This window comes from Moschus berezovskii, chromosome 28 (genome assembly GCF_049115385.1).
Source record: "Moschus berezovskii isolate FMDL1 chromosome 28, NW_MosBer_1.0, whole genome shotgun sequence".
NCBI lineage: Eukaryota > Metazoa > Chordata > Mammalia > Artiodactyla > Moschidae > Moschus > Moschus berezovskii.
The window spans coordinates 19,243,290-19,315,378 of record NC_142487.1 but is presented as its reverse complement, the minus strand read 5'-3'; the positions used below and the strand labels follow the sequence as shown (position 1 = coordinate 19,315,378).

The window sequence follows — 72,089 nt, the reverse complement described above, 5'->3', positions numbered from 1 at the left end:
GTAATGAATCTGCCTGCCAATGCTGGAGACGCGGGTTCAATCCCTGGTCCGAGAAGATCCCACAGGCCACAGAGCAACCATGCCTTAGCACCACAACAATTGAGCCTGTGCTCTAGAGCCCAGGAGCTACCACTACTGAAGCCTGGGAGCCCTAGAGCCCGTGCTCTGCTACAAGAGATGCCACTGCAAAGAGAAGCCTGTGTACCTTTGCAACCAGAGAGAAGCCCCAGCTCTCCGAAACTGGAGAGAATCCCAGGTGCAGCAACAAAGACCCAGCACAGCCAAAAGATAAATAAATAAAAGTCAAGCTTTAAAAGAGAAACTGCAATGAGATACCACTTCACTCGAACAAGTATGGCTAAAATCAGAAAAAGTTAGATAATTATAAGTGCTCAGCAAGGATGTGGAGAAATTGGAACCCTCATACACTGTGAGTGGGAATGTAAAATGGTGCAGCCACTTTGGAAAACTGTCTGGCAATTCCCCAAAACATTACACATAATGTTACCATCCAGCAACCCTACTCCTACATATGTACCCAAGAAAATAAAGTGTACACACAAAAATCTGCATGGCCAAAAACCCAAACATCTATCAGCCAATGAGCATACAAGCAAAAAGTGGTAAATCTATACCATGAATATGACCCAGGAATAAAAAGGAATGATGTACTATTTAATTCTACAACATGAATGACCATTGAATGCTAAGTTAAAGAAGCCAGTCCCAAAAGACCCCCTGATGTATGATTTCATTTATATGAAAAGTCCAGAACAGGAAAATCTATAGAGACAGAAAAAAGATTAGTGGTTGCCTAGGATTGGGGGGAGGGGAGCAGGGAAGGGAATGAGACATGATTTTTAATAGAAATGCCTTTTTTTGGGATGAAGGTATTCTAAAATTGATTGTGAATACACTAAAAATCATTAATTAGTGAACTGCATGGTATGTGAATTATATCTTAATAAATCTGTTACTTTTTTTTAAGGTGAGGTTAAATGCAATGAGCTTTATCCCAAAAGAGAAACAGACCATTAGTGGAAAAATTAGTAAATCTGGATAAACTATAGTTTCATTAATAGTAAGAATATTGGTTTCTTAGTTTTAACAAATGTATCACCATAATATAAATTGGTAACAATAGGAGAAACCATGAAAGGGGTATATAAGAACTCTGTACTATCTTTACAAATTTTCTATCAACCTAAAATTATTCCAGAATTTAAAATGACTTTTAAAATGGTAAGCAAAACCCATACACTGTGATAACTTCATTATAATAGCATTCAAATAGCACAAATAAACATGGGAAACTATATCATTTGGGGACACAAATATGTAACAAGATATGAAAATATTCGTGGGCATGATAAACACTCAATTCAGGATCGGGATTATCCCTGGGCTGGGAGACAGCAGAACAGAAACTGGAAGATATCAGATTATCTTCTTTTTTTAATTAAAATAATCTAAAGCACATATGATAAAACATTAAGATACGTTAAACTAATGATGTGGTCTGTATCCAGCATCTGTCATATTGTCCTTTGTTTTGATATGCTCACAATATTTTCCTCTAGACAGTATGAATGGAGCAACAGCTGAAGACACCTGATGTATTAAGCAATAACGTGTGTAGAGTAGAAAGGCATGATAAAGGATCCTATATGATTCGTATTTGGGTAAGCACTAAAGCACCTCACCGCTAAAAATAGCTACTTACTGACCAGCAGAGCACACAAACGTGTCCTAAAAGACCTCTTGGTTTTGTGGTTAGGACACTCACCGCCCTGAATCATATATACTATGACCTTGGCAAGCCATCTAACATTCTCATCCCTCAGGTTTCTGCTTGGTCACATGGAGATAATAATAGGGTCCCTCACACTATGTTGGAAGGGTTAAATAACATGATCCTGTAGGCATTCAGCAATTGCAGGAGATATTTTTGGTATTTTTGACCTCACATTGTGATATATTTGGCCACATATTGAGGGTGGGGTTCTACTGGCTTCTAATGAGCAAAGATCAGAGATGCTACTGAACATCCTAAAATGCACAGGACAGCCTCCCAGAACACAGAATTATCCTGCCCCAGATGTGAATAGTGACGAGCGGAGAAACCCTAATGGACAAGCAGCTACCGCGGGACCTGGTACATGGCCTCCACCCTTTGCATTACCTGGCATGTGATCACCGCAATCACTGTTGTAATGTAACACCAGAAGAGACCTTGACGCATGGGTACCTGCATATATCTTCCTTCGCCTTTATTTTAATAGGTGTTCAGTTGGCCCGGACACGATCTGTCCTGCAGCTGGGAGGACTAGCTTTGCTGAGCGTGCTTTAGAATATAAGAGGTGTTATCTTTTTTTCCTTTGCTAACAGCTCCGAGCTGCTCTTCCCTTCCCCTCCACTGTCATTTTTTATTTCCACTTTGTAGCTGCATTAATTAACCCTGGAAAGGATTTGGGGCACCCACTGGTAAAAAGGACGTTTGCCTTCAAAGATAAAGCTGTATCATTATCTAGCCTCCACTGCACACACGGGAATGCAGCCTTTGGAAAGAGCTGCTCTGGGCAACCAGTGGCAAATTATCCATTGTTAACCTTGGGCTGCCTTTTCAAAGAAAACATCCTGAGAGTTAAGAAAAGCAGAGACAAAACAAATAGGAGTCAGATAAGTTTTGGACCCACTGGCTGCCGCTGCTGCTGCTGCTGCTAAGTGACTTCAGTCTTGTCCAACTCTGTGTGACCCCATAGATGGCAGCCCACCAGGCTCCCCCGGCCCTGGGATTCTCCAGGCAAGAACACTGGAGTGGGTTGCCATTTCCTTCTCCAATGCGTGAAAGTGAAAGTAAAGTCATGTCCAACTCTTAGAGACCCTATGGACTGCAGCCCACCAGGCTCCTCCGTCCATGGGATTTTCCAGGCAAGAGTACTGGAGTGGGGTGCCAGCGGCTGAGTTAGTACACAATAGGTCAATCAACAACCACACTGAACTAGGGTGGAAGTGTGTGTGGCTCCCGAATCAATTTGCCCCATTTTCTATAAAGAGATGCCTTTCCCATAAAACAACAGCAAATGTTACAGGCACAGTTGCCACCTTCTCAAAAAAAGAGTATTTTGCACAATAAATAAAAACAAAGACCTTTATAATCTTTAGAGAATATTTCCATCTCTCGTTCTCAGCTTTCTTTGCTCACAAACCACAGCAAAGAGCCACCTGCTGGGCTGGCACCTCTAAATTTTGATTAGATAATTTTCCACAGAGATGGAGAGAAGTAATCGCATATCCTGGGTTTTAAAAATAAGTGATCATGGGATCACTTGGGTGCCACCAACACTTTTAATTCTGTAACAAATGGCTTTTCTACAGTGAACATGCCACATCTTTTTTCCTTTTTCATTTCTAGGGCTGGATGTTAGCAGAGGGTCCCTAAAGAGGCCAACGCCACCTATAATCATTCGGAAAAAAAGGATTTCCTGAAAGTATTCATATTTTTTCCCCAGGGGCCAGATCTGACAAACAGAAGCCCAGAAATTTGAGTCCTGATTAGGAAATGTAAAGAGAGAGAAGGGGAAGTATTTGAAAGAAGGTGAGGTCAATGCCGAGGTGGGACATTATCTCTTCAATCGCGAGGTCTACACATGCACTTTCCCATCAGAGCCGTAGGCACCTTGGTGACAGAGGATGGGGTTCAATCAAGATGGGAAACAGAGCTAATAAACCCATCGCTGTTTCAGGAACGAGAGTAGAATGGGACTCCATGCAGTACAATCCTTCGGTCCTGCAGCCCCCTTTGCCTCTGTCCCAGTCCGATTCCTCCTTCCTGGCTCACAGCAAGCCTCCTACAACAACCCTCAGCCACGATGACTGAGCTCTGCCTCTCTCTGGCTTCCAGTACATTATTCTCATTGATTATGCTAGAATTTGACAATTATATTTGATTTAGCAGTTGCTTCTATACTAACCGGTATTGTTCTCTGATCCTTTTTCGACAGTAAAGTTTGTCTTCCCCAGTATTTCCAGGTGCAGGATTATCTCTTAACTTTTTACGTTTCATTCTCTAGAGCACAGTGCAAGCTAGAACACTTACTATTTGATAAACTGGACGGAAGTAACTCAGCAGTCACAGAGCCTAGATGTCCTTCATTGTTCACTTGTACTTCACACGTGTGCGGGCACCCACGTGCACAGACAGGCTTTCTGGAGACAGAGAAGGAGGCACAGGTGATTTTCCAACTGGCACCCTAAACCCAGAAACTGTCAGATTCCTATTCCAAGAAGCTCTGCCATGAAGCCCCCTCCTCTGGAAATGAGGGGATACCATCAGAGGGAGACAAAGGACCCAGGAGAGGGGGCAAAGGAGAAGCAAGAGAGGACAAAGTTGCCTCCCCTTCTTCATCTCTTTCTTGAAGGAGAGAAAGAGGAAGGAAGGGAGGGAAGAGGAAGACAGGGAGGGATGGAGGAAAGAAAAGAACAGATGTTAGCAAGAATGTAGAGAGACGAACCCCTGTACACAGCCCGTATACGTGGAAAGCAGTGCAGCCACTTTGGAAAACAGTAAGGCTCTTCCTCAAAGAACTAACCATAGAATTACCATGTGATCCAGCAATTCCACTTCTGGGTATATTCCCAAAAATGTTTAAAAGCAGGGGCTTGAAGAGATATTTGTCCCCCCATATTCATAGCAGTATTCACACCAGTCAAAGGAGAAAGCAACCCAAGTGTCCATCAATAGATGAATAAAAAAAGTGTGGTCTATACACACAGTGGAAAAGTGTTTGGCCTTAAAAAGGAAAGAAATTCTGACACACGCTTATGCTGAGTGCAATAAGCCAACCACAAAAAGATAAATACTGTATGATTCCAGTCATATGAGCTACTCAGAATAATCATATTCATAAAGATCAAGTAGAAGGGTGGTTGTCAGAAATGAGGGGGAGAGAATGAAGAGTTAGTGCTTAGTGGGTGCGGAGTTTCTGTTCTACCAGATGAAAAGAATCCTGTAGACGGATGGTGGTGATAACAGCTCAACAATGGGAATTACTTGATGCTATTGAATTGCACACTTCAAATGGTTAAGATGGTAAATTCTGTGTTACACACATTTGTGTCAGTCACTCAGTCATGTCTGACTCTTTGTGACCCCACGGACTGTAGCCCACCAGGCTCCTCTGTCTATGGAATTTTCCAGGCAAGAATGCTGGAGTCGGTTGCCATTTCCTTCTCCAGGAGGGTCTTCCCAACCCGAGATCAAACCAGTGTCTCTTGTGTCTCCTGCATTGGCAGGCAGATTCTTTACCACTGAGCCACCTGAGAAGACCAATGCTTATTTAACCACAACCAAAAGAAAAAAAAAAAAAAGTTAAAGTAGACCACAAGAAAGGGCTCAATAAATGTTAGTTGCCTGGAGGTGGGAGGAGGAGAAATACTAGGGGTGAGTTTGCCCTTCCCCCAGAATGATGCACGATGTGGCTGAACTTGAGTCTTCCTTCTGTTTCCTGTCTCTATTTTCACTTCAATGTTTGAGTTAGCTTCATCCACAGGAAATAAACACTCCTCATGTGTGTGCTTTCCCTTGTGTCTCAGCTGGTAAAGAATCCACCTGCATTGCAGGACCTGGGTTTGATCCCTGGGTTAGGAAGATCCCCTGGAGAAGGGAAAGTGTACCCACTCCAATATTCTGGCCTGGAGAATTCCATGGACTGTATAGTCCACGGGGTCACAAGGAGTCAGACACGACTGAGTGACCTTCACTCACTTACACTCACGTGTGTGCACGCATGTGTGTGTGTGTGTCTGTATTGGGGGAGAGGGGAAAGGAGACATAGCTTACCCTCGCTAGGCTTGTGTCCTTCAAAAGCATTACACTGGATGGAGATTATACTGGATGGAACCGTCTCCCGCCTTCTCAAACCCAGACACTGCGTTTATCAGGGAGCACCCAGGTGTGGCTACACATCCGCTGGTTTTTAATTAACCTCTTATCCCACCCAAATTAAGAGGCAAATTTATTTAGACTCAAAGTAGATGGTGATACATGCCTGTTTAATTAGACATTTTATCTGTTACCTCCATTAAGTTTATCCTCATTGGAAAGCACTGTTAATTTCATTCTTATTTTCCCCATCACAATCCAGCAAGGACCTCAATAGACACTTGAGCCCAGGGGAGAAGGGGGAAAATCTATAAATTCATAATGGCCAATCCTGAGTGAGGTCGGTTAGCAAAGCAGGGCTAGGACTCAACTAAGTTAGGCAACAGATTAATGAAGGATGAGACAGTTGGATGGCATCACCAACTCCACGGACACGAGTCTGAGCAAACTCCAGGAGTTGGTGATGCACAGGGAACCCTGGCGGTGCTGCAGTCCACGGGGTCTCAAAGAGTCAGACACGCCTAAGCAACTGAACTGAACTGATGCTGACCATCAGGTGACAGGGAGGCCCTACTGGGTTGTGTTACTGTCTGCTGGATGGTTCTCTGATTCTTGGCATCAGAAGTGCATCCCTTGCTACTTTATTTCCGCGTGGTTTCTGGCACTGGAGACAATGCCCAGAGAACCTTCTTAAAGATCGGTCTCCCATAGCTGGAAGGGCCCCTGGAGACGGTCTTGGAGATGTGGAAAGTCAGGCTCAGAGACAGTGAGCAACTTCCAGGAGGCCAGACAGGCTCGGTGACAGGGCGGGGCCAGGATTCCCAGTCACACCGCCTTTCCGACCGACACACCCCTCACCTGCGTGAGCATCCAATGTCACACACCCCTCCCATCAGTGTCAGGCGAGTGTGTCCCACCACTCTCCACAAGGGGCTCGAGGTGGGTGCTATCATTCATCAACCATTTTTGTTTGTGGCCACTCAGTGTGGCATGTGGGATCTTAGTTCCCCCACCAGGATTCGAACCTGTGTCCTCTGCATTGGGAGAGCACCAGGGCAGTCATCCATCACCATTTCCCGTGTGTGTATTCACACCTCTCGGTCCCACCTGTATAAACCTTTCTGGGTGTTTCCAGCAGAGACGCACAGGCCACCTCTGAGGAAAAGCAGATGTGTCTCTTGGGTTTCCGGAGTCACCTTGGGACCCAGACCTCACAGAGGGGAGACCTTCTTCTAAGAACACAGAAACAAGGATTTGTTTTCCCACCTTGCCAGCGGGGGGGTTACGCCTTGGGTGGAGGTTGAATACTAACCCAGGAGGCAGGGAGCACGTCCAGAATACTCGGGCCCCATAGTCAGCCCCGGGAGCTGAGGGACCCGGGAGGGGGCCAGGGCACCGCCGCGGGCCGCTGGGCAAGCGCCTGAGGGAAGCCGGGGTGTCCCCATGCTCTCCACAAGCCATCACTGGGGCACCACGTGATTGCTTTCTAGGCTTCAACAGAGTCGGTTTCCTTCCACAGGGAACAGTTTGAGAAATCCAGCATCCCAGGAATGGAAGAGACAGAGAGAGAGGAAGGAAGGGAGAGAGAAATAGCGGGACGGGGCGAGGATCAAGGTGGCAGCTAAGATTCTCAAACGCACGGGCTTAGCGCGAACTCACTGGCCTCAACCCAAAGCCGGTCATCAAAGCGAATGCGGGTTAACGTGCGCTAAGCTCAGAGTTCATCAGAAATGTAGAACGTTGAGGTCCGTATAATAGCCTTCTCTGGCCACACTCTTCATGCTGCATTTTCAATTACCCCTTAGGCAATTAACTGTGCAGCTTAAATGCAATGTGTGGAATTCAGGAGAGATTAAACCTAATCCAGTCTGCTAGCAAAGCTCCAGCATTCAGAAGTTTAATGAGGTGATAATGGGGAAGAAACTGCCCTCACCCCTGCTACCCCCGGCTGCACCCAAGTCCGCTGGGCACCACTGCACACAACTGCACACCTTCAAAAGCCGGCAGCATCACAGAGCAGCCAAGTCCCCCGGATGCTTTTAGAAAGCCTAGGCTCTTCATCTTCTCTTAATAGAAGCACTTTGTTCAACTTGTTCTTGTCCCTTCCTCCTCTGACATCCAGGTTTCCCAGACCCGCCCCAGGAATGACAGGAAAATGTCACACTCCACGCCTCTTCAACGTTTGGTTTTCTGGTTGTTTCGGTTGAGCCACTTACAAGATTACTTTTTCCTCTTTCAAACTGTTCAGCTTTTTCTTACGTGTGATTCTTTTCAAAATTAACCAACATGTGTCCTTAATGAAACAATTAATATTCTGTAAAGTATACCATTTGTGAATTGTCTAAGCAAAACAGGCTCCGTGAAGCAGAATAAAGTGTAGATATCAAAGATACAGATTCTCTTCCTACTCAGACCATCAGACAACTTGGATGATCTTGCAAAAGTCATTTAGCTGTTTGTCTTTCAACCCTGCAGTCACTCACACAACAAAGTCAGCTGGGAGACACAGAACAGGGCCCCAGTCCCCATGGAGCTCAAAGTCTCCGTGTGAAACTCAGCATCTGCCCAGTGCTCAATGTCAAACACAAAGAAAATGCTGCAGGAATTCAGTGAGAAATCCCTTTGGCAGGAGGTGATCGCAAAAGACTTAGTGGGTGCAGCCACACTGGAGTTGGACTTTGAAGGGTAACTGAGATTCAACAGGCAGTAAAGGAGAAGGACAATTACGAGCAGAACCTGAGCAGACACTTAAAAAAAGTGTGTTCAGCAAGTAGGGGTCCAGGGTCCAGGTCTGCTAGCTGGCAGCAAAAGAGAAAACCAAAGAGCCAGGACTTCCTTGATGGTTCAGTGGTTACAAGTCCTGCCTGCCAATAAAGGGGACAGAGGTTCGATCCCGAGTTCAGGAAGATCCCAAATGCCTCGGGGCAAGTAAGCCTGTGCTCTGCAACAAGAGGGGCCACCATAATGAGAAGCCCGCACATCATAACCAGAGAGTAGCCCCTGCTGGCCACAACTGGAGAAAACCCGCACGCAGCAGCAAAAAGCCAGCGCAGCCAAAAATAAGTAAAGAAACTTTAAAACAAAGAACCAGAGCCCTTTAAGACCAGGCTGAGGAGTTGAGAGCCCATCCTCCACCGAGCCTCATATTTGGGGTAGAATAAAGCAAAGGAGAGAAGTGAGGAGACCAGTTTACCAGCTGATGGACGAGGTCATGAGCAGAGTGGAAACAGAACAAAATAGACAAGAAATATAACAAGAAATTTCCTTCCAGTTCCAGAGTTCATCTTGGGGATAAAGAGAATATAAAGCTGCCTGAGGTTTCCAGGGAGGCGCTGAGGATAATGATGGCAATGACATTAAGAGTTTCAGCTTGGAATCTGAAAAAGCATATATATATATGCAAGTGTGTGTGTGTGTCTGTGTCCATACGCATATGTGTGTGTATATATATACACATAACTGAATCACTTTGCTGTACATCTGAAAGTAACATGCATTGTAAATCAACTATACTTCCATAAAATAAAATAATAAATAAATAGCTTAAGCTGGTTGGAAAGGAACATGCTTTCCATTTTAGGATGTGTGAGATTTAGGTATTGGCTCGCACAGAGTCAGACATGACTGAAGCGACTTAGCAGCAGCAGCAAACTCCCAACAAGAGAGACCAACAAGAATTTAAATAAAGGACTGTAGTTTGGGAGACATCAGTCTCTAAATCCTCAAGGGTAAATTGATTTTAGACAAGATCAGTAAGTTCTCAACCCTGGCTGTGTATTAGAATCTCCTGGTGCCTTCTGAAAGCACAGATGTCCAGGCCGCACCCCAGACCAATTAAGGCAGAATTGTGGGGGGCGGGGCGGGGCGGGGCGGGGGCGGGTCTTGGTGGGCAGCCACCAGTAGTACTAATAGGCACACAGGGAAACTTCCGGCCTTTGGACGATTCCGCTTTTTCATCTTCTGAACAAAACTGTGGGGGAAGGAAGTACAATGACTTATTCGCATTGACAGATATACAAAAACATTTACCTTTGATCAAGAATCTGGAACACTCAAATATTCCAAAGCGAAGGCTGGTTTCTATGTTCCATAGCCCTGAATGGCAACATGTTTGCCCCCGTAGAAGAGAAAGGGTCGAGAGGGGAAGAAACCTGAGAAAGTCAGAGGGTTGGGTTTGGCGGGGGGGTGGTGGAGCTGGCCACAAGACTGGAATCTTGGAGTGGCTACAAGTCAGGGCAGGTTGGAATTTCTGCTGCCTGCACACATTTCTCCACCATGGCCTGACTAATGATCCCACACACATTCTTTATTCCTTGCGGCTTAGAAATCTTTTCCCATCTATTTTCTCATTTGATCCTACAGCCACCCTGTGAGCTAGACAAAACTGGCATTAATGATGATCCTTTTACAGATGGGGCAGCAGAAGCCTAGCGATGGTAAGTGGCCCTTGCCCAAGTTCCCCACTGTCCCCCCCACAAGCAAAGCCAGGATCAGAAAGGACACAGCCCCCAGACCAGGATTCTTCCCACCTGTCTGCTGCCTCCAGAGAGCAGGGAATCTAGGGAACCCAGTGGAGGTGTGGGGGAGGGTTCAGAGGCAAAGGGCTCTTCATGAAACATCTTCTTGGTCAATCTATAAACCTGGTCCTCCACAAGTGTAGCCCTAGAACTCAAAGTACAAAGCAAGACTGGTTGGTTTTCTCTTTTTTTCCCTACATTTCTTCTGTTCCTTCCTCTATCCAGGGGTCAAGGTGCCTAGGAGCAATGAATTGGGAAACTGCAGTCAGAGCAGGAAGACAGAAAAGCAAGCAGTGTGTATTCTCCAGAGGCTGGCTGATCGTCACCATTAATCACCATTTAGCTATGAAGAAAGGGCTGATGAAAACTTGTCTGGAGGTAGTACTGATGTGTCTAGCCCTATGATCCCCTTGGGCACATGGCAGGTACTCAAATATTCACCAAACAATTGGACATTCTACTCTGGGGACTTCACATTCCCTTGCCATGAAAACACAGCTTCACTTCAATGCAAAACAACAAAGCAAAAACAAAAAAACAAAAAAAACCTTTTATATTCCATTTATATCAGTTAGCAAGCCACATATAAACCAATGGGTTTTCCTGGTGGCTCAGAAGGTAAAGAATCCTGCCTGCAATGCAGGAGACCCAGGTTCAACTCCTGGGTCAGGAAGATCCCCTGGAGAAGGGAATGGCTGCCAACTCCAGTGTTCTTGCCTAGAGAATTCCATGGACAGAGGAGCCTGGCAGGCTACAGTCCATGGGGTCACAAAGAGTCAGACACGGCTGAATGACCAACACACACATATAAACCAATATAAACTTCCATATTCAGAGAGAATCACATGGTTACTTCCATTCCCTAAAGAATCAATGTGTTTCAAGGAACAGAGGTCCACGCATGCAGGAAAGACTGTATCAGAAATTGCACCTCTAGAGAGAGATCTCATTCCACTCTTGAGAACTATGCATTCTTTCCCAGCTCTTTCTCTTCCTTGTCCACTTCTCTTTGAAGGATTCCTTGACATTATATCCACAAGTCTATGTCCATTAGGCCTTTCAGAACTCTTTGTGTCTCCTGTTTCAAATTCTCAAGAGAGAGACTCTGATTAGGTGCTGGTCAGGCAGTGGATTGGCTGGACTTTGGTCAGGTATCCACCACAGGTGCAGTCAGGGAAGGGGAGCTGGTGTCAACATGGCTCCCTGATTCTACCACTTCTGAAACTGAGGCTATAGGGAGGGAGGAAGCAATTTTGAAAAGCAGGCTACAGGTAGGACAAGCATCCAAAAATATATCTATTAGGATCACTGTCTTATAAAATTGTGCTGAGAAGTCGTTTCAGTTATATTACCTGAAATAATATCAACAACCTCAGATATGTAAATGATACCACTCTAATGGCAGAAAGCAAAGAGGAACTAAAGCGTCTCTTGATGAGAGTGAAAGAGGAGAGTGAAAAAGCTGGCTTAAAACTCAACATTCAGAAAACTAAGATCATGGCATCCAGTCTCCTCACTTCATGGCAAATAGATGGGAAAACAATAGAAACAGTGACAGACTTTATTTTCTTGGTCTCCAAAATCACTGTGTATGGTGACTGCAGCCATGAAATTTAGAGACGCTTGCTCCTTGGAAGAAAAGCTACGACAAACCTAGACAGTGTACTAGAAAGCAGAGACATCACTTTGCTTACTAAGGTCCCTATAGTCAGTTCAGTTCAGTTCAGTTTAGTCGCTCAGTCGTATCTGACTCTCCGCGACCCCATGAATCACAGCACGCCAGGCCTCCCTGTCCATCACCAACTCCCGGAGTTCACTCAAACTCATGTCCATAGAGTCGGTGATGCCATCCAGCCATCTCATTCTCTGTCGTCCCATTCTCCTCCCGCCTCCAACCTTTCCTAGCATCAGAGTCTTTTCCAGTGAGTCAACTTGTCGCATGAGGTGGCCAAAGTATTGGAGTTTCAGCTTTAGCATCAGTCCTTCCAATGAACACAAAGCTATGGTTTTTCCAGTAGTCATGTACAGATGTGAGAGTTAGACCATAAAGAAGGCTGAACGCCAAAGAATTGATGCTTTCGAGCTGTCATACTGGAAAAGACTTGAGAGTCCCTTGGCCTGCAGTGAGATCAAACCATCAATCCTAAAGGAGATCAACCTCGAATATTCATTGAAAGCACTGATGCTAAAGCTCCAATACTTTGGTCACCTAATGCGAAGAGTCGATTCATTGGAAAAGACCCTGATTCTGGGAAAGATTGAGGGCAGGAAGGGAAGGAGATGAGAGGATAAGATGGTTGGATGGCATCACTGACCAATGGACAGAAACTTGAGCAAATTCTGGGAGTTAGTGAAGGACAGGGAAGCCTGGTGTGCTGCAGTCCATGGGGTAGCAAAGAGTCAGACATGATGGAGCAACTAAATGACAACAACAAATCCTAACTGAAGAAGCAAAACACTTATATGTGAAAACCTAGAAGACTTTGTGAAAGAAACTGAAGACAACACAAACAAGTGGAAAAATATGCTGGTGTTCATAGATCGTTAAAATGACCATACTTCCCAACGGATTCTACAGATACAATGAAATTCCTTTCAAAATGTAAGTGGCATTTTTCACAAATATTTAGAATAGTTCTAAAAGTTCTATAGAAACATAAAAGATCTTGATTAGTCAAAGCAATCTTAAGAAAGAAGTATAAAGTTGGAGGTATCATGCTCCCTGATTTCAAGCTATACTGCAAAGTACAGTAATCAGAACAGTATGACGCCTATTTATCTTTCAGTTCAGTTCAGTTCAGTCACTCAGTCGGGTCCGACTCTGCGACCCCATGGACTGCAGCATGCCAGGCCTCCCTGTCCGTCACCAACTCCTGGAGTTTACTCAAACTCATGTCCATTGAGTCGGTGATGCCATCCAACCATCTCATCCTGTGTCGTCCTCTTCTCCTGCCTTCAATCTTTCCTATCATCAGGGTCTTTTCTAGTGAGTCAGTTCTTTGCATGAGGTAGCCGAAGTATTGGAGTTTCAGCTTCAGCATCAGTCCTTCCAATGAATATTCAGGACTAATCTCCTTTAGGATGGACTGGTTGGATCTCCTTGCAGTCCAAGGGACTCTCAAGAGTCTTCTCCAGCACCACAGTTCAAAAGCATCAATTCTTCGGCACTCAGCTTTCTTTATAGTCCAACTCTCACATCCATACATGACTACTGCAAAAACCATAGCTTTGACTGGATGGACCTTTGTCGGCAAAGTAACGTCTCTGCTTTTTAATTTGCCATCTAGGTTGGTCATAGTTGTTTTCCAAGGAGCAAGCATCTTTTAATTTCATGGCTGCAGTCACCATCTACAGTGATTTTGGAGCCCCCAAAATTAAAGTCTGTCACTGTTTCCCCATCTATTTGCCATGAAGTAATGGGACCAGATGCCATGATCTTAGTTTTCTGAATGTTGAGTTTTAAGCCAACGTTTTCACTCTCCTCCTTCACTTTCATCAAGAGGCTCTTTAGTTCTTACCTTTAACACCCTCTTTTCTTCATGCATAAAATATGGATAACAATGCCTATATTATCTGTCTTATATACATCTTGTATCTTACAAATGGTGACATCTATTTTTAAAAAAGGCAGTGTGACTTTGAATAAAACACTATTATGCCTCAGTTTTCTCACCTGTAGAATGAATAAAATAACTAAATCATTAGGCTATTTGACAATTCAAGAGCGGGAACCACATTTAAGACAACTTCTAATTAAATGTGGAGTTGAATGTAAAGCTTTTAGTAGTGTTAATTCTTTAAAGAGTCAAGTTGGGGAAAACATCTGAGTTAGGATTCTGAGAAAATCTTGGAATGCAATTGCAGCTTATTAGCTTTCCAAAAATTCAAATGGGAAAAATATACTTGATTTGGGATTCAGCGAGAATCTCAGAATGCAGATAGAATGGAATTTTTATTTCTTGGGCTGTGTCAGTAGCTTTACTGCCCAGTTCGTGAGCTGGGTAGTAAGAAAAAAAATAATAATTCAGGAAGAGAAAAATGTCTGTTGAGAAGTTGGGCTGTGAGTTGTTGTATGTACCCTGGCAGCTGCCAAGGGCACATGGCCCCGAGGCAGCCCAAACCCACAGGTGAAGAAGTGTCAACACACAGTACTCAGGAGGATAGCTGTCATCAGAGGCCTGGGTTAGTGTGCACACCACATGGCTTTATGGAGAGCTTTAATGAGCTAATCCCTGCAAAAGCACTTAGCACTGTGCCTGGATCAGAGAAAGCACTCAGTATACACTAACTATTGATACTGATTTAGTTCAGCAAACACAGTGAGCAACCTGGCAGGGAGCTGGATAAAAAGCTGAACAAATCCAGTTCTGGCCCTTGAGAAAATATGCACATTAAGTGTTAAAGAATCCACCTGGGCCCAAACCTATCGGAGAGCTGTCAGGCCTTCATAAGAATGCTTATCTCCTACAGATGTATTTGTATAAATGTAGGTTTCATTCCTAGAGAGCCCTTCACACCAGAGAAATACCACATATGCTTTGTGCAACTGCTGGTATCTGCTTTTCTAGATATCTACTAAGTATTAGATGCAGATGTGGTGGTTTGGTCTCTGTGACCCCACAGACTCTAGCCCTCCAGGCTCCTCTCTCCATGGGATTTCCCAGGCAAGAATAAAGGAGTGGGTTGCCCTTTCCTTCTCCAGGGGATCTTCTCGACTCAGGGATTGAACCTGCGTGTCCTGCATCTCCCGCATTGGCAAGCAGATTCTTTACCGTAAAATCTAAATACTTAATCTTGAAAATACTCTTTTGGGAGAATTTTACAGCACAAACTGAATTGGCTAAAGAATTTCACAGTAAGAATACAATGAAGGTTAAACAAAAGATAACAAACACTCCCTAAAGCAAGAGGAAGCATTTTTTTCATTGCTCCCCATGTTTTCAAACTGCGTTCAAAATCATGAATGACGTGTCTCAAGAACTTTTCCTTGCCTAGTTGACATTCACCAGCACCACTGAAAGTGTGTAAGTCGTAGATATAAGCTGGGTAAGGGGTATTTCCCTGGAAAACTTTTTCAGTGATCTTCTTTCACAGGTGTTAAATGATGTCTCTAACCTCTGGATGATTCTAGTTCTTTTCTTTATTTTTTAGTGTTAAATCACTTGTTTCAGTTAAGTGACCTGCTAGTTCATACAGCTGAGTACTTAACACCTTTGAGTCTCCATTTCCTTGCCTGAAAAATGGGGATAGTTAATAGAAACTATCTCAAAGGACAATTTTAGCATTTTTAATTTTAGGTTTAGTAGAGTTATTACATATAAAGCATTTAGAACTTTACCTTGATAATAAATGCTTAACTACTATCTTATAATATAATATCAGTCAGTTCAGTTCAGTCGCTCAGTCATGTCCGACTCTTAGCGACCCCATGAACCACAGCACGCCAGGCCTCCCTGTCCATCACCAACTCCCGGAGTTCACTCAAACTAATGTCCATCGAGTCGGTGATGCCATCCAGCCATCTCATTCTCTGTCATCCCCGTCTCCTCCTACCCCCAATCGCTCCCAGCATCAGAGTCTTTTCCAGTGAGTCAACTCGTCGCATGAGGTGGCCAAAGTATTGGCGTTTCAGCTTTAGCATCAGTCCTTCCAATGAACACCCAGGATTGATCTCCTCTAGAATGGACTGGTTTGGATCTCCTTGCAGTCCAAGGGACTCTCAAGAGTCTTCTCCAGCACCAGAGTTCAAAAGCATCAATTCTTCTGCGATCAGCTTTCTTCACAGTCCAACTCTCACATCCATACATGACCACTGGAAAAACCATAGCCTTGACTAGACGGACCTTGGTTGGCAAAGTAATGTCTCTGCTTTTTAATATGCTATCTAGGCTGGTCATAACTTTCCTTCCAAGGAGTAAGCGTCTTTTAATTTCATGGCTGCAGTCAGCATCCGCAGTGATTTTGGAGCCCAAAAAAAGAAAGTCTGACACAGTTTCCACTGTTTCCCCATCTATTTCCCAAGAAGTGATGGGACCAGATGCCATGATCTTCGTTTTCTGAATGTTGAGCTTTAAGCCAACCTTTTCACTCTCCTCTTTCACTTTCATCAAGAGGCCTTTGAGTTCCTCTTCACTTTCTGCCATAAGGGTGGTGTCATCTGCATATCTGAGGTTATTGATATTTCTCCCGGCAATCTTGATTCCAGCTTGTGCTTCATCCAGTCCAGCGTTCCTCATGATGTACTCTGCATATAAGTTAAATAAGCAGGGTGACAATATACAACCTTGACATATATAACTAATGTGTTCCCTGGTGGCTCAGAGGTTAAAGCGTCTGCCTCCAATGCAGGAGACCAGGGTTCGATCCCTGGGTCGGGAAGATCCCCTGGAGAAGGAAATGGTAACCCACTCTAGTATTCTTGCCTGGAGAATCCCATGGACGGAGAAGCCTGGTAGGCTACAGTCCACGGGTCGCATAGAGTCGGACACGACTGAGTGACGGAACGGAATGTAATATATAACAATTATCTAATAATAAAAGTATTAATTACTATCATTATTATTGCAAATTGTTCATATTTCCTTTTCATATCAAATACCTCAAATAGCCCTTGAACTGTGTTGCTTAAGTAAACAAACCATCTTTTCTTTGCTTCTGTGGGAAATGTCTTTCTTTGGTGTCTTACCAATTTCCTAGTAAGCATTTTTTTTTTGTAATTAATTTATTTTTTATTGGAGGCAAATTATTTTACAATATTATATTGGTTGGTTTTGCCATACATTGACATGAATTCGCCCCAGGTTTACATAAGTTCCCCCTCCTGAACCCCCCTCCCACCTCCCTCCTCCCTTTATCCTCCCTCTAGGTCATCCCTGCATGCCAGCCCTGAGCATCCTATAACATGCATCCTAGTAAGCATTTTAAAGAGAAATTGTATCTTGATCCCAAAGTGTTTGCTAGTAAAAAGGCATATGAAATTTTCTCCCTCATGAAACAGCTCATTGAATTTTATTTTGGAGGTTACTTTTAAAAATTTGTTTAATATTTAAAATTTTGATTAATTAATTTATTTTTAATTGAAAAATAATTGCTCTACAAATTTGTGTTGGTTTCTGCCATACATCAACATGAATCGGCCATCGGTATACATGTGTACCCTCCCTCTTGAACCTCCCTCCCACCTAAATTTTTTATTGGAGTTTTTAATCACTGTAGGTTGCACAGAAAATCAGAGAAAATCTTATTATGATAAGAAATGTCAAAACATCAGAAGGCAGGACACAGAAAGATGGAGCAGCTAAGGAAAAGTGATGATCAGGAGGCCTGAAAGTGTCCTATAGCAAAGGGGCAGCCAGCCTCCAGGCACTTCAGAACCATCCATGCCAGACTCTCACTATTCCAAGTGCAGTCTGTGAACCAACAACCTCATAACATCTGACAAGCAGAATCTCAGGCCCCATGAGACCTACTGAATCAGAATCTGCATTTCAGAAACATCCCCAGGGGGTGGGTGGACACAGCAAAGTTCAAGAAGCACCAAGTTAGGCAACTGTTCAAAAGTACCAATGTCCAGACATCTGTCCCCACATCAAGAAATTTAGATTTCCCCAGGGGTGGGGCCTGGGTTTCCGTACTTTTTTAAAAAGCTCCTGGAAGTTGATTCTAATGTGCAGCTAGGGTTGGAAAACCTACAGAAGAGGAAAGCAGGACTGGGTGCAGTAATTGGAACAGCACCAACCTGGTAGAGAAGAAAAGAACACCATTTGGAGCCCAAGGATGAGCCCAAGTGCATGCGCAGAGGGACAGAGAACCCAGATGCCAGAGTTTATAGTAGTTGAGACAAGAGACAGGAGAGGAGAGGAGGCTAGACCATCAGAGGACAGATTGTGAAAGGCCTTTGAAAGTGTTAGTCACTCAGTCCTGTCCAACTCTTTGTGACCCCATGGACCTTAGCCCGCCAGGCTCCTCTGTCCATGGAATTCTCTAGGCAAGAATACTGGAGTGGGTAGCCATTCCCGTCTGCAGGGAATCTTCCTAATCCAGGGATTGAACCCAGGTCTCCTGCACTGCAGGCGGATTCTTTACCATCTGAGCCACCAGGGAAGCCCTAAAGGTGTTTAGTGAGGTCCTTAGAGCTAAACCTGCTCAGGCAGACTGTGAAGGGTTTACCGAGCCTTCACTTTTGTGTATCAGTCACTGTAGAGATTGGATTTGACAGGGACAAGACACAGGACAAGAAGGCCAGTTACAAAGACAGCGGATAATTCTTGATAAGACAAAGGTCCTGGGTCAGGCTAATGGTATTGAAGTTGGTATTTCACACTGAAGTTAGAGACAAGGAGACAAGTTCCAGAATTAGCAGAGGACCTAATGTGAGTTGAAAGGGACTATACTAAGAAACTGGAGAACAGGAATAATCAGTTACAGGGGAAAAGTCTAGCATTCCAAAGTAGCCTTGGGGAAGGGGGATATAAAGGAGTGGGGGTAGAAAGCGGACTTTTTAAAAAACTTTTGGCCAACCCAATAGATTGGAATATAGTTGACTAACAATGTTGTGTTAGTTTCAGATGTACAGCAAAGTGATTCAGTTGTACATATACAAGTACCTATTCCTTTCAAATTCTTTTCCCATTTAGGTTGTTACATAACATTTAGTGGAGTTCTCCGAGCTGCATTGTAGATTCTTGTTGGTTAGCAGTTTTAAACAGAGCAGTGTGTACATGTCAGTCTCAAACTCCCTAGCTGTTCCTTCCTCCTCTGGTAATCCTTAGTTCCAGTCTCTAAGCCCGTGAGTCTGTATTCTGTTTTGTAAATAAGTTCATCTATATCATTTCTTTTTATAGTCCACATGTAAGTGATATCATATATTTCTCTTTCTCTGACATTTCACTCGTGACAATCTCTAGGTCCATCCATGTTGCTGCAAATGGCATTATTTCATTCTTTTTAGTGGCTGAGTAACATTCCATTGTGTATATGTACCACCTCTTTATCCATTCTTCTGTCGATGGACATTTAGGCTGCTTTCTTGCTACTGTAAACAGTGCTACAACACTGGGGTGCATGTAGCCTCTTGAATTATGCTTTTTCTCCAGATACATGCCCAGGAGTGGGATTGCAGGGTCATATGGTAGTTGCTTTTAGTTTTCTAAGAATCCTCCATACTGTTCTCCATAGTGGCTGTACCAGTTTACATTCTCACCGACAGAGTAGGATGGCGGGGAGGTGGGGGAGGTCAAAGTGTTAGTCACTCAGTCCTGTCCGACTCTTTGCAACGCCATGAACTGTAGCACCAGGCTCCTCTGTCCGTGGGATTTCCTAGGTAAGAATACTGGAGTGGGTCACCATTCCCTTCTCCAGGGGATCTTCTGGACCCAGGGATCGAACCCGGGTCTCATGCATCATAGGCGGATTCTTTACCACGTGAGCCACCAGGGAATTGTGAGTAAGTAAGGATGGGGTAGGGCTGAGATGCTGCGTTTTGCTAATGATGTGCACTTTAAGTCTCAAAAAACTACTTGAAAGAAGCCAACCTGGGACCTGTAGATCACGCAGCAGCTGGAAATCTCTCCCAAAATGGCGCCTCTGTTCTCTGGCTACATTTCTCTTAACAGATTAAAGATCAGACCCAAGAGCAGATGAAGTGGTGGTGTCCCACCTGTGGGCTCTGAAATTCTGGAGGTGGGAGAGAAGCAGCAGAACGTGGGTTTCCTTCCGAGGAAAGAAGGTGAGGTTTCATTCCGAGGCGACTCTGATTCAAGGAGGAGGGTGTGGGGAGGGCCGATTTCTAAAGCCCCTCCCTTTGGTTCCTGCCTTCAGCAACAGATTTTCTTGTCTCTCTGAGCTCTGGATTCCCCTCTATCTGCTGAAATCAGATGAGCGCAGCCTTTATCCCTGCCATTTCTGGAATCTCTAGTCTTATAATGCATTTAAAATGCATTCATGTAACAGACTTCAGTCTGACTTGCTGCAACTGAAGACAGGAGTCTAATAAGAGAGCCCCCCCAACTGTCCACAGGTAGGGAAGGGAATTTTTGAAGAACACAAAGCATTCAGTTCAGTCGCTCAGTCGTCGCAGACTCTTTGCGACCCCATGGACTGCAGCACGCCAGGCCTTCCTGTCCATCACCAACTCATGGAGTTTACTCAAACTCATGTCCATTGAGTTGGTGATCCCATCCACCCATCTTATCTATCCTCTGTTGTCCCCTTCTCCTCCCGCCTTCAGTCTTTCCCAGCATCAGAGTCTTTTCAAATGAGTCAGTTCTTCACATCAGGTGGTCAAAGCTTTGGAGTTTCAGCTTCAGCATCAGTCCTTTCAATAAATATTCAGGACTGATTTCCTTTAGGATGGACTGGTTGGATCTCCTTGCAGTCCAAGGGACTCTCAAGAGTCTTCTCCAACACCACAGTTCAAAAGCATCAATTCTTCGTCGCACAGTTTTCTTTATAGTCCAACTGTCACATCCATACATGACTACTGGAAAGACCATAGCTTTGACTAGACAGAGCTTTGTTGTCAAAGTAATGTCTCTGCTTTTTAATATGCTATCTATTTTGGTCATAGCTTTTCTTCCAAGGAGCAAGAGTCTTTTAATGAAATGAAAATAATGAATGGCAAAATAATAATAACATTTATTTACAATAATAATTAATATTTATTGCTAAGACTTTTAGATTCATTTTTGCATTTACTCCTCATAACCTTATGAAATAAGCACTATTATAATCACACTTGACAAATGAAAAAACTAAGGATTAGCATTTCATTAATCTGTTCAAGATATTACAACTAGCAAATCAACTGGAATTCAAAGCTAGGGAGTCTGACTTCAAAACCTAGTCTTTTAATCATAATAGTTTTGCTTTTCAAACCAAAATATTTATCATTTTTACTTATGAATTTTTGAACTATATAGTAAAAAAACGTCTAGCTTCTCTAATTTTTAGGAAATCTATTGGCTTCACATTATGAATGAAGATGAAATTTCTTCCTACCTCCCTTCTCTCCTCTCTATTACCCAATTTTCTTTTCTGCTACTTTTTTAATTTCATAGCTTTATATGTATTGGTAGCCTGTTACCTGGTTTAACAGATTTAGACAGTATCTTTGGATCACCCTCCATGAGAAATGAGAAAATCCATATGCTTACATTACCCACCTTCTCATTCTCTTTGCCGCTGCTGCTAAGTCACATCAGTCGTGTCCGACTCTGTGTGACCCCATAGACGGCAGCCCACCAGGCTCCTCTGTCCCTTGGATTCTCCAGGCGGGAACACTGGAGTGGGTTGCCATTTCCTTCTCCAATGTATGCATGCGTGCTAAGTCGCTTCAGTCATGTCCGACTCTTTGCGACCCTGTGAACAGCAGCCCACCCGGCTCCTCTGTCCACAGGATTCTCTAGGCAAGAATACTGGAGTGGGTTGCCATTTTGTTCTCCATCTCATTCTCTCTACTGTCTGAGGTTTTTAATTATTTTTGTACATTATCTTTCTTTGTAATGTTCACATTATGTTCTGAGTCATAATTGCCACTGCTGTTAGTTTTATTGTGCATTTAGGGAGATTCAATCCATACTGCCAGTCCTTTTTGTTTTAGCTCCTCCACTGACCTTTTATACAGCTAAGTTTTATCCTTTAGTAGTTTTTCAAGGTCTTATAGGAAATATGAACTACATTCAGCCCTGCTACGTACATCTGTGCAGATTATGCACTGCACAATTCCAGGGATCACCATTCATACTACAGTCTATGGGATGCCATATATGTGTGTGCCACACGTGGCAGCTATGACTACATTCTTTTTTATTATTACTTTCTTATTGACTACAGTGTCATGTTAGTTTCTGGTATACTGCTGCTGCTGCTGCTAAGTCACTTCAGTCGTGTCCAACTCTGTGTGACCCCATAGACGGCAGCCCACCAAGCTGCCCCGTCCCTGGGATTCTCCAGGCAAGAACACTGGAGTGGGTTGCCATTTCCTTCTCCAATGTGTGAAAGTAAAAAGTGAAAGTGAAGTCCCTCAGTCGTGTCCGACCCTTAGCGACCCCACGGACTGCAGCCTACCAGGCTCCTCCGTCCATGGGATTTTCTAGGCAAGAGTACTGGAGTGGCTTGCCATTGCCTTCTCCGTTCCGATATACAGCAAAGTGATTTAGTCGTCTGTGTGTGAGTATATATATACACACACACATATACACATGTTCTTTTTTCATTATGATTTATTACAGAATATTAAATACAATTTCCTGTGCCAACATATATGTACATATTCTTTTTTCATTATGGTTTATTATAGAATATGAAATACAGTTTCCTGTGCTATAACGTAAGACTTTTTTGTTGATCTATTTTATATATAGTGGTTTATATCTGCTAATTTCAAGCTCCTAAATGACTACATTCTTCAGCTTCTGTCATATTTGAAAATATCTGTCAGTTGCTTATTTACTCTTGTGCAGTTTATCTGGGTATAATATTTTTTTTCTTTCCCTGAGGACTTTCTAATCATTGCTCTAATCATTACTGAAATATTTTCTATATAAACTAATACCTTGGAGAAGGGGGACACGTGAAGCTGGCCTGTGTGCCGCACTTGATCTTTATGAATTCTTAAAGGTTAGAGGATTAGGGTTTTGCTGGTCTGGTGGGTTAGAAATAACATCTTTTCAGTGGTAGTGTTGATGGATGTGTCCCTTATTATTCCTTTTATTATTTTATTATACATATAAATATTAAAATTATATACTTGTTACATGTAATTATATATTTACATATTATATGATTCATATTATATTTTATATATTTGCTTACTATTAAAAACAAAGTAGATCATCTTTTCACATGTTAAAGTCCTTTTAATTTACTTTTCTGTGACCTGGCTGTTCATGACCTTTGTCTATTTTTCTATTGGCTTGTAGGTCTTTCTCTTGATGCTTTCTAGAATTTCTTTATGTATTAGAGAGATTAGGGCCTTGCAGATCAAGGCTTGCCTCCTCCAGGAAACTGCTTGAATTATATACTAAGGGAGACTAACAGTGCCAGCAAAGAAACAGACACAAAAGGAGTTTGACTTGAGGGACACATAGTTTATTATGAAATCAGCCATAGCAAAGGAAGGAAAGGGTTAACCATCCGTGTGCTTGGGACTTCTCATTTGGGGACTGTGATGTCTTTAGCTTGTGAGGGCCGGATTCACTATGTGTCCTGGACAAGATGCTCTGAGCCTGCCAGTACCATAGCCCCCTTAGGAGACAGCAGCCAAAGTAATAATTTGCCTCTAAAGCCAGGTCACACCCTCCACCCCCAGCACCTGACTCCAAAAACATTCGTCTGAAATCTGGCAAGTTTTACCAAACAGGGATGACCGATAGTGGCTGGCGACTAAACTGAACCAATAAGCTTCTTTCATAACAAGTCTGGTCATGGCACACACAAAGAGGTGGCCAACACAGAGCAGTAGAGACGCACGTGGAGAGAAGGACAGAAGAAGCAAACAGAAGCAGAGAGAGAGTATAGTTGAGGCGTGAATGTGGCCTTGATGTTAGGAGGAGAAACGGCCTTATGACCAGACAACAAAGGCAATCACTGAGCCCCGAGGTCAGGAGAGACGGCCTGCACCCTGAACTGTATCCCCAGTCTCTGGAGTCAGGCTAAGCGACCGGTATTTGTCAAAACACACCACACAGTAAATTGAAGATTTATGCATTTCATTGTATATAAATTTGACCTCAACAGGGACAAAAGAACCATAAACAAATATTGAACTTTAAAAATATTCAGCTGATGTGTTTGGTCTGATGGGTTCTGACACCTGCCATTTAATTCAAAATGCATCCAAATGAAGGTGGTGTGATGGATGGAAAAAGAGGAGCAGACAGATGGATAGACATGCGATAAAGTAACCACACTGAAATGTTAATGGTGGCATCTGAGTGGAAGGTGTGTGGATGTTCACTATAAAATCCTTTACACTTTTTTGTATTTTGAAAATGTTTGTCATAAAATCTTATAGGCAAAAGCTTTGGGGGATGGCTAACTCATGGAAAAGAAGGGAAATAGTCAATTACATTGAAATGAACCAACAGAGCAGAAAAAAGAAGACAGCAAAGAAATTAAATGAGAGCCCCCCTCCAGAAAAAAATGCTGGGTTCAGAGTGAATGGGCCCTGATCCTAAAAGAACAAAGATTGGGAGCCATGAGAAGACAGCAATCAAAGGAAATATGTAGGTCTTAATAAAATTACATCTCTATAGAAAAGGCACAATTTAGAAATACATAAAAGTAGTAAAATGAAAAACATTAAAGTCACAGTTGGCATGGCCCTGAGAGAGAAGAAACTGGATGTGATTTTAGTGCAAGAAATAAAGCATAATACCTAGAGAGAATTTTATTGTACATAAAGGGAGTGGATTTTAGGCATCTCCCACAAGTCAGTAATAGGAAAAGGGAATCATGTAGAGGTGGAATTTTGTTTAATATACAAAATGAGCACATTTGAAAGAAAGAGAGCCTCAGCTGCCAGATGTGTATTTATAACACTGCATATGAATGGGAGCCTGGGAATAATAATAAAATGTGTAACTGCCTCCCAACAGTAATCTTTCCTCCATGATACAGTATACTAACGCATATATATGGAATTTAGAAAGATGGTAACGATAACCCTGTGTACGAGACAGCAAAAGAGACACAGATATATAGAACAGTCTTTTGGACTCTGTGGGAGAGGGTGAGGGTGGGATGATTTGGGAGAATGGCATTGAAACATGTATATTATCATATGTGAAACGAATCGCCAGTCCAGGTTCGATGCATGTTACAGGAAGCTCGGAGCTGGTGCACTGGGATGACCCAGAGGGAGGATAAGGGGAGGAGGGAGGTGGGAGGAGGGGTTCAAGATGGGGAACACATGTACACCCGGGGTGGATTCATGTCAATGTATGGCAAAACCAATACAATATTGTAAAGTAATTAGCCTCCAATTAAAATAAATAAATTTTTAAAAAATTTTAAAAAAAGAATATTTCAGTTGTGTCTTTAAAAAAGACAGACACATGAGAAATCATCAAAAATCAATCTATAATAAACAGGGTCTCTGGGCAGAATTTGGGAAGGCTGATTGAAGAATTCATGACAACTGAGCTATCCATCAAGTCAGAAATTAAACACATTTCTGCTGTTTACAAATGATAGATAGTCAATAAATATGTGGGTAGGAAAGACACCTATAAAGCTACACACATAATCCTGTAATAATGAATTTGGAAATCTTCTAAGCTTTTGTGTCCAGATCTGTAAAATGGAAACAATTCTCACAGTGTCTGACTCAATATGTGTCCTCAGTAGATGTTTCTACTTACTTGTGAGAATACAAGTAAATAAAGGTGTTTACTTACATACAGGCTTCCCTGATAGCTCAGTTGGTAAAGAATGCGCCTGTAATACAGGAGACCCCAGTTCAGTCCCTGGGTTGGGAAGATCCCCTGGAGAAGGGATAGGCTACCCATCCAGTATCCTTGGGCTTCCCTTGTGGCTCAGCTGGTAAAGAATCCACCTGCAATGCAGGAGACCTCGGTTCAATCCCTGGGTTGGGAAGATCCCCTGGAGAAAGGAAAGGCTACCCACTCCAGTATTCTGGCCTGGAGAATTCCATGGACTGTATAGTCATGGGGTCGCAAAGAGTCAGACACAACTTTCACTTTCACTACACACAGGAGCCTGGAACACCAGAAAAGGAAATGGATCCATAGAATTTTCTGGATTGTGAGAGAAGAGAAGATCTCTAATCTCTATGAAGTATAAGGTGTAGAAGAAAGTTTTTCCAACTTTCTATAGTAATCACTGAAATTACAATGAAATACATTTGGGCAGAATTTGGAGTGAGTCCGTGGGGTCGCTGAGGGTCGGACATGACTGAGCGACTTCACTTTCACTTTTCACTTTCACACATTGGAGAAGGAAATGGCAACCCACTCCAGTGTTCTTGCCTGGAGAATCCCAGGGACGGGGGAGCCTGGTGGGCTTCCGTCTATGGGGTCACACAGAGTCGGACACGACTGAAGTGACTTAGCAGCAGCAGCAGCAGATTTTATTAGACCCAGAAGGCATTTTTTCAATGATTAAAGGAATGATGGAGAAGAGCTCCAAATTTCCTCTGAGATTTGAAAGAGTTGTGATACATGTCAAAATGGGCACAAATGATGGAAAAAATGAAGTCACATATTTGCTTGCTAATTATAAAGTGACATGTGTGCGTGCTTAGTGGCTTCAGTCATGTCCGATTCTTTATGACCCTATGCACTACCAGGCTCCTCTGTCCAGGGGATTCTTCAGGCAAGAATACTGAAGTGGGTTGCTGTGCCTTCCTTCAGAGGATCTTCCCCCTCCAGGGATTGAACCCACATCTCTTATGTCGAATGCTTTGGCAGTCAGGTTCTTTACCACTAGTGCCATCTGGGAAGCCCCATAAAGTGACATAGGTTTTTTGTTAAAAGTTCAGATAATTCCAAAACGTATAAGGCAGAAAGTTAAGGTCTCCACCTTCAATTAGGTAAATCATAATTTTAAAATAAAAGTAAATATTCCTCCTCTAACTTCCAGTGAAGCTTTTAATCCATGAATTGGTCTGTGAATTGGTCACACCAATTTTAATCCATGAAATAGATTTACCAGTTCAGTCAGACTTCTGGGCTGGAACCCAAGCATCAGTATTTAAATCTCCCCCAGGTGATTCCAATATACAGCCAAGGTGGAGAACCAGGGTTTAAGTCCAAGGGCGGGCATCAGATCAGCAGCATCAGCGACACCCAAGAGCTTGTTAGAGATGCAAATTTTTGGTCCCCACCCCCACCCCAGACCCACTGCAATGGGTGTCGTGAGACCATTGACAGGTAACGGTAAAGGGTGTGTTGAACACTCACTAAGGTTTACATGATGTTTCCAGTGTAAGGTTGTTATTGTATGATAAGCAAGCATCATTTGTGATATAATTTAAATGCAACTTTATTTTTGTCTTTCACTTCCCCTTTAAAATGGAGGAGTACATTTCCCCTGTTCCTAGATGAGAATACAGTCAGATCCTATGACCCTTCTGATAGTTTGGAGGCAAAATCTCCCAATTCAGAAATTATGAGACACGTTCAGGGTGAGACTTCTCTGTTGCCCTCCCAGACCTCCGGGAGGTGGCATGATGTCCCCCATGGAGTGGCACGTGGGGAGAGACGGGGAAGGGGTCAGGAGGGACAAGGAGGTTCCCCTGTGACCGACAGCTTCTGCTCTCCTGGCCAGTAGGTGGATATTAAGAGCCACCTCTTCCCGCAGAGGTGCTTTCTTGGGCCCACTGGAGGTCACTCTGCTGGCCCCTCTGGCCACGCTTCCACAACACGGACCCTGAATTCTGCTCCTCGGGGCACTGCTCCCCATGACCCATGGCCCCAAGCAGTGCCCACACGGACTCCATCAGGTCATCTTCCATTCTCTCCTTACCTTCTCTAGATGGTAGATGGCATGAGGTCAACCAGTCTCTGACTTCCAAGACGTCCTCACGCTCCCTTCATCCCACAAGTCCCCAGGGGTGCAGGCCACCCACCTACCTGCTGCCCCCAGTCCTCTGCATCTTTCTCAGGGTGAATCAGCCCCCCTCACCCCAAGTCAGCTCTTCCCCAACTGCAGCAATGCACATCAAGCGCTCTGAATGATCCCCTGGGAGTCACCTGTCACCAGGGGACCTCAGAGGGCGAGGAGATTCACATCATGGCAACAGTCCCCACTCAAGAAAATCCCCCTGAAACTAACACAACTTTGAAAATTAACTAGACTTCAGTTGTTAAAGAATAATAATAATAAAATAAAATTCCCTCACATATTCTCGGTCCTCTCCACTTCTTGATTCTTTTTATTATCTTAAAGCTGGTGAGAAGTTCAAGAGATCTTGAATCAGTTGGGGACATTTTCTTTGTAAACTGTCCGTGTGATGATTTGGTGTTGGAATATGACATATATCGTGGCTTGAGGACTGAATAGAAGCTTCCATTTTCACATCCTGTTGCGTGAGGAGGTTCTCGTGTGATCCAGAATAACCCAGTAAGGTGTATGTCATGATTGTCATTATTGTCCAAGGTCACGCATCTAGAAAGAAGCAAGGACTCAGATCTTCCAGCTCTGAAATGTCCTCTTTCAACTACCACATTAGATGGACCGAATTTGCTGAAATAGAAACTAGAGACAATGAGGCACAGAATATGTATAAATATCACTTATTAAGGCTGAGGTCCCGCTTGAACTGACAGCCCCATGAGTACAGAACTGGAATGACAGAGCTCCCTAAACGTATTCAAGAACCAGAAAATGTAAATAAAATGGCATCTTAGTTAAGCTTCCTTTGATTGGAAACAATAAGACCAACACTTGAAATAAATGGATACGTTCACTACTTTGGTTGTGGTGATGGTTTTATGGGTTTATACATATGTCAAAACTTAGTAAATTAATGTTTCTAAATGTGTACAGTTTATCGTATGTAAATTTCACCTCAATAAATTGCTTTTTTAAACTCAAACAGCAAAAACAAAGTGGGTTAGTGTGGGATATCAAAGATCCAATGTCAGGAATAAGGACACTCTGGGGTAACAGAAATGTGAAAACGTCAGAAAAAGAATTAGAAACACAAAACGCATGTTATAAAACAGGATCATGGAGCTTCCCCAATGGTCCAGTGGTTAAGATATTGCCTTCCGATGCAGGGGATGCAGGTTCAATCCGTGGTCAGGGGACTAAGATCCCACATTCCTCAAGACAAAAAACAAAATCATAGAACAAGCAGAATGTTGTAAAAAATTCAATAAAGACTTTAAAAATGGTCCATATTAAAAAATAAACTTTAAAAAATAAATAAAACAGGTTCATGAGGCAAGTAAAAGGAGAAAGTGAAACATTCGGGGTTTAGTGTTCCTGAGATACTGATATTCAGTGTCTGTGGAAGTTTTATTACCTTTGTTAGGTGGCTAGGAGTGTGTGTGTGCTCAGTTGTGTCTGACTCTTTGCAACCCTATGGACTATAGCCTGCCAGGCTCCCCTGTCCCTGGAATTCTCCCTGCAAGAATACTGGAGTGGGTTTCCATGCCCTCCTCCAGGGGGTCTTCCCAACACAGGATTGAGCCCATGTCACCTGCGTCTCCTGCATTGCGGGCAGATTGTTTACCACTAGCACCACCTGGGAAACCCCTTAAGTGGTAGGGAAAGAGACATCAATATTTAAATATATAATATGAAGTATACTTTAAATCTCTTTCAAAGGTCCAATGAGATCAGGTATACATTAGCACTTTGAAAAGTATAACATGTTAGACAAATGTAAGTGATTATTAATAATATAAAATGTTATAGTTATTCCTGGTTAACTCAGCATTTCCCGAGCAGACACCATCCAACTTTATGGATAACTGAAAATCCCGCACACCTTTCTCATTGACAGGCTGAGAGGTTTGCAAAACAGTCTTGAGTCCTAGATACGGATGCATAACTGTATAGCCATAAGCCTCTTTAAGCCTGGCCTCTCCAGGGGCTGACCCCCTGCGTCCATCACCAGCAAGATCCCCAACTGATGGGAGTAGGAGTGGGCAGTGGAGAGAGGAGACATGTGCCGCAGCTGTGTCGAGTTGACTTGGCTCGTCCAGCCATCTGTAACAGGGAAAACAAGCTTCCCACACACAAGCGTGAAGTCAACAGATGGAGGGTTGGGGATGGCTCCCGTCCTTCAGGGAGAGGCAGGGCCTGTGTCTTCCCTCTTAGAGCAAGCTTTCAGAAGGTCTGCAGGCTGTTGGAACATACTTTCCAGAAATCTCTTTAACCTTTCACACGATGCAAACACATGTCCCCTGCCTGGCTAGTTCCAAGCAGGCGACGCTCAGTGGAGAGTCATGATTCTTGTGTGGCATCCAGGAGTCTCACTTGGCATCTTGCTCAACAGAGGAAGGGGGCAACATCGGCCCGTGTCTCTGAGTGCCCAGGACATCGTCTGATACAGATCAGGGACTCAGGAAGCATTTCAAGAAGGAAGGGAGGGAGGGCAGAAGGAAAGGAAGAAAGAGACGGGACCGAGGGGTGGAATGAAAGAAGGAAAGCGGATAGGGAGGGAGGGAGACAGAAGTAGAACTGAGTGACTCTCCCGAGAGGCGGGCAGGGGCCCTACCAAATGCCGTAAGCAAACATGCGCCAGCCCTCTCGGGAATGTGGGAGTTTTGCAAGCTGTTCTTCACCAACAGAGTTTGAGTGCCTTGTGGGAATACGGACAAAGGGAACTTTCTGTGGTTCAGGTACGCTGCCCCTGCCCCCAGACCACAGCTGACCTGAAGAGATGGGTCAGACACTGTTGGCTACCCACCCAGTATCCATCCTTGCTTCTTCTTTAACTAAGAGAACATCGATTCATTCAGTCAACGTGCCAGCTTATCTCTTTCAGATTCCCTGGTTGGTAAGGAAGTAACCATGTGACCTGTACTGCTGTGCTCATTCAGTTGTGTCCAACACTTTGCAACCATATGGACCACAGCCCACCAGGCTCCTCTGTCCATGGGCTTCTCCAGGCAAGCATACTAGAGTGGGTTGCCATGCCCTCCACCAGAGGATCTTCCCAACCCAGGAATCGAACCCCATCTCCTGAATTGGCAGACGGCTTCTTTACCGCTAGCACCACCCGGGAAACCCCGGCCACGTGACCCAGATCTGGCCAATAAGATGTAAGTAGAAGGCAATGGCAAGCCGCTCCAGTACTCTTGCCTAGAAAATCCCATGGATGCAGGAGCCTGGTGGGCTGCAGTCCGTGGGGTCGCTACGAGTCAGACACGACTGAGCGACTTCACTTTCAGTTTTCACTTTCACACATTGGAGAAGGAAATGGCAACCCACTCCAGTGTTCTTGCCTGGAGAATCCCAGGGACGGGGGAGCCTGGTGGGCTTCCGTCTATGGGGTCGCACGGAGTCGGACACGACTAAAGTGACTTAGCAGCAGCAGCAGCAGAAGACTACAGAATAGCGCTTCTCAGAAAGTGTGTTTCCTGATTTAAAAAAGAAAAATAAAGTCTTTCCCTTTTTACTATTCTTTGACCTCCCTTTCTTCCCGCCTGGGATGAAATGTGATTTCTTTCAGTGAAGGAGTCATCTTGCTCTCCTGAGGCCAAAAGCCACAGACTACAGACAATAAAGCGGAAGCGTGAGAAAGACAGAGTCTGCGATAGCATTATGCATATTCTGCGTCAGTTCTAGACTGCCCTTCTCCAGGCTTCTTTTCACATGAGAAAACCAAAATTTCTATTTGGTTCATCACAATCAGGTTTGTGTTATAAGCTGTTAGGTATAGTTATACTAGTGAATCAGAAACACAACATGGACACAAGTTCTTCTGGAAACCAACTCACCGGGAGGAGAAACACAATGATGTTTCCTCAAGGGTGCACACCCATGAGTTAGAGTTCTTGTTATAAATTACGGACTCCCACACTCTAAGTAACGGGACTAAAAAAGAACCAGATCAGGTGCTGGAAGAACCCACTAAGGTCGACTCACCAAGGTTGCCATGGAGTCACCCGTCCCCCTGCCTGAAGACAGAACTGGCTCTATTGATGGGGATGGAGCTGTGGGGGCACAGATGTAGTAAGAAGACAGCTATTTAAAGAGACAGTGAGAAGGCTGGAACAAGTGATGGGGCCTCTGGTTAGACCACCGGCAGAGTGGCAACAATGATTCTCGTTTCTGGCTAGCGTGGCAAAATGACCAGAGATGGTGTCATGAGATGATGTGTCCCTGGCAAGAACCAGGACCTCCAACTCCAGCAACAGCTTCCAAGCTAGAGAAGAAACAAACTGAGATAGAAGAGTGGGATTTGTTGGACTTTTGGACTTTCTTGTCAATGGCCTATCAGATATTTGGAGAACCAGACACCTGGGAAATATGTCAGATGTTCAAGGCTGCCTACAAGCATCCATACCCCTAACCCTCTTCCTCGCTGAACAGCCCATCACACTGCAGATGTGGACATGTCATTCACCTGCTTTCCTAGCTTCCCCCGCAGCTGGGGCACGAGCCTAGGACCCATCCATGGAACCTGAGCAGAAGTCCACTGAAGGGCTTCTCGACAAGCCTTTCCTTCTAAGCAAAGCATCCTTCTTCACTTGACATAGGTTGGGATTGAGACTGTGGCTCAAATTAATCTCGAATTAGGTTACATGTGGGTTAGCGCGTGAATACAGCTTTGCTCTCAGGACTTTGTGCACCTGTCAATAAATAACAAAAGGCTTCAGTCATGATTTTATAGGGAGACAGGCTTCTCTGGTGTCTGTAAAGTAAGAAACCTCCTCAAAACCCTCCGAGGTGCACCCAGCAGGTTCTGGCAGTCAGGGTAGGATAAAGGAGAGCAGCAAAGTGACTCCACCGCGGGACAAGTGGGATTCATTTCACTTCCGGAAGTTGGACGGCAGCTAGTACAACTTCCCAGTTGTCTGGAGTGAGTGCTCCTGCTGACAGTATGCTCCCCAGGGCCTGTCGTGAGGGAATGAGGTCAGGGGCTGCTGCCTTCTCCCCTGGGACACCTCACCTGGTGTCCGTGTTCAGTTTCAAGTGCCTGGGAGCCACTTGCTGCTGATAAGCCTGGCTCCCTTGACGGCTGCCCTCAGTGGCCACAGGGATGCTCTGGAGAGAGAAGGGAAGGGTCTCCTCTGACCTGTGGGCCTGGTTCTCTCCTGTCACTTGCCAGCAAGCATCCTTCATGGCTCCTCTCCAGCGTTCTCATCTCCCTCACCTCAGAGCTGTCACCAGTGTCAGCTTTACACGCACCGAGGGAAGCAAGTCAGGGGACCACGAATGCATGTCCATGTCAGAGGCAAATTTGACAAGACCCCAAGTCGTACAACCAGCTTGCTTTGTCCCTGACTTGTAATCACGCTTTTATAAGCCTGAGAGGGAATTCACTAGAAAGGGTCCATCAGGGAAATGGTTCACTGCACCAAGTGGATCATAAAGGCAGTAGACGAGACGTCATGTTCACCATGTGGCAGCCTCCCAGAAAGCCAGTTTGAATTACTTTATCATATGCATATCCCTGAATCCGTTCTAGCGAACAAAAAGGGAATAATTTATAAGCTAAATTTAACTATTGAGAGTACCAAATTACTAGTAATATCCCTCACATCTCTATCAAGAACAGCCTTAGAGAAGGACACTCTTTAAATAGGTGTCAACCTTTAAATAGGTCTCAACCTTTCTTCCAGACTGATCACAAGGGGCAGGGGGATCTCTGCAGCTGCCTTCATGGACTTCATGTCAACTCAAGTCCTGCGGACTCACTGGACATCTCCCCTCTGCTCAGCACTGAGGAATCCTCTGCGGGAACTTCATAAGAAGGGTCTGTCCCCAAGAAACTGAAGCTCCTTTCGGGACAAGACTTTTGAGCAGAACAGGGTCAAAGAATGACTACCGGCAGCCCTGAGGTCCAGATGGAAGACCTAAATGTGAGTGTCTGATGAGTCCCCTTGTCCCCCAGCCATTTGGGGCTCCCGTGTCCTCAGAGACCCACAGGTGACCATCAACACAATGAAGCCACTCGCTTTGTCACTGGAGCTGTTCCCTCAACACAGTGTGACCTTTTTCCCCCTTCCTTCGTAGGACCACCCCCTCAAGGGCCACCTCCTCCATGACATTCCCAGAAGCCCCAGTCAGAATGAATGGCTTCTTCCACCCGACTCTCCACTGAAGACCTCTTGCCCCTTGAACCAGGAGCTCCTTACTATGGTTTAGTGAGCAGAAGTCAGAGGCAGATCTTTATTTATGTCTATTACAAGGAGATCCAACCAGTCCATCCTAAAAGAAACCAGTCCTGAATATTCCTTGGAAGGAATGATGTTGAAGCTGAAGCTCCAATACTTTGGCCACCTGATGCAAAGAGCTGACTCATTGGAAAAGACCCTGATGCTGGGAATGATTGAAGGTGGGAGGAGAAGGGGATGACAGAGGATGAGATGGTTGGATGGCATCACCGACTCAATGGATGAGTTTGAGTAAACTCCAGGAGCTGGTGATGGACAAGGAGGACTGGCATGCTGCAGTCCATGGGGTCACAAAAAGCCAGACACGACTGAGCGACCGAACTGAACACTAGTAATATGTATCTTTATGGTAAAGAAAAAGAGAGGGAGAGGTAAAAGAAAGAAAGAAAGAAAAAAAACCTTTAAAGACTAACACACACAAACAAAACTTAATTGCATTTCTACCCCCAAGACTAACATGTCAATATTTTGGTAAACCTTCTTGCTAGATGTTTTTCTACATGTATATAGATAGACAGAGAGGTGTAGATGTAAGTATAAATATGGAACAATATAAGGCTTCTATTTTTAAAAAATGAAAAAATACTGCATGATACAGTTTTGTGAACTGCTTACTTCCTTTGGCAAGGGATCCAGAGCCTCTTTCCATGTCAAGAAATTCCTTCTAATGTCAGACAGGTCAACGATTCAGCCTCACGTCCATGCCATTTTCTCCATTGATTAGATACAGAAAAAGAAGCCACCAAGTATGAAGATGAGACTGTCTCCCGAGCTGTGCCCTCCTGCAAGAGACTGATCACACAGCGTCACACACAGGCAGCCCATAGCTCAGCCCCAGTGCACACATCCAGCCCCCAAAATAGGGGCTTGGGAAACCCCGTCCCGCTCTTGCCTTCTGCTCTGGCCTCAGCAAGGTTTAACTCAAGCAACCATGGGACAGTCTCAAAGATCAAGGGATCTGTGCCTCATTGCAGGGAGCTTCCCAGGTGCCACCCAGTGGTAAAGAATCCGCCTACCAATGCAGGAGACGTGAGTAGCAGTTTTGATCCCTGGGTTGGGAAGATCACCTGGAGGAGGGCATGGCAACCCACTCCAGTATTCTTGCCTGGAGAATCCCATGGACAGAAGAGCCTGGCAGGGTACAGTTAGTCCATAGGGTCGCAAAGAGTCAGACACACCTGAAGCGACTTAGCATGTACAGGTAGAAAACAAATGGCTGCTGGGGTCAGTACATCTACATAAACCAGCCCGAACCAGGGAACAGAAGGGATTTTTTTTAATATTTACTTAAGTATCTATTTATTTGGCTGCACCAGGTCTCAGCTGTGGCATATAGGATCTTCGATCTTCATTGCAGCATATGGGATTTATCTAGTTCCCTGACCAGGGATCGAACCTGGGTCCCTTGCATTGGGAGCACAGAGTCTTAGCCACTGGACCACCAGAGAAGTCCCAGGGAGCAGAGTTTAAAGGAAAGCAGCCCCAAATCTTCAAAATCATGTTTACTAACTTCAGAGAATTCTATGATAAAAAATATGTATATATGTTTACTTGTCTATTTTTCAGTTCAGTTCATTCCAGTCGCTCAGTTATGTCCGACTCTTTGCAACCCCATGAATCACAGCACACCAGGCTTCTCTGTCCATCACCAACTCCTGGAGTTCACTCAAACTCACCTCCATTGAGTCGGTGATGCCATCCAGCCATCTCATTCTCTGTCGTCCCCTTCTCCTCCTGCCCCCAATCCCTCCCAGCATCAGAGTCTTTTCCAATGAGTCAACTCTTCGCATGAGGTGGTCAAAGTATTAGAGTTTCAGCTTTAGCATCAGTCCTTCCAATGAACACCCAGGATTGATCTCCTTTAGAATGGACTGGTTGGATCTCCTTGCAGTCCAAGGGACTCTCAAGAGTCTTCTCCAACACCACAGTTCAAAAGCATCAATTCTTTGGCACTCAGCTTTCTTCACAGTCCAACTCTCACACCAATACACAACCACTGGAAAAACCATAGCCTTGACTAGACGGACCTTGGTTGGCAAAGTAATGTCTCCGCTTTTTAATATGCTATCTAGGTTGGTCATAACTTTCCTTCCAAAGAGTAAGCGTCTTTTAATTTCATGGTTACAGTCAGCATCTGCAGTGATTTTGGAGCCCAAAAAAATAAACTCTGACACTGTTTTACCTAAATCTGACTGTCATACAATTAGGATGTTTCTTTATTAGTAAAGGCAATGCCAAAGAATGCTCAAACTATCGCACAATTGCACTAATCTCACACGCTAATAAAGTCATGCTCAAAATTCTCCAAGTCAGGCTTCGGCAATACGTGAACCGTGAACTTCCAGATGTTCAAGCAGGTTTTAGAAAAGGCAGAGGAACCAGAGATCAAATTGCCAACATCCGCTGGATCATGGAGAAAGCAAGAGAGTTCCAGAAAAACATCTATTTCTGCTTTATTGACTATGCCAAAGGCTTTGACTGTGTGGATCACAATAAACTGTGGAACATTCTGAAAGAGATGGGAATACCAGACCTCCTGACCTGCCTCTTGAGAAACCTATATGCAGATCAGGAAGCAACAGTTAAAACTGGACATGGAATAACAGACTGGCTCCAAATAGGAAAAGGAGTACGTCAAGGCTGTATATTGTCACCCTGCTTATTTAACTTATATTCAGAGTACATCATGAGGAACGCTGGGTTGGAAGAAGCACAAGCTGAAATCAAGATTACCAGGAGAAACATCAATAACCTCAGATATGCAGATGACACCACCCTTATGGCAGAAAGTGAAGAGGAACTCAAAAGCCTCTTGATGAAAGTGAAAGAGGAGAGTGAAAAGTTTGGCTTAAAGCTCAACATTCAGAAAATGAAGATCATGGCATCTGGTCCCATCACTTCATGGGAAATAGATGGGGAAACAATCGAAACAGTGTCAGACTTTATTTTTTGGGGCTCCAAAATCACTGCAGATGCTGATTGCAGCCATGAAATTAAAAGACGCTTACTCCTTGGAAGGAATGTTATGACCAACCTAGATAGTATATTAAAAAGCAGAGACATTACTTTGCCAACCAAGGTCCGTCTAGTCAAGGCTATAGTTTTTCCCGTGGTCATGTATGGATGTGAGAGTTGGACTGTGAAGAAAGCTGAGTGCCGAAGAATTGATGCTTTTGAAACTGTGGTATTGGAGAAGACTCTTGAGAGCCCCTTGGACTGCAAGGAGATCCAACCAGTTCATCCTAAAGGAGATCAGTCCTGGGTGTTCATTGGAAGGACTTATGCTGAAGCTGAAACTCCTATACTTTGACCACCTCATGCGAAGAGTTGACTCATTAGAAAAGACTCTGATGCTGGGAGGGATTGGGGGCAGGAGGAGAAGGGGACGACAGAGAATGAGATGGCTGGATGGCATCACCGACTCAATGGACATGAGTTTGGGTGAACTCCGGGAGTTGGTGATGGACAGGGAGGCCTGGTGTGCTGTGATTCATGGGGTCGCAAAGAGTCGGACACGACTGAGCGACTGAACTGACTGAAAAATAAATCACTGTCAGCATGTTTGCCAGACTCTGTGCACTATCATGAATATTTCCTGAAGATAAATTTCCAGAGGTAGAATGGCTGGGTTAAAGTAAATTGCATTTTTAAGGCTTTTAAAAGAGCCAAACCAAAAGGCCCAAGGTTGTAGCAATTTAAACTTGTGTTTCAACAAGCTCAGAAGGAATGGCCTCCACCACAAATGAAGGAGGGCTTCACAGAGGAAGTGGAATTTCAGCCCAGTGGAGATGGGGAAAGTCAGGCCAGAAAGAAACAACAGTCCAACTAAAGACACGGTGAGGGAAGCTCTTCTAGGAACCACTGAGCACCATTTAGTGGAGGGTGAGCAGCCTGAGTAGGAGGAAGAGAAGATAAACTGGAGATGTGAATGCCTGGCCAAAGGGCAGGGAGTTTCGTCAACCACATCTGAGCAAGGAAAACACAGTCAGATAAGATCAGCTATGAACTGTCGAAAACTATGTTTATTCAGAGATTATACAACTAACCAAGAAAGACAAGAAAGATGTAAATTGCCTATTGTGCTTGAAATAATAACACTAATTCTTACCATCAGTGTGGGCAGACTTCCGTTTGTCAATGGATTGTGCAACATAATGATGGATATGAATGTGGTCCTACACGTGTCATTTTAATGTGGGACCGTTGTTTGCTTACAGCCCAGAAAGCTTCATGCGTGCTCCATCTTTGCAGCTTTTTGGTATAACTCTGTGAGCTGCTCTCCTCCAAGATTTCCAGGCAGAAGGAAGAGTAGGTGCTTCTTCTGCACCCGAATCCTCAAATGCATCTGGGGAGTTTCTGCCCTCACTTCCATCCCCTGGTTTCAACCCCACTTGTGGGTCGAGTCAATGCCCCTCTCTCTCTCCATCTCCTGAGCCCCTCCTAGCCCAGGAGGCAGTCTCATTGCCTCCTTGTGGGATGGGAAACACCTTATGTCCCAGCCTACCTCATTCCCTGTTCTACTGTTCACCTGCATAAATGCCAAACTCTAGCCCTCCAGCACTGGCTCCCAGAGAACATACAAACCTCACTTCTCTCAAAGAATCAACTCCTCACACTAAATCCTTGCAGATGGAAATCACAGCTGTTGTCTTTGACGTGCACTCTGAGAGCCTATCTTGGAAGCCAGGAACTGAAAGTGGTCTCTACTCTTCAGCTAGATACCACAAAGCTCCCTGTGTCAGAGGAATTGAACTTTGCCCCAAAAGAGTTCTGGTCTTTGCCCTTGGCCCCTGGGATGCCTACCTCTAAGCCTGGAGTGTCCCACCTTATAGGAATGTCCCTGCTTACCCGGAGGCATTGGACCACACCAGACATGTGATTTATGGAGGGGGTTTTGAGGCAAGCGCTGTCAGCTCAGTTTCTGAAGACAGAGCCGGAGCCTGAGGTCAGCCACATGAGCCATCGTCAGCCATGGAACCCAAACAAAAACTCTGGACACCAAGGCTCAGGTGAAAATTCTTGGTTGGCAATCCCCCACATACATTATCACACAGCCTTGGCAAAGAGTAACCCAGTCCATGATGGTGGGGGAGAATGACCAAAGACTCCACACCTGGGACTTTCCTGGACTCTCCCCCCGAACCTCTTCCCATGGCAGGTGTTAACCTGCATCTTTCCCCTGTAACAGACCATAGCTGAGAGCTTAACGGCTTTCAGTGGGATCTGCATAGCTGAGAGCTTAACGGCTTTCAGTGGGATCTGCAAGCACTCAGGAGGTATTAAACCTGAGGATGGTCTTGGGAACTGTTTCTCTAAATCTGCACCCCCAGTTCAGTAGCTGCCTCAGCCTCCCTGGAAAAAGAGCGTTACCGAGCAACCGAGGTTACCAGCAAGGAGAATTATCCCAGATAATGTATCAACATATTGTCCCATCACACACGTCTAAAAAGGAAATGAATGCAGTGTGGCCATACGTGGTAAGCACTAATAGTGAGGTGCACACCCTGAATGGTACTAAATTCGGAAGAGGGAACATGGTGGATGGAAGAGATTACAGAAGGCTTCGTGGATTTCATGGAACTTGAGCTGAGATTTTGAGAATGTAGAGAAATCAAGCAGAGTGAAAAAGAGCATTCCAGGTAGGAAAGGATGATTTATATCAGCTTGCCAAACTGGCATAGCATTGAGAATCTGGGGAGGAAAGGCTAAAAGAGAAAATTAGGGAATTATTAGCTGTGAAAGATTCCTGATGTTATTTATCTCCCTGAATGCCCTCATTAGCTGATCACTGTAAAAGTCTTTTCAAAATCCCAACAATCACTTTGCTAATTTGGAACACAGAAGCAAGGGTTCTATTCTTGATTCTTCTTTGATCTTTTCCACACAGTCCACGCTAAATACACATATGAAAGAGCAGACAGACCATGGAGGGAAAAAGGGGGTGTTGGTGAAGACCTCAGTGGCATCAACACACACAAGAGAGCACTGGCAATTAACAAGGCTGCTTCACTGCCCAACTCGAGGAGGCGCCATTCACAGGGACGAAGACGAACAGTGTCCCCTGAAGCTGTGTGATGCTCTTACCCTCTTGAGTAAGGAAGAGCTTTGAGGCTGCAGGTCGATAAGAGATCTCTGGCTCTGATGAGAGAAATTACAAAACATGAACACTCATACTAAGGACCATAAAATAATTAAGGCTAAGGGACCACACACACACAGCCCAAGTGACAATTAGAGTTATAACCAGCGTAACTTTATGGAGACACAGACATCAATAAAAGCAAAGCCCTGTTGTTAAGAGGAGGTGATCAGAAGGCCAAAAAAGCTGCTCTCTTCTGGTGCTGAGAGCAACTGTCAACCAGCATGAGAATTCAGAAGCAATAAACCTGAGTTTCTCAACATTCCCACCTACCCATCTTAGTTCAGTTGATATAGCAGAACACCCTAGACTGAGTGGTTTACAAACCTTAGAAATTTATTTCTCAAAGTTCTGGAGGTTGGAAAGTCTAAGATCAAAGTGTCGGCAGGCTTCATATCTGGTGAGAAACCTCTCCTTGGTTCACTGATGGGTTCCTTCTCACTGTGTGCTCATACGGCAGAAGGGGCGAGAGAGCTCTCTAGGGTCTTCTTAATAAGGACCCGAATCTCACTCGTGAGAAACAACATAATCACTTCTCAAAGACCCTACCTCTTAATACCATCAGATTGAAGGTTAAGATTCCAACATGTGAATTTTTAAAATTCATTTTTAATTGGAGGATAATTGCTTTACAATGCTGGGTGGATTTCTGCCATACAAAAATGTGAATGGGCTATTAATATAGGTATCCGTATGCCCCTCCAACCTTAGCCTCCCTCCTACCCTCCACCCCAGCCCACCCCTCTAGGCTGTCACGGAGCACTGGGTTGAGTTCCCAGTGTTATACAATTTCCCACTGCTGCTGCTGCTGCTGCTAAGTCGTGTCAGTCGTGTCCGACTCTATGCGACCCCATAAACGGCAGCCCACCAGGCTCCCTCATCCCTGGGATTCTCCAGGCAAGAATACTGGAGTGGGTTGCCATTTCCTTCTCCACAACTTCCCACTAGCTACCTATTTTACATATGGTAGTGTACCAACATATGAATTTTAAGGAGTCATGAGCATTCAATGCATTGTACCACCCCACATGTACTGGACCTTTTGCCATCTACAAAAACCACCCCACGTGGATATCTGAACGTTTTGTTTCCTCAAAAATACTGCAGAAAATTGAATTTTCACTTTCAACATGGCTCATTACATTGTTAGGAAGCTCACAAACACTTCTCTGAGAATTTGGTAAAAATCCTGAGCTCTTACCCCAGAAATACACACAGAGTTTTGTGCAGAACTCTAGATTCTGAAGCCCATCTCTGAAACCTTGCTGCCTTACAGAATCAAATGTGATCTGCTTCTCAATTTAGACAGCCCTTTCCTTATTAATACTCAGCATTACCTCTGTCAGGAGATTTGAATTTTAACTAGGTCATAAGGTCAATGTGGTAATTTACTTTTTAAAGACTTTTAAGACTATGAACTATGTAATGTGTAAAAGGTGATTCATTATCATATGAAAAACCCTGAACAAGACTCAACAGTTCAGAGGTGGCTGCTTAAGCCCCTCAGACATTGTGACTTAAATCTACTCCACAGGTTTGTTAAATAGCATAAAGGATGTTAGGAATAATTTATTTGGGGTGAAATAAGTGGTATTTGAGAAATAAAAATTATCCAGTCTCCTTGGAGAAGGAAATGGCAACCCACTCCAGTATTCTTGCCTGGAGAATCCCCAAGGACAGAGGAACCTGGCGAGCTACAGTCCATGGGGTCACAAAGAGTCGGACACAACTGAGCGACTTCATGTTCACATTGAAGACATTAATGCTAATTGAAATAAGCCAGACCCAAAAGGACAAATACTGTATGATTCTGTGTATTAGGTATGCAGAGTAGTCAAACTGGTAGAAATAGACAGTTGAATCATGATTGCCAGGGCTGAGGGGTTGGGGAGAATGTCGAATGTTTAATGGCTGCAGTTTTTCAGATGATGAAAAAGTTCTGGAGGTGATGGTGGTAATGGTTGCACAACAATATGAATGTATTTAATGCCATGGAATTGTGGCACTGAAAAATGATTAAAATAGGAAAATATTTATGTTATATTCTACTAAATTTTTTTGGAAATTATCCACCCCCTTCATACCTATATAAATGAAGTTTAAGGATCAGGCAAGCCCAGGACTTCATAACTTTGGGGGAAAGCTTAGAGAAATCCTATCCCTGTACTTTAAGGCAGGGGTCCCCAACCTCTGGGATCCAATGCCTGGTTACCTGAGGTGGCGCTGATGTGATAATAAGAGAAATGAAGTGCACAATAAATGCAATGTGCTCAAAGCCGGTGCACTGGGACAACCCAGAGGGGTGGGATAGGGAGGGAGCTGGGAGGGGGGGGTTGGGACGGAGGAGACACATGTACCCCTGTGACTGATTCATGTCCAAGTATGGCAAAAACCACCACAATATTGTAAAGTAATTAGCCTCCCATTAAAATAAATAAATTAAATAATAAATAAAGGCAGTGTGCTTGAATCAGCCCTAAACCATTATCTCCCTCAGTGGTCTGCAGAAAAATCATCTTCCACGAAAATGGTCCCTGGTGCCAAAAAGGTTGGGGACCACTGCAAGGGACTCCAACAAGCACCTTGTGTGAATATGTTAATCCAATATGGATGCAGTGATCTATATATTTTTTAATTTTTTATTTTATATTGGAGTATAGCTAACTAACAATGTTGTGATAGCTTCGGGTGAATAGCAAAGGGACTCAGCCATACATATGCATGTATCCATTGTCCCCCAAACTCCCCTCGCATCCAGGCTGCCACATAACACTGAGCAACGTTTCATGTGCTATACGACAGGTCCTTGTTGGTAATCCATTTTAAATATAGCAGTGTGTACCTGTCCATCCCAAACTCCTTAACTATCCCTGCCCTTCAACCTTCATCCCTGGTAACTATAAGTTCATTCTCTAAGTCTGTGAGTCTGTTTCTGTTTTGTAAATAAGATCATTTGTATCATTTCTTTTCAGATTTCCTTATATCACATATAAGGGATATCGTACGACATTTGTCTTTCTCTGCCTGACTTACTTCTCTCAGTACGACACTCTCTAGGCCTATCCATGTGGTGATGCAATGCCTTATGACACGAGGGTAGGCAAGCGTGGGCTGTGAGCTTGACTTGACTGCAAAACCATCAGAAACCATGGCACTCGCCTTGAAGTAACACGCTCACGAAGTCAATGAGAAGAGCCACCTCTGAATTTCCAAGAGCAGGTTGCATATCTTCTTTTGCACTTGTGTATCTGGCAGAATTTTGTCAAAGATTCACTTTCATTGCAGCATCCTCCCCCTAGCCAGCTTGTGGAGGACTCAATTCCCCTCTCACCAGAGGCTGCTAGTCTCTTACCCAGAGAACCTGACAATCGCCAAACAGACCAGATTTGCCTAAGCCACTCCCCCAGTTCTAGAAGAAACTCAGGGCTTGACCTGTGGCTAAGAAGCAAAACAGACAGGAGCTCAGGCCTCCACCCCGGCCCCAATAAAGCAGACAGCTGCCCAAGGGCTTCTACCAGGTGGGAAGAAAAACCACAGGATGAATAGACTCCCATCTCATCTCCACCAGGAGTCGATAAGAGAAATTATAGCCACATCAAAGCATTTTAAGATTTGACAGCTGTAATATTTTACCAGCTGTCAAGAAATATGAAAAGAAAAGGGAAAACAGTATCTATTTAGTTAAGGAGTTGACCCAGTTATCCATGAGGAAAGACAATGCATGCTGCAATATAAAGATATATATATACTTTAGACATAAAATGTTAGACTGCACTGTAGCTAAACTAAAGCTCATAAAAATTAGAAAACTGTCCAGTTCTCAAAATTCAGAAGTACTGTGCTTTAAAAGAACAAGGAGTGAAATTGTGGTCATCAATACAATGTTGACCTAATGTCTCCAGACAGCAATTAGTTTGCTCTTTCAATTACCAGGGCTTTCCAGGTGGCTCAGACGGTAAAGCATCTGCCCACAATGTGGGAGACCCGGGTTCGATCCCTGGGTTGGCAAGATTCCCTGGAGAAGGAAATGGCAACCCACTCCAGTACTCTTGCTGGAAAATCCCACGGACAGAGGAGCCTGGTAGGCTACAGACCATGGGGTCGCAAAGAGTCAGACACAACTGAGAGACTTCACTTTTCACTTTCAATTGCCAGCAAATATTTACTGAGCTTGTGCAATATGCCAGACAATTCTGAGATGACATGCAAAGATAAGGATGGCACAGTCTTTTTTTTTTTTTTTTTTTTTGTCCTTAGGTGGCACTAGTGGTAAAGAACCCGCCTGCCAATGCAGGAGATGTAAGAGAGGCAGGATCGATCCCTGGGTTGGGAAGATTCCCTGGAGGAGGGCATGGCAACCCACTCCAATATTCTTGCCTGGAGAATCCCATAGACAGAGGAGCCTGGAGGGCTACAGTCCACAGGCTCACAAAGAGTCGGACATGAGTGATCAACTAACACACAATAAGGACCTACTGTGGCTCAGAGGTTAAAGCGTCTGCCTCCAATGCAGGAGACCCGGGTTCGATCCCTGAGTCGGGAAGATCCCCTGGATAAGGAAATGGTAACCCACTCCAGTATTCTTGCCTGGAGAATCCCATGGATGGAGAAGCCTGGTAGGCTACAGTCCACGGGGTCGCAAAGAGTCGGACACGACTGAGCGACTGAACGGAACGGAACGTATAGCACAGGGAACTCTACCTGATACTCTATAATGGCCTATATGGGAAAAGAATCTTAAAAGGGTGGATACCTGTATATGTATTAACTGATTCACTTTGCTATACAGTAGAAACTAACACAACATTTGCACATCAACTATATTCCAATAAAAAAAACAATTAACTTAAGGGAAAAAAAAGAAAGGAGTACTTTCTCTTCCTGCCATTGACTTTCCTTGAAACCACTCTGAGGAGTGACCTGTTTCAGGAAGCTTGAGATGACAGGTGTGGCAACCTTGTGTCAAAGTACAAGCTGTGTTACTAAGAAGCCTGCTACAGGGGCAGAAGTAATGAAGGCTTCTTCTCTGCATGAAATTTCAGAACTTGTGTGACTTATAGCCCTTTATCTCTCTGCTTGGAAGTTCTCAGACCTGTCTTGAGGGCTGTAACAAGTGGAGTGCTGGAAATGTGTGTTTAGGGAGGTCTGTGTGGGAGTTAGACAACAGTAAGACAGTAAATTAAAGGCCGAGTAGAGCTTAAAGAAAACAGCCCTTTATTGCTAAATCAAACAACTCTGTCCAGCTTCACCCTAAATCCCTGTTGGTTTTCAGTGGGAAATAAAGTCACTTAGCAGTGATCGCCTTTGGTTATTGTTACTATGGATCACTTTTTTTTTTAACCTCTCAAGTAGGTGAGACTAGAGGAACTTCCAAACTGAATTTCAGAAAATGACGTCTTCATAGAACGTTGGCCAAGGTCATGGACATTCCGTAGGAGGACACTTGATTGAGAAAACTATTAGAAGTGACACTGTTCAGACAATTCAGTTCAGTTCAGTTCAGTTCAGTCACTCAGTCGTGTCCGACTCTTTGCGACCCCATGAACCACAGCACACCAGGCTTCCCTGTTGCTGCTGCTGCTGCTAAGTCACGTCAGTTGTGTCCGACTCTGTGTGACCCCATAGACGGAAGTCCATCAGGCTCCCCCGTCCCTGGGATTCTCCAGGCAAGAACACTGGAGTGGGTTGCCATTTCCTTCTCCAATGTGTGAAAGTGAAAAGTGAAAGTGAAGTCGCTCAGTCGTGTCCGACCCTTAGCGACCCCACAGACTGCAGCCTACCAGGCTCCTCCATCCATGGGATTTTCTAGGCAAGAGTACTGGAGTGGCTTGCCATTGCCTTCTCCACCAGGCCTCCCTGTCCATCACCAACTCCCGGAGTTCACTCAAACTTGACAATTGCAGTATTGTAAATGCTTGATGGTTGACAAGCTTAACATATCATCAAGTTTTACTAAGAAATTCTCCAGACAAACCAGAAAGGTGGTGATTCTTATAGCCCTAGACATAGGGGAAGATTCTCAAAGTCCAGGAGAGATGATTAAGAGCTTTTCTTCTTCAGAGAATCCTTGGAATTTCGATAATTTCCCCTTACTGTCAGAACTCTGAGTAGATGTTCAATTTTTGAGCTTCTCCTCACTGTTCCCTCTACCTCACCCACAGAATAGTAGAGCAACCAATTAGCTTTGTCATGGTTGGAGTCAGAAGAAATAAATATGGTTCTCATTGTCAGGGTAGCTCTCAGCTTCTTCGGATAGACCTAAGAAAAAGTTTGTGGGTTTTTTTATTTTTTGAGATTTATTTATTGATTTATTTTAATTGGAGGCTAATTACTTCACATTATCGTATTGGTTTTGCCATACATTGACATGAATCTGCCCCGGGTGTACACGTGTTCCCCATCTTGAACCCCCCTCCCGCCTCTCTCCCCATCCCATCCCTCTGGTTCATCCCAGTACACCAGCCCCGAGCATCCTGTATCATGCATTGAACCTGGACTGGTGATTCATTTCACATATGATAATATACATGTTTCAATGCCATTCTAGAAAAAGTTTTTTAATGTCTTGCAGTTGGGTTACTCTAATAGATGAAAGCTGATACCTATTATAACTCTTTCCTTATCCATCTCCTCCACCATATGAGTTACTTGAGATGAGAAATGATCTTTAGTTTCTATATCTGACAGTATTTGGTCCTAATAAGAGAATCACTAGGCAATTTTTGAATAAATGGATTAGTGTTTGAATGAATAAATTAGTGAAAAATCAAATCCATTCCTTTTTACAGGGGCATCTGTTGTTCCTCTGTGCCCAGCATTTTCCCCTTGTTTCAGTAAAGGCAACCTTCTTTCTTCCTTCCATGTAGTTCTGGTGGGGCTGCCACTCATAACTCCCGTACCCTCCACCCAAGCTCAACAATCACATTATTCCTTTTCACACACCGCAGGGATTGGTCCAAGCAACAGACACATGACTCAGACAAACCAATCAATTCCCTGGTACTTGGGTACTAGGAGAAAGGTGTTCTCTTATTATTGAGACTTGCTAGATTAACACTACCCCACCCGGGAAGCCCATGGGGATATCAGTGGTCATCTTTTCTTTGACATGGAAATAACCTGCATATAGCCCAAGAAAATATAGAAAACCCAGAAAGAGTCAAAGAAGAAAGGGGAAGGAAATGAGAATAAGAAAGAGAGAAAGAATGTAATGGAAAGTGACCTGTTATATTTATTTTAATCTGATTCACTGAACAGAATCCCCACTCCACCTTTCCTGTATTTTGCCCCGTTTTTCCCATTTATAGTAGTCTTTGTTGGAGACCCAACTAATGTACTCCCAAGAAGCAATTGCATCTACCTTTCACCAAAGCAACAGAAGCTTCTCTTTAAAAGAAATAGACCATACCCCCAAAGTTATCATGGGCTGCAAAGTTATTATGGACTCGTTCTACTCTGAATCACAGAGTAGATCAATGAACACACAGTTCAGCCCTTAACTTTCACTCATTAGAATTTTGTAGAACTCACACTCCTTTCCAAGAGCAACACGTCAAAATGACTTTTCAGCAAAACTGAGCCATATCAAGATAACACAGACTGGCAATCAGCAATTTTGTATCTAAACACGTGTTTATGTCTATACAGCTATGTTTCAGCACTTGTTTAGAATTCTTTTACCTTTATGACCCTTTTATAACTTAAGGCAAATCCTAGTATAAAAAAGAATAGATTTCACAAAAAATATAATCCAAACAAAAATGGGAATTGTTAGATGTGTTTAAAAGAGTATAAATAAAAGAAAATCTGTGTATTCAGTTACAGGGGAAAAGAATAAGATTAAAGAGCATTCGCATTCATCTCACAAAGCCTGGGCTGAGCACCGTGGTAGCAGTAAAGATGCAGGTGAGTGAAAATAGACCGAGTCCCTGTTCTTGTATTGCTTACAGTGTAGTGGCAGAGACTAGACTACACAGTGTGGTCAATGAAATAATCACACTAAGGTGGATGTTACAAAGAAAGGACCATGGTGCCAGAAGGGCTAACAATTAGGGCACTTGACTTTCTCAATAAGATCTGGAGAGGCTTCCTAAAAGAGTGATGATTGAACTGTAGTCCAACAATGAATAGAAATTAACTTGGTGAAGAAGGGCACGTGGTGTAGCAGATGATGTCAGTGCTCTGCCCAAGGGCTTTCTCTGGCCATAGAGTGGTCTCAATCCATACACAGGGCAAGGCAGGAGTACTAGAAAGTTGACACTCCCAGAAACACAAATATCTCAACTTCCTAAGCCCCCAGGTTGGACAACTCCAAGCATGATCTGCACCACCTTCTAGAAGTCCCTGGTGAAACTATGCTTCACCGTCCTCACCAGGAACCTCCTCATCCTTGCATCTAGTCTTGGCTTCCTTTCATCCCCAGCTCATCTCCTTTCCCTGACTCCCTTACCAGTGCTTTCTGGACCGCTTCTCACACCAACTAGATAAACTCATGTTCCAGTGTCAGGAGAAGACTTCTTGGAGAACCCACCTTAAGACAGGAAGTTGGAGTGAGGGAGGAGAGAATAGGAGAAAACCTTGTGCAAAAGCCCTGAGATGGGAAGGAACACGAAGAGTTTAAGGGATTAAAAGATGGCCACTCTCACTAGAATAGAAAACAATGAGGAAAATGTGATAAGAGGAACTTCTCTGGTGGTCCAGTGGCTAAGTCTCCATGTCCCCAGTGCTGGGGCCCAGGTTCAACCTGTAGTCAGGGAACTAGATCCTACATGCCACGTCTAAGAGTCCACATGCCACAAGTAAAGATCCTGCATGTTCCAAAGACGATCAAAGGTCCCCAGGTCACCACTAAGACCTGGCATAGCCAAATAAATAAATATTACCAAAAAAAGGAGAAGAAATGGGAGAAGTGTCCAGAGAAGCGGCTGGGGGCAGAGGGAAGAGAGTAGAGAAGGATTCTGCAGGATCCACGGGCGATCATAAGGGCCCTGGAAATGAGCTCTGCCTTTGTCCTCAGTGGGGTTAGAAGCCAGTGAAGGATTTTACAGTGGAGATTGATGTGCTCTTGTTTCTGTTTTGAGATGGTGGCTCTTGTCTCAATGTGAAGAAAAGATTAGAGGGGGCTAAGAAGGATCTGTTTGGAGTGGTGAACAGTAGATGATTATGATCCAGGTTGAGGTGATAGGAATTTGCCCTACAGTTGCTGACAGAGGGGGCATTAAGTGGTGGGATTTGGAGAATATTTAGGAGGCAAAATCAATAGGGGTTGGAGATGGATTCAGAGAGATGAGAGATAGCAAGTTATCAAAGATTACACATAAACTCTGGTTTATGTGCTTGAATAGTTAATGTATTTCTATTACAGAAGACATGCCAGAGACCATTAAAGATTGCCTTAAAGACTAGGTTATATTCAAAGGGTATCTTTAGTTCTCTGGAGTAAGTACACATAGACAGATAGACCAATGATTTTACTTTTACACAATAAAATTCTGGGTAAGACAAGGACTGTGAGGATAGGAAAACATAAAGAGCAAAATCTAACAGCAGCTGGAAACTAAACATCATCTTGCTTTGAAACTAAACTGTAGTGTACTCCCCAGCTGACATAACTGGGCAGGTAAAGCGGGGGAGGAGGGGTGGTCACACATGGACTCAAAGCATGAGAAGGAAGCCTTGTGGGAGCAAAGACCTAGGCTGATCAGATGTCTTCCCCCCTTGAGCCAGCCTGATGCCACCTAGAGTTTCAACTCTGTTCAAATGGATACACCTCTTAAACCCAGCCCACATTACAATGAAACAGTGAAGGAAAGGGAAAGAGAATGAAAGCTTGGGAAGGACAGTGTATGAAAGGAGAAGAGAGAGGGTAGACAAATTCTCCTACTTTATACTTGTGTTTAGGGCCCAAGCCAACGGGAGTATGAAGGGAAAAGCTGAGGAGATGGAAAGCATCGTGGCATTTTAGAGATGGTAGACATCAGCTAGCCCAGGACTTGTCAGCTTCAGCACTATTGACATTTGGGGCTGGATAGCTCTTCAGTGAGGAGGGAGGAGGCCTCTCCTGGGCCCTGGAGGCCAGCATCCCTGGCCCCTACTCAGTAGATGCCAGTAGCATCTGTCCTCAGACATTGCCAAATGTCCACGGAAGGGAAAAATGACCCTCGATGAGGACAACTGATCTACTCTCACTTCTCCGTTTTGCAGCTGAGGAAACTGAGGCCCTCATTGGGAAGACGTTTGTTTGCCCAAGAATGTGCAGAGTAAAGACAAGAATCTAGGTTCTCCCCAAAAATCTGATCATTCTATTTAAAAGGCCATGTTTATAGACAAAGATTTCTGCTATGTATTAACCTAACTCTAGAAAAAGCTGTATATTGTCAACCTGCTTATTTAACTTCTTTTTTTTTTTTTTTTTTGCAAAAGCAAGAATGGGGTTTATTTCTAGCTCGAGCTAGGGCTCATGCCTCCTCCAGCGCAGTGGAGTGGGACAAGAGCCCTGAGCCCAGCTTACAGCGGTTTTTATAGTCTCAGGTTACATAAGCACCTATTTCTGTTCAAAAGATCAAGCTGGCGGAAGCTCATTGGCCAATTCATGCACGCGCGGAAGCTCATTGGCCAGTTTATACGTGCGCGGGGTTTTTCTGGGGGATTTCCCTTTGTACTCTGATTGGCCCGACTTTTGGCGCCGGCGGGACTTTTCTAGGGAGGAGTTTCTTAATTTTGGCCACGGCGGGATCTTCTTAGGGAGGAGTTTCTGTGGACTTAGCCTCCACCCTCTCTCCAGGAAATCAAAACTTAGGCCTAAGAAAGGTCTCAGGCCTACCCTGGCTACTCAGATGTTAGGGCTCCTAACATCTCCCCCCTTTTCTGTTGTTCAAACGGAGGAATCTTCCTCCGTGGGTAGAGTTTGATCCAAGGATCTTTATACAGCCTTATTCAAAAACAATTTTAGGAATCTTTACTTAAAGACAATCTTATCTAAAATGGAGTAACTGGTTTTACGAGCAGCAAGCAAAGTACAGAAGCAAAAATGCATTACAGAAGCATTAAGTTCTACATTAGGTTACAGCGTCTAATCTGAAATCACACCCATAATATCATTTTTCAGGATATCTGGGAAATAGCTATTTCCCAGGATGTCTGAACCATAGCTACTCTATTTTGACTTTTAATAGTAAAATTTTTTTAATAGCCAAAGCAGATGTCACCATTAATGACGTCAGTGTTTTTCTAGGTATGAGAAGAGGCAAGAATTGGAACTCATAAAACCTTTTTCTGAAAAGATCTGACTATCTGAAGGCCTGTTCTGCCAGTTTTTTCAGAGCACAGAGTGCCTCATTCCTGATTTTCACCCTGAACTTCTTTCAGGGGGTGTTGCAGCAGCTTGCAATGGTCGTGACGTAATCTTTGTAGAGGCAGCTGGCAAGTACCAACTTCCAGTCAGCAGGGTCCCTTCATAGCCACATATCTGACCATGTGACACCATTTCATGGCCATTGTGTCCCGCGTTGCTGGGAAGGCTCATTCCCAGGTCTAGGGAAGCGATGGGCCACTCAGTGTGCTAAAATTGGACCAGGCCTTGCAAGTAGCAAAAGTCTCTGGACCACGTCTTACTAGCCTCCTGGTCCAGGAAAATATTCCCTCTTGTTGCTTTTTCTCATACCCAGAGTAACATTATTAATCTCATGTGGAACTGCATATCAGCATTATATCACAGGCTCAGTGAAACAAGTGACGTAGAAAATAATATAGCCATAGCTAGCAGTTAAGAGTAAAATAAGAATTATAAGTCAAGGACTTTTCTTAGGTAAAGCCTGGTATACCCCAAGTCACCTGACTTCATTTGTTAAATGACTATAGCCTGGTGTTAATCTCCTGGTTGTACATTATGAAGCATCTGACCTTTATCTGAAGATTGGTTACTGAGATAAGCCTTAGAAACTAACCTAGAGTGTCCTTTTTAATAACTTAATTAAATCTTTTAGCAGTATCACGTAACAAGGGACTGTTTAGCCGTGAGTCTTAGTAAACACTAGACATTAACAAAACTAGAAACTTAATTTAACAATTTACAAACTTAATATTCCATGATTTTTCATTATGGAGGCATTAACCCTGTAGCCAGGAAGGCTTTAACCCGTCAAATAAAAAATGAGGTTTGTCAGGGAGCTGAGAAAAGCCAAGCAGCCATCTTGGATTTCCCATAGCCCTGACTCTGATTTCCAGCTATTGTTTTTCATTTTCCAATTTAGAAGCAGACTTTTGCCATGGTTTAGGGACATTAGGATGGCACAAGTCTAACAGAGTTTTTGTATAAGCAGAATGAGCTTTTACATGTCTACAAACCCGACAATTGGATTAATTTCTAAAACTAGCATAGCATCAGGCCTATGGTAGAAAAGCATTTGATTTATATGCAGAGGTCAAGAAAACATTATAAATTATCATACGAATCAGGTCCAGCATCTTGGGCAAGCTGTCTACCTCTGATGTCGTCGTCTTCTCATCCTGGTGTAGTGTAGTTTCTTCTGAAAAAAGTCCTTCCATCCAGGTTGGAGACAGTCCCTTAAATTATGTCTTTTTCTAGTCCTGGTTGCAGGTCATGAGGCATCTGATCTTCATCCAAAGATAGATCACTGAGACAAGCTTCAGAAACAAACCTAGGGTGCTCTTTAAGAACTCAACCAAATCCTATATTAATATCACATAACAGCAAAGATCCATTCAGGAAATGAGTCTTAGTAGATACAGACTTCCATTAACAAACTGGGATTTAACACTCATTGAAACATTTTTTTTCCCTAAAATTACTCTCATTTTTACCAAATATAACCAAATTAAGACTTGTTTACAAAATAAATCTGTTCTCAATAAACTTGACCTGATTATTTATATAACCATAGACTTTTCTTTTCTTTTTTTTTTTTTTTTGCTGAAACTTTTATGGAGTCTCAAACTTAACTTTAAGACCTTTCAGGGTTAGAGAAAGTCATCTCAAAGGCTTATCACAGATTTTGCCTAACAGATGTGAGTGAATTCCTCCCTTTCTTAAGGTCTCCCAAACTGAGATTTCTGTACCTGTTAGTGAGATAACCTTCTTAGTTTATCTGATAAAGTTACTGGAAGCCTAAGAGTTTCCAGTCTCTGAAGGGGTCAGACAGAGAAAAATGTTAAATGCTTCAATTTGTCTATTAAATACCATTTTACCAAATTACTGTTAAGTCATAATTAAAACACAGATTCAAACCAGTAATTTTTCAGAAACCATAAAAGTTATAAGCATATTTGCCAGTTCATTCAGTCCTTTTGTTAACCTTTGTACAGTCATCAGGTTTCTCACTAGAATCTTTTAATTTCTTACCCAGTTCAGAAACTTGTATTTATCCAAAAGTCCTTTTTATAAATCTTCTGGAAGAGGAAGCATTTTCACAAGAAACTTGGTTAGTGCTGTGACAACACTTTAAGATAGTAAGCAGAATTACGGCAACATTTTACCTGAATGTATCAGAATTTATATATAAATTGTTTCTAGGATATCTGTATTAGTAACATTTACCATACAATATACCCGAGACTTATTATTCACTTGACAGTACTTCCCATGTAATTTAACATGGAAGTTGAACACAATTAGTGTAATATCTCCCTTTGGGATGTTTCAGGGGCCCTCTGAAGCATCCCAAAGTCAGCTAGAAGCCAAAAGTGCTTCATCAGATTGATTTAGGAAGTTTTGTCAACAAATATCAGAAAGGTTTAGAACACTCAGTCAGATGGGATTATAGGTCACTGAAACAATAGCTATTCACTCAGCCATAGTAACAATATAGGATTTCAGAGGCAAGTATAGAACAGACCATTTAAGAGGCAAATAATCTTAAATCTATTGTCAAATGCAGTTTAACATCTCAAGAAAACGTTTGTTTATACACAAAACTCTTTCCTTGGGGTCCACTTTCCACAAAACCATTTTATCACTTTCTGTACCCATTTGTTCTCCCATCCTGAAACAGCCAACTGTAAGTCAGACCTATTACCTTTTTCCTTCATAAAATGTCACTTCATTATTCATACCTTCTTTACTGAACACACACATCTTACTTCCCTTAAGCAAACAAGAATTGACCTTTATATTAGCATTCTATAGATTGATGAACATAAATACCAGTGATAACTTAAAAATTTTAGCAAACATCTCAGGATGTTTATTTAACTTCTATGCATAGTATATCATGCAAAATGCCAGGCTGGATGAATCACAAGCTGGAATCAAGATTGCCAGGATAAATATCAACAACCTCAGATATGCAGATGATACCACTCTAATGGCAGAAGGTGAAGAGGAACTAAAGAGCCCCTTGACGAGGGTGAAAGAGGAGAGTGAAACTGCTGGCTTGAAACTCAACATTCAGAAGACTAAGATCATGGCATCTGGTCCCATCACATCATGGCAAATAGATGGGGAAAAAATGGAAACAGTGTCAGATTTTTTTTTTTTCCCTTGGGCTCCAAAATCACTGGACTGTGTCTGCAGTCATGGGAGTCACAAAGAGTCAGACACGAGTTAGTGACTGAACAACAGCTCTAATGAAAAACAGTTTAAAAAAATAATAATAATCATGCACCAATGAGAACACATCAGGGTAAAGAGAACCATCCTTATATGTGAGAGGAACCCTGATACTGGGAGGGATTGGGGGCAGAGGAGAAGGGGACCTCAGAGGATGAGATGGCTGGATGGCATCACCGACTCGATGGGCATGAGGTTGAGTGAACTCCGGGAGTTGGTGATGGACAGGGAGGCCTGGCGTGCTGTGGTTCATGGGGTTGCAAAGAGTCGGACACGACTGAGCAACTGAACTGAACTGAACTGAACTAGACCAAGGTGCCCAAAAAGTTTTTACATTGGTGAGGGCACCATGAACCACCCACGGGAGCAGGAAAGTGTGTTGAGACAAAATACCTGGTTTAATTTTATTTGTATAAGACTCAGGAAAAAGTCTAGTTTCGAATACAAGTCAAGGAATATTAGCCTTTTAAAAGAAGGCAGTCTGTGACATTCTGTAACACAATAAATCTATGGACAGTGTGCTAGGCGAAATAAGGCAATCACGGAAAGCAAATTCTGCATGAAGTCCCCTGATAAGAAGTATCTAAACTGATCAAAATGGAGAGTAGAATGGGGTTTCCAGAGGCTGGGGGAAAGAGAGGGCACAGGAGTTGCTATAAAATGAATAGAGTTATAATCATGTCAGATGGAACAGTTCTGGAAATTCGAGTGCAATGAGAGTTAACAATACTGTACTGTATGCTTAAACTAGTTAATAGGGTATATTTTATGTTTTGTGTCTTTACCACAATTAAAAACACACACACAAATCAAGGACTGTTACTATTCTATCTCCCTGTTTCTTTCAGAGTAGGCTCCAATCTGGAAAAATTTCCTGTGTTTGATGGATGACAACCTGGGAAATGCTGGTCCTAAATCCCAGCCCTCATTTAGAAAGCTCAAGTAACCACAAAGTTGCAGAACACAAAACGACTTTTAAATCCAGCGCTAATTATCACCAAAGACCCATATTTCCAAGTACCAAGGAAAATCTCCCTTCTTAAATACAGCTGTATTTTTATAAATGGCACAGAAAGTTAATGCCTGGAGATCATACTGGACAAATCCTTCTCTTTAGAGATAAGGGCCCTAAGGCAATACCAAGAAGTTGCGATTTTGCCCAAGGTCACCCAGACTGTTAGTGATAAAACCCTGCACGCAAACCCAGACTCCCGCGCCCTCATCCAAGAACTTCTCTATTTTACCAAACTGCTCTCCTGCTACTCTGAGGACCCCAAATCTACCCCTCCATTACCATGAGATGCTCAGTCCAGGGAGGAATAGATGAGAGACTTCGAAAAGGAAACCACGGAAGAATGTCAAAGAAGAGAGATGTGATGAAAAATAAATGAAAACTGTGAAATAAAAAAAGAAAGAACGTTCAGAAGGCTAGAAAAGAAAAATCCCAGAGAATGAGAAACGGGCCCCAAAAAGACCTTCACAAAGATAAGCTGCTGGTTATTCTTGCTGCCCTGAGGAGTGTCTGAACTGCTGCCAGAATTGCTTCTGACCTAAATGGAGAATAAAAACTATTTTCCTTATCTATTGAGAGTAAAATCAAATTTCATGTTAGGAAGCACTGGTTTGGATGCGGTGAGTTGAAGTTTTAAGAAATAAGAGTGTTATTAGCCACCCCTAGCCAACCCAAGGCACTCAAAAAATGCTTATTTTTTAAAAAAAATATCTAGATTTTAACAACCCATATTGGAGTCACACTGTACGAGGAGTTCATTATTTTCATCTGCTTCTAAATAAATGTCCTGCTCTCTCCTGCCTTCCCCCTCGGGAACACATTCACGCCATGCTTCCTTTAGCTCTGTGCCTTTACACGCGCACACACGTGCAGGTGCACACACACACACCAATTCTTAACTCCCTCTTTCCCCTCATTCCCCTTCATTTATCCTTCAGGTTGAAATACACCGTAGAAAAAACCTTGTGTCCACCCTCACATCTATTTACTTAAGCGGTGTATATATCAGTCATTCGGCTTTTGGCTACAGGGAAGTGCAAACCCAAATGAAAGTAGCTTTGAACAATAAGTACATTTATTTTCCCCATAACAAGAAGTCCCAAGGTAGCACCACTCAAAGCACAATAAACATTTGTTGATTTGAGTTACCCCGCAGCACGTACTCTGCAGAGAATTAATAACTCACATGTACTGTGGTCCTGAGGGCTTGTCACCCAGCAGGGAGAACTGTGTCCCCAACCCTAAAACAAGGTAGCATGACACACACCAAGGGATTGGTGTGGACGATGCACACTCCTGCAAGTGCTAAAAGGGAGGAGAACTCTAAGACCCCAGAGAACGGACAAGGCTGCCTCACAGGACAGGAACACAGGTGAGGTTTCTAAGGATGGGAAGGATTTTGGTAAGTGGAGATATTGACATGAAGAAGCACTCAAGGTGGAGGGAATCGTTGGAAGCAGCAGAGAAAGTGAATTTTTGGAAGCTTGCAGGTAAATATGATCGGAGTAAAGAGTTTGTTCCTCCAGACTTAAAGGTGAGAGACGGTAATGTCCACTTCCAATCATGACGACTAGGGCCAAAACAAGTGAGAATGCCTCAGTTCAGTTCAGTTCAGTTGCTCAGCTCTTTGCAACCCATGAACTGCAGCACACTAGGCTTCCCTGTCTATCACCAACTCCCACAGCTTGCTCAAACTCATGTCCATCGAGTTGGTGATGCCATCCAACCATCTCATCCTCTGTCGTCCCCTTCTCCTCCTCCCTTCAATCTTTCCCGGCATCAGGGTCTTTTCTAATGAGTCAGTTCTTCACATCAGGTGGTCAAAGTATCGGAGCTTCAGCTTCAGCATCAGTCCTTCCAATGAATATTCAGGATTGATTTCCTTTAGAATTGACTGATTGGATCTCCTTGCAGTCCACGGGACTCTCAAGAGTCTTCTCCAACACCACAATGCAAAGTATCAATTCTTTGGTGCTCTGCTTTCTTTATGGTCCAACTCTCACATCCATACATGATACTGAAAAAACCATAGCTTTGACTAGACAGACCTTTGTCGACAAAGTCCTGTGGAATTTCAAAGGCCATCCCCTCAAGTGGGGGCTTCCCTGATAGCTCAGTTGGTAAAGAATCCACCTGCAATGCAGGAGACCCAATATAGTTCGATTCCTGGGTTGGGAAGATGGGCTGGAGAAGGGATAGGCTACCCATTCCAGGTTCCCTTGTGGCTCAGCTGGTAAAGAATACACCTGAAATGCAGGAGACCTGGGTTTGATCCCTGGATTGGGAAGATCCCCTAGAGAAGGGAACAGCTACCCACTCCAGCATTCTGGCCTGGAGAATTCCATGGAGTGTATTGTCCATGGGGTCGCAAAGAGTCGGACAAAAGTGAGCAACTTTCACTTTCACTTTCCCCTCAAGTGGTCCAAGGAGGCCCAGTTGAGTGGACAGGCAGAATATCTCCAAGAGGAAGTTGAATTCCTTATGGTGGAGACCCTGGCTCCATCAAATCTGAGTTGCTAGGTTAAAAGATCAGGTTGAAGTGGACACTTTTGGGAACTCCTAAGGGAATCAACCTGAAAACATTTAACTGCATTGTTCAGGAATAACCAGTGTGCACGTACTTGGCAAAGAGTTGGGAACTAGATTCCGTTCCGTTCTGTCGCTCAGTCATGTCTGACTATTTGCGACCCCATGGACTGTAGCCTACCAGGCTTCTCCGTCCATGGGATAGATTACAGGCCCAGTTTTTCCATTAACTATCTGCAGCTCCTGAGGTCACTCCCCACTCCCATCCCCAGCCTCGGTTTCCTCTTCTTTAAAATGGGATCACAGGACTAAAGGCACTCTGCACCACTCCCTCCTCCAACAATCCAAGAATGGCTCTATGTATGGATGTTTATTTAGGCAAATGCGGTCCACACGCCTCACAAGCAAGGAAGCGGGCGATCGGGGCTGAATCACTCCCCTGACTGTCACCAGCTGAGTGGTGCCGCAGTTTTTCTCCCAAACATCTGCTCCATCTTCAGTAATATCTATCCTTCCAACCACAATGGGGTTTATTATCATTAATGGTAATTATTGTTGTTGAAGTGCCAGAGAACTTTCATCTCGTCCCAATATTTTGTTTCTGCCTCACATCAAATCTCTTCTGCCTAACACATTTCTATTTTCTTTTTTTTAGAAAGTAGAAGAAAGGGCATGATTGCTGGTAGGGATATTTGGGTACTTAGTTCAATTCCGTGTGATTTTAGGTAAGTCCCTTCCCCCCATCTAGCTTCAGAGTGAGTAGAATAGATCAATGAAGCCTGTGGTTTTTAACCATGAGTGAACCTCAAAATGATTATGAGACTTTTTCAAAAGGCAGATCCACGAACCCCAGTCCAGACCTGGAGGATCTGTATGTCCAGGAGTGGATCTAGCAATGTATATTTTGAAAACTCCACCCAGGAATTCTGATGGGCTCTCTAAATTATCTTTATTGATTTGGTCAACAGATACTTATTTACAGCCTACCGAATACATAGTAGGACTATTTATTAATAAATTAGGGCTAATGCTGAAATGTCTAAAGAATACAGAGATAGAAGATTTTATTTCTGTCTTTAAGGAGTCCAGAAAATGGTGAGGAAAGACAAACATGAAAACAGACACAGTCTAAAGAGGATCAGACTTCAAAGACGGAGCACTGATGTTACAGGAGCATACGTGAGGGACGCCAGGTCAGGCTAAGGTGATCGGAAGTCTTCCCTGAGGAGGCAGCCTTGAATTAAGCTTCAAAGGACAATCAGAGGTTCGAAGAAGTAGGGACTTCCCTGGTTTTCCAGTAGTTAAAACTCCTCACTGCCAATACAGGGGGGCATGGCTTCAGGGGCACAGGTTCGATCCCTGGTTAGGGGAGCTGAGGTCCCACATGCTGCACAGTGTGGCCAAAGAAATTTTTTTTAAAAAAGAGAGATTTCAGGTAGGTGGAAAGATCCAGAGTTCAGAAGAGTAGTTCTTACAGGTAAATTACAGAGACTTAGTGGGAGGCAAAGGAGGGAATAAAAGCTACAGAAATGCCCCACTTCTAACACTCCTAGCATCCGTACAAGCAGGCACCGCCACCCCCATCTCCTCCTGACCTGCAGTGTCAGCCCAGGGGACTCACAAACCAGACTGGCTGCAGGAGGCCTGGGGAGAGAATTTGGGGAAGGAGAAGAAATCACCAAGGGAAGAACCAGATGAACGCGATGGGCTGATACTGTGAGCTCTTGCTGGAAATACATGCAGTCCCCCTAGAGAATCAGTAACTCCAGGGGAAAGATGACTGGGCTTCGCAGCCAGATCTGGTGTCTTCCCCACCAGCCTCCTGACTCAGTCCTCAGGCTGCACTTGACCTTGGCATGAAGTCTCCTCCCAGCCCCTTCTCCCTCAAGGTTGACCCTGGAAGGGCAACCTGACCTCAGATCTCTTGACAGGCACACTGTGTGCAGGGAAGGGGGCCAGTCCCGCAGTTTACCTGCATCCTATGAGGGTGGTGTTTCTTGGAACCCCTTGGAAGCTGGATCTGTTTAGGTTGTGCTGAGTGATTTTTTTCCCTCCTGAGAAGCAAACTGATTTCCTCCTGGTTCATAGGTCTGCCCTCTGTAGTGACTAAGGTCTGTGGGTTAGTTACATTGGCTTCCATTGTTGAACACAGCTTCAAAATCCTGCTGCTCTGTGGCTAATGTTCTGTCTGACCAGCCCCATCTAGCACTCAGGCCCCTCACAGTGAAGGCTCTCCTATCTTATCACAGGCAGCCTAGAGCAACAATTAGTTTTGGAGTTTCAACTAAGATAGGCTTCTTGGAGTCAGTTTACAGTCTCCTCGTCTCTCCAAAATTAAAAAAAAAGAATTTAGAGGAAACATATTTCCTGTGGGCCAACATTCATCTCTTCCAGAGCTTCAAATACTCGTTAGACACCACTGTTTGCCGGGTAGCCAGTGTATAGATGCTTAAGATCAGAGCAAATACAGAGATAAACCTGCTGTGATCAGTGTCCACAGCCCTCAGGTTACAACCTACAGAGGGAGGCAGCAGTACCCTTTGTGGTCTACACTCTGGTTCTCTTGAAAGAAAGGCTTTATTCCAGGAAGAAAATCTATACAAGTTGCATAGGGTTAAAGTGAAAGTGTTAGCTTCTCAGTCGTGTTTGACTCTTTCTGCAATCGCATGGACTGTAGCCAGCCAGGCCCCTCTGTCCATGGAATTTTCCAGGAAAGAATACTGGAGTGGATTGCCATTCCCTTCTCCAAGGGATCTTCCCAACTCAGAGACTGAACCTGGGTCTGCAATGGCAGGCGGATTCTTTACCACCTGAGCCAGCCAGGGAAGCCTTGCATAAGGTAGACCAGTACTCAACTGGAAGGGATCTTGCCCTCACCCCATGGGATATTTGGCAATGCCTGAAAATATTTTTGGTTGTCACAACTAGAGAGGGAACTCTACTGGTATGGGTCGGAGGTGCTGTTAAACATTCTACAATACACAGGAACCACTACCTCCCACAGCAAAGAATTATCTGGTCCAAAATGTCAGTAAGGCCAAGACTGAGAGCCTGGGGTAGACTGTGTAAGGAAAGGATGGTTCTCTTCCCTCTGCGGCTGGAAGTTGGTTCCTCTGGTAACCTGTTTTTGTGAAGGCTGACAGTTGTCCCCTTCTCCTCACAAGTCTAGAGACCAGCTAGTCCAGTCCCATCATTTACAGATGAGAAAACGTGAGGCTCTGAGAGCAAAGTGATCTCCCTGAAGAACTCAAGTTAGCAGAGTAGAACCTGCCCCCGAGGTCATAGCCCCCACATGTGTGTCCATCCGCTAGACCCAGCTCCTCCACAGCACCTCATTTCCAGCCAGACTGTTAGTGCCACAAGTTACAAAATAAAGCTTCTATTGGAAAGGACTTTCTTGTCTCCAAAAATCCTGGGTCTTTCAAGAAGGGTGTGTGTGTGTGTGTCTGAGAAGGGCACTGGGAAGGAAGGGTTTGAATCCAGCTTTTTGAAATGAGACAGTGAAGCAGCAGCTGCTCAGGACAGTGGCATTGAGACCAGATGGACAAGTAAGAGACTGTGTTGGATGGACCTAGTGGCTACCACACAGAGCCACCCAAGTCCAGCGGAGAAAGACAAACATGTGATACCACCTACATGAGAAATCTAAAAAATAATACAAGTCAACTTATATGCAAGACAGAAACAGACTCACAGGCATAGAAAACAAACTTATGGTCACCAAAGGGAAAAGGCAAGGAGGAGGGATAAATTAGGAGCATGGGATTAATAGAAACACACTGCTGCTGCTGCTGCTGCTAAGTCATTTCAGTCGTGTCTGACTCTGTGCAACCCCATAGACGGCAGCCCACCAGGCCCCCCCGTCCCTGGGATTCTCCAGGCAAGAACACTGGAGTGGGTTGCCATTTCCTTCTCCAATGCATGAAAGTGAAAAGTGAAAGTGAAGTCACTCAGTCGTGTCCGACTCTTCGCAACCCCATGGACTGCAGCCTACCAGGCTCCTCCACCCATGGGATTCTCCAGGCAAGAGTACTGGAGTGGGGTGCCATCACCTTACTATACATAAAATAGATAAACAAGGACCTGCTGTATAGCAGAAGCAGCTACACTCAATATCTTGCAATAACCTATAATGAGAAAGAATCTGAAGTTGTACACCTGAAACCACCACAAGGTTATAAATCAATAGTTAAATAAAAATAAAATGAAGTGGAAAATGAAGTAAAGACAGGTAACAGTGGAACTAAGAGACCAAAGACAGAAATACAAGCAAAAGTTAATTCAACTTTAAGAGACTGTTTGGTCCATTGTCCAGGCAAAACCATAGAACAGGGCTTAGAGGAAGGGGCAGGTTATATTAAGGGAGGGTCTGATGGAGCCATGGTTAAGGCCTGGGCATATCTGTACGTGTAGCTGGCCTTTCGGAATGTTCAGCACAGAGTGAGCCTCTTGTGCACTGCAAGGTTCAGGGACCCTTAAACAATGATCTAGGGGCAGCCCCTGACTTGATAGATCCTTTTGAGGTGAGGAGGCCTTTTGGGACCACATGGTATAAGGGACCTACCTATGCATAGATCTGATGTCCTGGCTTGCCTGACAGATGCAAGACTGATTGCGAGGAGAACAAAGAGGCTCCTGAGAGAATAATCCCGGTAAGGGAGGGAGGCGTCTGGGAAGGAGGAGCACGCCAGTGCAGGCAGGAGAGGGAGTGAGTGCAGAGTGGAGTGATGGGTTCTCTACCATGCAACACCCTTCCGCATCCTTCTCCACTCCCTGCTCAGCCTTCGACCCCAGCACACCAGTGCCTTAGGAAGAGGAAGTCGGAAGGGTAAACCTCAAGACCTGAGTCATTCTGGGCTACAGCCCCTGTGCTAGGGGCCCGTGCAGTGGTTTCTCCCCTCCCACTCATCTCCCTGAAAATAGATCCGGACAGTTTGCAGAGGAAGACATTTTTTAATAGGCTGAGAGAAAGGTGTACATGAACTGGAGAGACATAGTGGCAAGCCCCAGAAAGCAACCGAGAGCTAACCCCGGAAGTCAGGATCTGGTTAGTGCCGCCACTGGGGCAATGGACAGCACGCACTTTAGGGCAAAGGAGAGACAGAGTTCTCACTCCTCCAACGCCCTCCTCCGTCTTCCTCCATCTCCACCTGTTGTCCTTGAGGAGTTTATGTACCTTCTCTGAGCTTCAGTTTCTTCCTCCTTAAAATAGAGTTCTTGTAAAGACTTAAAGGGGGCTTCCCTGGTAGCTCAAGGGGTACAGAATCCGCTTGTAACGCAGGAAATGTGGGTTCGATGCCTGGGTCAGGAAGATCCTCAGGAGAAGGGAATGGCAAACTCATTCCAGTATTCTTGCCTGCAGAATTTCATGGACAGAGGAGCCTAGAGGGCTACAGTCCTGGGGTCTCAAAGAATCAGATAGGACTGAGTCTCACACACATACACACACACACACACATACACACACTTAAAGAGAGAATTCCTGCAAAACACTTAACACTCAGCACAACTGCTATAGACTAAATATGTGTGTCCATCTCCACCCTCTCTACCACCAAAATTCACATGTTGAAACCTAATCACCAATGAGCTGGTATTAGGAGGTGGTGACTTTGGAAGAGAATAGGTAATAAGGATGGAGCCCTCATAATTGGGATTAGTGCCTTCATAAAGGGCACTGGTGGCTCAGACAGTAAAGAATCTGCCTGCAATGCAGGAGACCAGGGTTTGATCACTGGGTTGGGAGGATCCCCTGGAGAAGGGAATGGCAACCCACTCCAGTATTCTTACCTGGAGAATCCCATGGACAGAGGAGCCTGGCAGACTATAGTTTATGGGCTCAAAAAGAGACTTCAGAGACTTCCTTTACCCTTTCTGCTGTGTAAGGACTCAGGGGAAAGACAGCCATCTATGAACCAGGAAATGGGCCCTTGGCAGACATCAAATCAGTTGATGCCTGATCTTGGATTTTTCCAGCTTCTAGAATTGTGAGAAATAAACTTTGGTCATTTATAAGCTACCTGATCTATGGTATTTTGTTATAGCAGCAACTGATCAAGACAACAGTGCTGAGTAGATGTGGCACACTCTCAAAGAAGGGACAAAGGTCATCACTGCAGGGAGCTATTCAGAGCGTCAGTTGCATTGAGAGTGGGTGACCAGAGTCAGGCTAGGAAAGAATGGACTCCAGATGGGCCTGGATGACAAACAGGCAGCCAAGAAATTCAGAGGTAAATGTTGGGTTAGTGCAACAGAGGCCAGGACTGGGCTGCGACTGTGGCGTCCACAGATCGGCTGGTGATGCTAGTGAGGGAGAAGGGACTGCATCAGCAGAGGATGGTAGAAAGGCCAGGGGAGGCCAAGATATCCTCCGTGCAGGGAGAGCTCCTTCAGAGCCACAAGAAGAGGGTACGTGTGGTCCATCGATTCAGTAAACATCATCAAGAGGAAGGAAAGCTAAGGTCCAGCCCAACGAGAGGAAGCTACTGACTCAGCTGACTTACGGACAAACTGGATCTTGTCAAGGATTCACAAGACTGGGGAGCATTAAGAATGTGAATTTTTTTACAAAGTTTTTTTTTTAATTATTTATTTATTTGGCTGCACTGGGCTTTAGTTGTGGCAAGCAGGATCTTTGATCTTTGTTGTGGCATGCAGGATTTTTAGTTGTGGCATGCGAACTCTTTGTTGTGGCCTGTGGGAGCTAGGTCCCCCACCAGGAATCAAACCTGAGCCCCCTGCAGCGGGAACTCAGAGTCTTAGCCACTGGACCACCAGGAAAGACCAAGAATGTCTTAAATGTCTTAAAATGTCTCTTGAACATATGAAAAGACGTTCAGTCACACTGTAAAAAGAAAAGTTCAACAAGCCATGATTTCTCTATCAGAAAGACAAAAAATAAGTTTAAACATGAGAACCACCCTGTACATTGTGGGAGGTTAATCTCAGTATATCTCTATGGAAGATTGTTTGCACTATCTATCAAAACTACAAATGCACACACCCTTGGACCCAACAATTCCTTTTTTTAGGAATGTATTCTCTAGTGGTACTTGTTACATATGTGTAAAATGATCTACACAGAAAGTTGTTCACTGCAGCATGGTTTCTCAGAAATAATTTTTTTAAAAAGAAAACTAAATTTTGAGTAAATAAGTAACAGCCATTAAAATAGTGACACTTTGTACCCTTTGACCATCACCTCTCTGTTTCCCCCTGTACCGAGCCCTCGTGATGACCTCTCTGCTCTCTGCTTCTGTAAGTTTAACTACGTCATATGCCACCTATAAGTGAGATCATACATATTTGTCTTTCTGTGTTTGGCTTATTTCACTTAGCATAACATCATCCAGATCCATCCATGCTGTCACAAATGGTGGGATTTCCTTTCTTCTTAAGGTTCTGTGTAATTCTTGACTAAAAAGCCATTTTAGTGGCTTTGCTTCTTTTTTATGAAGAAGGAAATGGCAACCCACTCCAGTATTCTTGCCTGGAGAATTCCATGGATAGAAGAGCCTGGAAGGCTACAGTCCATAGTGTTGCCAAGAGTCCGACACGATTGAGAGACTATCACTCACTCACTCACTCTTTTTTTAACCAAATACATTTGTCTTTTTATTTTCCTTAATACCCTTTCCTTCTTCCTTACACTGCTATCCACCCAGATCAAGTTTTCGATTTGCAGAGACTGTAGAATTCTGTGGTTAACATGCTCTGTGGGAGACAAAAATACTGGTGAGACATGGATACAGGGAAGCAGTAACCAAGATTCAAAAGAATTCCTTGGTGGTCCAGTGGTTAAGAAGACTCCATGCTGTCACTGTCTAAGAGGAGGGTTCAATCCCTGGTCAGTGAACTAAGGTCCTCCAAGCCGTGGGACATGGCCAAAGAAGATTTAAAAACATACAGTCTACAGAGCATCTCTAGAGAGGCACCGGAGTAGGGGTAGGGGAGAACCCAACCCAACCCTGACTCGGAATCGCAGAGTGAAGATACACAACAGCAAATCATCAGGGAGACATTCCATTTGGCATCTAAGAGAGATGAAAATGTTTGTAATTTCCTAGAAGGAGGATTATTAATCGGAGGATCTGACGACAAACTGATTTATAGACATTATGCAACATTATAGTTTGTCTTCTGTGTGGCTTCTTCAGAAAGTGAACTTGGCATTTTAGATCTAATTCAAGTATTTGTGGAAACATTAGACAAGTGTTTCGAAAACGTCTGTGAACTAGATTTAATTTTCCCTGTAGGCAAGGTTCACAATATTCTTGCAGAAATGGTGAGGGGGGAATGGTATTGGAGACTGACATGAATGAGATTATTACATAAATTGATGCACAAAATAAACTGGAGAAATCTGAGCCTGGCTTAGCAGGAGCTCCAGCCCGTGCTGTATCAGTTATAAAGAATATGAATCTTCCTGAAATCCCAAGAAATATTGACTTTGGTGACATCAGTATAAAAGTGCCAAACCTGCCCTCTTAAGTAAAAAATTTAAAAGGCCACTCCCAGGTAAAATCCAGGGGGAAAAAATCATCTAAGTTTACCATGCAGTTGCTTACCAAAAATAGAGGAGGAGAGTCTTAACTTTTACTCTTGGATTTAAGTCAAGGATGGGCTTCCCTGGTGGCTCAGAGGTTAAAGCGTCTGCCTGCAATGCAGGAGACCTGGGTTCAATCCCTGGGTCGGGAAGATCCCCTGGAGAAGGAAATGGCAACCTACTCCAGTATTCTTGCCTGGAGAATCCCGTGGACAGTGGAGCCTGATGGGCTACAGTCCACAGGGTCGCAAAGAGTTGGACATGACTGAGCAACTTCACTTCACTGTATGTTGCTGCTGCTGCTAAGTCATAGACATATGTAAAATCAGTATGGAAGTTCAATGTTGTTTTTCTTGCTCAGTGGTTTTGAAGAAATTAGGTAGTTTCAGTGTGATTTTTTTTCTTTATTTTCTAAACTGCATTCCTGTGGCCACCTAAGGTATGCCTCTATGTATTGGCTATTACAGTATTTTGAAAAGTTTTGAGGACATTTCTTTAAATTGTGTACAACCCAAAATGCTTGTGTTTTGTATGGATCGCAAGTGCAGCATTCCTTAATAATGTCTGTTATTTGTCACAATAATTGTTATTTAAAGAACGAAGTATGTATTGCATGAAAAACATTATGACCTTTTGCTCTTAGTTTAAATAAACTCCAAGGTAACTGGACTTATAAAGCAAAAACAAAAATACAATCTACAGAATGCCAACACCTCAGGTGTGCTGGCACACACAGTGGGAAAGGAAAGGATCCAGGCCGTGTTCCATTTGTGATTACAAATCTACCGGCTGGACTGGAGGAGGACCAAAGTAACCAGAAACATTGATGATCAGGCTAATTTTCAGGGATAAGTCCTCAGATGGGAGTCAACCTTCCAGGAAACACCTGGCTAATCCATGTAATGAACAGTCACTTAAGGATCTTGAATACCAATGGAGTCAGGCTAGTTGGAAATAGCATCTGTCTCCATTCTTCTCATTTACAACACTGGTGAGAAACGGGGGCTTTAAGGAAAAAATAAACAAAACAGGGAAAGAGAAGAGACGTCATGAATTGCCTTCAGTTCTCAGGCTACTGCTCTTCTCTTGCCACCCCTTTCCACCCAAAGAATTAGCCCTTTGCTATTTTGCTGGTCACTTCTATCCTGATGACTCCTATAACCTTCTTTCCTAAGCACATGTCTAAAGATGAGAATGTCACCTGCCATATCTAGAAACAAAAGAGGTTACTGCCATCAAACCCTCAGCCACTGTAGCCTCAGCCCTCCCCCACCACTGTGAACCCCCCAGGAGATTCAGGATGGACAAAACAGAATACTGGCCCCAGATAAGTTTAGGTGCCTATCAGAGGAATAATCTCAATGAACCCAGATGCTTGCATCTTCGCATACATAAGAAAGTGCTAAAATCATTGACTTGAAATGTCTGGCTTTTCTTTCATTAACAGTAATCTTTCGATGTTCCAACTACCTGGTTTTTGTTGCAAAAATTCCTTTATATCCTGATTTCTCCCTTAATCTTTGGCGCAGTCCCTCAGAGCTACCGGAGAGATGGCCACCTGGGCTTAAGTCTTCAGACAGTTTCCCAAATAAAACACAATTCCCGGACTACCCTGGTAGTCCAGTGGTTGAGAATCGTCTGCCTGCCGAACCAAGGGGCATGTTCGACCCCCAGGGTCCAGCAAGATCCCATATACCGTGGGGCAACGAAGCGCATACACCCCAACCACTAGCCCAGAGCCTGTGCTCTGCAACAAGGGAAGCCACAGCAGTGAGAAGCTCAGACATGCCAACCGGAGAGCACCTCTGCTCGCTACGACTAGAAAAAGCCCGAGCACAGCGATGAAGATCCAGCACAGTCAAAAATAAATCAATAAATTATTTTTTTAAGCCTAATTCTCAACTTTAAGGTGTGCAGTTTTGTTCTGTTTTGTTTTTTCAGTTGACACAAGTCTCTGCATAGGAAATATTTCTGCGTGAATTGCACTGTTAACCTTAAAATGAATGTTTTCTTTTAAAAAAAACACATTCTCTTCTCCCACAGTAATTTCCTTTCCAAGTTTTTTTGATGTCCATCAATTTTCATTATTTTCCTCTCCATTTTCTCCCAAGCACTTAGGTTTACCATTAGAGTCTTAACAATCGCAATAACCTCCTACATGATTCTCTGCCTCCGATCCCTCCTACCCTCTGGTGTCCTGTATGGGAGGAATGACTTTCCCTCGATCCTGCTAGTTTCATTAGGGGAATCTACTAAATAAACTGACAACAGGCAGACTAATAGGAGAAAAAGATATAAATATATTAATTCTTAATATTATGTGCATGAGGACATCACGTGGAGGCGGGGAGTGACTATTCAAAGAAACAGTGAGATTCAAGAGCTTTATATCATCTTAATAGCAAAAGGGGAGGGAGAATGCAGGCAATTTAAAGGAGAGCAAATGATGTTTAAGAAAGATAAATGGGCCCTTCGAAGAATAGATGAGAGGTATGATCGTTGTCTTTGTCCAATTGCTAAGTCATGTCCAATTCTTTGCGACCCCACAGACTGCAGCATGCCAGGCTTCCCTATCCTTCACTGTCTCCCAGAGTTGGCTCAAACTCGTGTCCATTAAGTCAACGATGCCATCCAACCATCTCATCCTCTGTCACCCCCTTCTCCTCCTGCCCTCAATCTTTCCCAGCATCAGGGTCTCTTCCAATGAGTTGGCTCTTCACATCAGATGGCCAAAGTAACGGAGCTTCAGCTTCAGCATCAGTCCTTCCAATGAATATTCAAGGTTAATTTCCTTTAGGATTGACTGGTTTGCTCTCCTTGCAGTCCACGGGACTCTCAAGAGTCGTCTCCAGCACTGCAACTCAAAAGCATCAATTCTTCGGTGCTCAGCCTTCTTTATGGTCCAATGCTCACATCTGTACATGACTACTGGAAAGACCATAGCTTTGACTACACAGACCTTTGTTGGCAAATAATGTCTCTGCTTTTTAGTATGCTGTCTAAGTTTGTCATAGCTTTTCTTCCAAGGAGCAAGTGTCTTTAAATTTCACGGCTGCAGTCACCGTCCACAGTGATTTTGGAACCGAAGAAAAGGAAGTCTCTCCCTGTTTCCACTTCTTCCCCTTCTATTTGCTATGAAGTGATGGGAAGTATGGTAGTTTGTGATAAAGTTTGTCTGGGTATGGTGTCAACTTCTTGTTTCCTTTCTTGCAATTACTTAATCTTCCCTGGAGGACAAAACTCCCCGCAGGGGATCTATCACTATTGAGTTTCTCTTGGAGGATCTGTCTTGAGGTAGATAAGAGGAGTTCAGAGTAAACCTCTCCCTGCATTTGACATTTTTCAAGTACCCTCAGCTCAAAATAATCAATACACCAAAGAGGCCTATTTGGCTGCTCAATGTCCTGAAATCCTTTAGCTCCCTCCACACAGACATTAATCCTCAGAAACCTTCATTAGCTTCCTAATGGCCTGTACACTGAGTTCCAAAATACTTGCCATGTTATTAAAGGTACGCATGAATGTGCTCAGAACCTCCTTCCCCTCTAGCCTTATTTCTCAGGTTTTAAGCAAGGTTTCTCAGTATCAGCGTTATTGACACTTTGGACCTGATGGTTTGGGAACTGTCCTGTGTATGTCCTTGAACTTTTAGCAACATCCCTGGCTTCGACCCACTACGTGCCAGTAGCACTTCCCACCCCGATTACAACAACTAACCATGTCTCCAGACACTGAGAAATGTCCCCAGGGAGGGCAGAATCACCCAGCTGAGAGCCACCACTCTACAGGAAATTCAGGTCAATTCATCCTTCTCCCATTAAAGTACAATTTTTAAGGCGTTTGTTTACTCACTCATTCACGCACATGTGTGTTGGTTTCACTATGTGGCTTCCCCTTCTAGAATACCCCAAAAGGCTTTAAACCTTGGGGAAACGGGGTTCTTAGCTTTAAGAAAGATACAGATCAGATCATCTCTTATTCTGGCCAACAAAGGCCTCAAACATGCAGACCCAGCCTTATCTGCCTCATCTCACATCAGTTCACCCTCACACCCTTTACTTCAGGCAAACAGTTCTCAAATACACAGTGTCCCAGCTTCCGCCTCCCCACAGGTCATTCCCTCTGCCTTCATGGGGGGTCCATGGATTTTCCTGGTCCTGATCACTCAGGGTTCTCAGCACCAACACTGAACCACCTATGGCCCCATGTACACCTCCATCCACATTCCTAGCACACAGTTAGAACTGTATATTTGTTTCTCTGACACTCCAAACAGACCATGAATAACTTAAGGAATAATACTTATCATTGGTGTGATCCTTACTGTTTCTACAAAGCCAGGCACAGAACATATGGTATAAAGTCATAATAAAGATAGCTAACATGTTGCTGCTGTTGTTGTTGCTGTTCAGTCACTCAGTTGTGTCCGACTCTTCGCGACCCCATGGACTGCAGCACTCCCCTGTCCTTGGCCAAATCCCAGAGCCTGCTCACTCACGTCCGTCGAGTCAGTGATGCCATCCAACCATCTCATCCTCTGTTGTCCCCTTCTGCTCCTGCCTTCAACCTATCCCAGCATCAGGGTTTTTTCCGAATAATCTCTTCACATCAGGTGGTCAAAGTATTAGAGTTTCAGCATCAGTCTTTCCAATGAACAACCAGGACTGATCTCCTTTAGAATGGACTGGTTGGATCTCCTTGCTGTCCAAGGGACTCTCAAGAGTCTTCTCCAACACTGCAATTCAAAAGCATCAATTCTTTGGCACTCAGCTTTCTTTATAGTCCAACTCTCACATCCATACATGACTACTAGAAAAACCATACCTTTGACTAGACAGACCTTTGCTGGCAAAGTAATGTCTCTGCTCTATAGTATGCTGTCGAAGTTTGTCATAGCTTTTCTTCCAAGGAGCAAGCATCTTTTAATTTCATGGCTGCAGTCACCATCTGCAGTGATTTTGGAAGCACAAAAAATAAAGTCTGCCACTGTTTCCACTGTTTCTCCATCTGTTTGCCATAAAGTGACGGGACCGGATGCCATGATCTTAGTTTTCTGAATGTTGAGTTTTAAGCCAACTTTT

General features: G+C 43.9%; 1 pseudogene; it reads left to right on the top strand.

Moving 5' to 3' along the window:
• Positions 1–57,223: 57,223 nt before the first annotated feature.
• On the top strand, positions 57,224–66,953 carry LOC129549637 (AP-3 complex subunit sigma-1-like; annotated as a pseudogene).
• Positions 66,954–72,089: the final 5,136 nt, after the last annotated feature.